Source organism: Pseudonaja textilis, chromosome 5 (genome assembly GCF_049901715.1).
Source record: "Pseudonaja textilis isolate UNSWEBS1 chromosome 5, rPseTex1.2, whole genome shotgun sequence".
NCBI classification, from domain to species: Eukaryota; Metazoa; Chordata; class Lepidosauria; order Squamata; family Elapidae; genus Pseudonaja; species Pseudonaja textilis.
Genome location: NC_141994.1, coordinates 52,557,063 through 52,629,151, shown reverse-complemented (window position 1 = coordinate 52,629,151; position 72,089 = coordinate 52,557,063). Strand labels below are relative to the sequence as shown.

At 37.0% G+C, this 72,089-nt stretch overlaps 3 protein-coding genes across 8 annotated transcripts; 2 read left to right on the top strand and 1 right to left on the bottom strand.

Moving 5' to 3' along the window:
- The first annotated feature begins 12,168 nt into the window (after window positions 1-12,168).
- On the top strand, window positions 12,169-24,872 carry TMEM263 (transmembrane protein 263). 4 transcript variants are annotated; one of them, XM_026695311.2, is made up of 4 exons: window positions 12,169-12,266; window positions 14,515-14,551; window positions 19,464-19,533; window positions 22,064-24,872. In XM_026695311.2, exons 3-4 carry the CDS (start codon window positions 19,470-19,472, stop codon window positions 22,348-22,350), a joined length of 351 nt encoding a protein of 116 aa, XP_026551096.1. In that variant the 5' UTR covers window positions 12,169-12,266; window positions 14,515-14,551; window positions 19,464-19,469; the 3' UTR covers window positions 22,351-24,872. The 4 variants fall into 4 exon arrangements, with proteins under 4 accessions (XP_026551096.1, XP_087791000.1, XP_087791001.1 ...); XM_087934874.1 differs by having other exon boundaries at window positions 12,169-12,751; XM_087934875.1 differs by lacking the exon at window positions 12,169-12,266 and adding an exon at window positions 13,123-13,246.
- MTERF2 (mitochondrial transcription termination factor 2) lies at window positions 24,443-30,294 on the bottom strand. 3 transcript variants are annotated; one of them, XM_087934873.1, is made up of 3 exons: window positions 29,831-29,938; window positions 26,589-27,829; window positions 24,443-25,661 (listed from the first exon to the last, which is right to left on the bottom strand). In XM_087934873.1, exon 2 carries the CDS (start codon window positions 27,792-27,794, stop codon window positions 26,613-26,615), a length of 1,182 nt encoding a protein of 393 aa, XP_087790999.1. In that variant the 5' UTR covers window positions 27,795-27,829; window positions 29,831-29,938; the 3' UTR covers window positions 24,443-25,661; window positions 26,589-26,612. The 3 variants fall into 3 exon arrangements, with proteins under 3 accessions (XP_087790999.1, XP_087790998.1, XP_026551085.1); XM_087934872.1 differs by lacking the exons at window positions 24,443-25,661; window positions 29,831-29,938 and adding an exon at window positions 30,272-30,294 and having other exon boundaries at window positions 25,759-27,829; XM_026695300.2 differs by lacking the exon at window positions 24,443-25,661 and having other exon boundaries at window positions 25,759-27,829.
- A 7,030-nt stretch (window positions 30,295-37,324) lies between these two features.
- CRY1 (cryptochrome circadian regulator 1) lies at window positions 37,325-62,216 on the top strand. The gene is made up of 13 exons (XM_026695288.2): window positions 37,325-37,963; window positions 51,924-52,032; window positions 52,910-53,052; window positions 54,539-54,723; window positions 55,733-55,821; window positions 57,265-57,405; window positions 57,493-57,804; window positions 58,654-58,805; window positions 58,913-59,115; window positions 59,643-59,756; window positions 60,728-60,823; window positions 61,673-61,747; window positions 61,839-62,216. Exons 1-13 carry the CDS (start codon window positions 37,806-37,808, stop codon window positions 61,940-61,942), a joined length of 1,881 nt encoding a protein of 626 aa, XP_026551073.1. The 5' UTR covers window positions 37,325-37,805; the 3' UTR covers window positions 61,943-62,216.
- The last annotated feature ends 9,873 nt before the right edge of the window (window positions 62,217-72,089 follow it).

Below are 72,089 nucleotides of genomic sequence, written 5' to 3'. Positions count from 1 at the left end.
TAATTGGAATGCGTGGTATAATTGGTTATATCAGAGATAAACCGTTCAATGAATAATGGGTAATTTAAGCATAAATAGTGATAAGATGTGTATATTTAAAGTAAGGTAGGAGAATTGGATCTTGCAGACTGTCAAAAAGGATATCTGTCTGGTTTTAACGTATTTTCTTTTTTCTTCCGTCTCTTTGTTTTTTTTCTTTCTTTTATACTTCTTTTTCTCCTTTTTCGGTCGCAAGACCGAGCGTTGTTGTTGTTTTTTTTCCTCTCTCTTTCCCTTCTTTCTTTCTTCTTTTTCTCTCTCTGTTGCATATGTAATGTTGTTATGTTATTTTTTAATTGTAAACTCAATAAAATTTATATATAAAAAAAAACAGATAAAGAATACAAAAAAGATATAAAGAAGCACCTTCAGATGTTCTTTATAGCAATTATAAATGCATTTATATTTTATCTGTCCTCTATAGTCATTGCATAGCTCTCTTCATTTCATTATTTACCTTTTCCAACCCCATAAACACAACTTCACAATTTCTAAAATACAACAAGCTGCTTTAAGCAGTAAACTGAGTGTATCTAAAAACAGTACAGTACATAAAAAATAACTTAATTAAATACAATGCTGCCGATTATGAGGGAAGAGTAAGATTTTCCCCCCTCATCCTTCCTTTGATTATTAAAAATGTGGGGGCAACAACAGATAAAAATGGAAAGCTTAAATTGAAATTGTTAACCACTTTGGGAGTGCTTATTACCAGTCTGATTTCTCTATCTAAAAAAAGTGTTGCAAAGATAAATAATGATGATTAAGTTCACTAAAGCTGCCATCCTATAATTTCTGCAGGTCTGCCAGTTCTACCATGTTTTTGGAACTCTCTTTTCAACTGTAGAAGAGAGAGAGGGGGGGAGGGAGAGAGAGAGAGAGAGAGAGAGAGAGAGATTCATAGACAGGAAAATAAGAAATCTTCATAAGGCTATAGGAAGTTCTACAATTCTTGGCTCTCTGGATAGAGAAATTCCAATGTTAGGACACAAAGAGAAGGTCTTCCATAAATCCTCCCTAGATGTGGCAGAAGAGGCTTCCAACTTGCAATCCTTTTATGAATCTTATGGGGCTGGTGCACAGCAGCAAAACCACCAGTGCCCTTCCTCCCAACTGAATCTTTAAGAGGCCCAACCCTGCGGGAGACGAGGAGTCATTTAATGGGCTCAGAAGGAAGTCATCAATGGGCTTAGTCGCAATAGAAAGCAGCCCTGTCAAGACAGATGACAAAAGAAGAAGGAAGAACCGCAAAATAATAACAACATTTCAAAGGAAGTTGAATGGCATTTTGTGTGCCAATACATCTGGAAGGATAGGTTGAGCCAACTATATCCAAGCAGAAGTAGATCAGATATCAATGCCTTGCTGTTATTTATGCTTTTGCCTTCTTTGCGAAATCGCCTTGAGTTTCATTTTGTTGAAATCCACGGGCTGCTTTTTTAGAAGCTCCTCAAGCTGACACCCCCCCCCCTTTTCATTTCGAAAGGTCAGGCTAAGTGTTGGCAGTTGTATAGGAGCTGTCCCCTGTATAGAAAGTCTTAACTAGCCAGGCAGAGACTTAACCCTGCTGCTGAAAAACTAACACTGTCACTAGGATATGATGAAACCATGGTGAAGAACTAGGAACAGCCCAACCACGGCAGAGTGAGCAATTGGAATCTGCCCAGTGCATGTTTGTTTGCCCAATTCAAAATGTGGAAAACGATTGTTGAGATGATGTAGACAAATTGACTCAAATTAGTTTAGGATGGGCTGAGCAGAGTTTAAACATGTTGAGTCCAGGCACATAGCAACAGTCCATGGCAGTTTTGGAAAGGAATATATATAGGAATACCTAATTTAATGGGGGGTTGGAGCAAGGGCGAATGGGGAAGGAACGAAATCATTGGAAATCCAATGGCTATCCTTATTTTTATTTATTTATAATGGGAGCTAAGCCTGAGTTTTAAAACATCGTCTCTATTAGAATAGTCTAATCCAGCAGTAAATTAATTTATAGGCATTCTTGTGTGCACTAACAGTTTTACAAGCCTTTCATCTTTGAAGCATTATTTAATGGCAAAAACAAATCCCCCAAGAACTGATATGCTATGCTCCTATGGGGGAAAAAAAGTTTAAAAGGATTTTGAGACTCTTTTTTCACATTTTTTTCAGTCAGTTGTCCTAAATCCTGCAGCACAATAAGTTAGTGCCCTACGCAAACAGCAAGCCACCAAGAGTGAGGTTCTGACTGAATGTACAGTAATCTAATTAGACCAGGCCTTCAATTCACAGCTCGCCTCTTTCTTGTAAGGATTTTGCTTAAAAAACTTTTAAGAGATGAATGGAAGTAAAGAAAAGAATTCTGGGAGGGGGAAAGTATCTCTGTGAATGGGTACTATCCAATATATATGAGTTGAGACTAATCTCATTCTATTGTTTTTACAAGTAATTATTGTTGAACTACTCTAATGTATCAGAATCCATATTATCCTTTCATTCCAGTTAGAAAACACCACATTTTAGTTAATAGAATCCTATACTTTCCAGGAAATTGATTAACATTAATTCACAACCAATAAAAAGTAAGCAAACTACCAAATCAGTGGGTTTTGCATGGGCCTTTGGAGTTTAAAATATTTTAAACAAGCAAATTAATAATAAAGCTGAAATGACTGTACTGTTCCACCATATTTATGACAAATCTGTCATAAATATCCTTCCCCCACAAGCAATAAAATAATGTATAATTTAAATGCTTAGAAAATTTATAAGCATCCCTGTGCCCGACCAAATCTTCCCTTTTCAGAATAACATTCTGGGATTCAGAAGAATGCTCCCATTGGGTAAGGATTCCTACTGCAGCCCATCTTGCTTGCTTTTTCGTCCATCCATTCGTCCATCCATCCATCCATCCAACCATCCAACCAATATCCTGCCTTTATTTTAATATATATATATTTCCTGAACCTCTTGAATTATTTTCTCTTTTCAAGATTTTCATCCATGAAATCCTTTCTACCTTCCTCCTAAATTTATTGAAAGTTGGATCTATTTATTTGTATATATGTGTATTCCATCATTTATTTATATTCAGATCTGAACTATGTATTTCTATTGAGTGTCAAGTCCTTTACTTTGGATATGTATTTAGACTTCTATTGAAGAACATTCAAAGAACTACTATATCAAATAAGACGACTGATCTATCAAATTTATATTATTATTTTTCCGTCTGGGTGGCTCCCAGTTCTAGTACTTGAAATCCATAACTCCACATGCCTACAATTTTCTGCAAGTGAAATAACTACAGCTCTTTCCATGCAAAATCAACATTAGTGTAATAGGGTAAATTATTACTATTATTATTTAAATTTATTGGGTGCACAATTCCAGTGAATAACATCTTTTACTCACACATACATTATATGTACACACATTATTTGTACACAGTGTGATGATCATAAAATAATTGCAATCCTGTTGAAAAACTTCAGGAAATTTTTGCTTATTCAAACTGTGAACACTATGGAACTTAGCTCTGTCTAAAAAGTAATATTAACACAGGGTATTACAAAAAATAGAATTATGCACAAAGACACACTTATGCAAGTATGATTATCTTTTCTTTCTTTTAGTTCTTGTGAGCTGGATTTCTTTCTACCTATTTTGCAAAGATGATATCGTAATATCTTATTTTTTCCATATTACATTGCCAAGCTTTCTTGTTTCCTCCTAGTCTCATTTCACTGTTTATATTATAAATATTATGCAGCAGTTTGATTTCGTTTTTTATGTTAATAAAAGAGAAAAGTTACTCTAACTTTGATCCACCCCCATGCTGTGAAGGTTTTTGGGAGGGTCAGATCTTCAAGGGTTACAAAGCTGAGCCATATTTTGAATGTGCTTTTACTGCCATCTAGCCGCAATACACTGTTTTTGTTTTCTCTGGCTTTAAACATGTTCATGACAGAGTTATGGTAATTAAAATAAGGAAAAACAGAAGAGAATAATAAAACAACATGGAACATTACAGAAAGAGCAGCAAAGGCAAATTCCTGAAGCAGAGTACCCCTGTATGATAATAATTATTAATGAAGCTACTAATAGGACTACTATTGTTTTGTAAAAACAGAGAAGTGCAGTTGCACTAAATGCCTCTTATTATATCAGGTTACAAGTAGTCTTCAACTTATGACTGGCCATCTAGCAGTTCCCCAAAAATGGAATTTTGACCTGTTTTATTAATTCCAGTATACAAATCTCCAGTGATCACATGACCACATTTTGGGCACTCAGCGCTGGTCTGCAATTACAACCCTTTGCAACGTCCCATGGTGACAGGATCACGACTTTTTCTAGTTTCTGGAAAAACCATCCCATGGTGAACAATGGGTTCACTTAATGATCATGACATTCACTTAACAATTATGGCATTTGATTAATTACTTCTACAAAAATGATCATAAAATCATTGATGTGGAGAGACTCTCTCTAAAACTGTCATGACTTACAACAATAACTGCAGACTCAGCCATGGTCATAAGTTAAGGACTACCTATCCCAACGGTGCTTCTTCAGAGGCAACTGGACCTTCTTGTTTTTTCTTTTGAAAATGTTTTACTTCTCATCCAAGAAGCTTCGTCAGCTCTGACAGGATGGTGGGGAATGGAAGGATTTATACAGTATTTATAGTCTGTAGAGAATCTCTACAGACTTTAAGGAAAACCTGTATTTGTCTTTCTGATCCAGGATTGTCTATCTTGTCTTATATTAACTATGTCCGGTGTTCAGGGTCAGATCAAGGCATAGCAACAATGGGCACTGTCCCCCTCAAAGTGAAATTCTTTCAATACTTGAGATAGAACTATCTCTTAAGTAAGTAAGTAAGTAAGTAAGTAAGGGAGGGAGGGAGGGAGGAAACATAACATGTGCAAGTTAAGACTTTGGGACATTTAGAGCAGAATAGATCTACAGATCTTATTGATAATTCATAAGTTATATAAAATGGCTTTAAAGTAGAAATGTAATTGGGAGGATCTTTCAGATGTTTCAGAGAGTGAAGCAAGAATGTATTTTAGCCTCATTGGTTTTTAATAAATTCTCTGATTAAAATTCTTCTGAGTCAATATCCAAATCAACTAGATAACTTCAAACCTTATAGTACTTTATGCAGATGATCCATCCCTGCTCTCCTTCTCTTCTGTAGAAATTATTCTAAGAATTCTGACATCCTACTGTGAGCGATTAGTTATTTAATATAATAAATCTAAACTGTGAACCACCAATGGAGTAGATGATTGACTCTCACATACTGGAACAAGGAAAATATTTTAAATTTGGGCATAGTCTTTCAGGATCCTAGAAAAATGATTCATTAGTTGTAACCAAATTTTACCAATATTAAAGAACAAATTGCATTCCAGTAGCAGTTAAATTGTTTATGGCTAAATCATTTGCTCTTCTATTGAACAACTTCGCCCATTTATAAGCATAAAGTTATATGAAATCATTCAGTCAAGTTTCTCTAGAGCTCTGGTTCTCCAAACTCTCTCCCTAATTAGCCTTGAAGGTAATGTCCCAACCAATAAGGCCAAAACTTGAATCAAGAGCTTAACTTCATGGCTCAGAATCATGTTTGATCCTACAGGGTAGTTTCCTCTGTTGTTGATGGACAGCTATCAATCTTGTTGGCATCAAATTAATATGGATGAATTATATAATCTTAGCCTCTCTCCTGATTATATAAGCCAATCAATCTTTATGAAAGCTAAATCAATGACAAAGTAAGGAATTGGATATCGATCATCAGAATGATCTCATAAGTCTCCCTTGTATTTCAGAACTTGTGCAGAGTTAATTGCATTCTTTGGTTCTAGATGTCAACTCTGAAACTGACTTGACCAAAGCCATTTTGACAGCTTCAGTGTTGACACACTGGAGCTGAGCGATAGGGAGAAGGAATTTGAGATAGTCGGGATTCTATAGCCAAAACCAAATACTTTCTCTTGGGAACCAAGGACATTCTCAAACCTGGTCGGAGGAAGGTGGAGTGATGTCACCCAGCAACCAAATCACACCGTGATTGGACCACGGGACTGATTGTTTTGAAAAAGTGACCAACTTTTACTTTTAATTAGGTGAAAACTGCGGGATTCTTCAGAGTTGGTTTTCACCAGATCTGTGCCAATATGATATATCCAATAAAGCTATTCTTTGAGGAATCTACCTGCCTTGGAGTTTTGCTTTTTATGGGCCTTTTACTTGGAACCCTGACACTAGACTTTGGGCCGGAAGAACCAAAGCACATTTCTATCTATTTTTCCAAGGCATGAGCTGAAACCAGAGATCCCTGGCAGAAGGGCCACAAACTCCATGCCTTATTTAGGGTGCACCAGAAGATTCAGCCCAGTTCATGATAGCCTCTTTTACTAAGAAACTCTTAGAAAAAGAGATCTCCTGGTGGGGTTTAAAATTAACTTCCTATTTGTTCAATCATTGTCATTTCATAAATCACTGTCTGCTGCAAAACATTAGAAGCTTCTTGGATAAGCAGTGAACCATTTCAAAGCAAAAAAAAGAAAAGAAGCCCAGTTGCCATGCCTCAACTTCCAAACAACTCTACTTGGATGACTGAGAATTTTCATCGACTTATGAATTAATGTACACATCAACTCATAATGTAGTCACTGTGCTTAGGATGGCAACTTACGCTAGGATTCCTTGATATAAAGCTGTATGTATACTTGCTTATTGGCCTCATAAAAGAGTAAAATATTGTTTCCCCAACAAGTCCACTGAAGATATTACAGATAACAGATAATCAGAGTTGGAAGGGACCTTGTAGGTCATCTAGTCCAACCCCCCCATCCAAGCGGGAGACCCTACACCATTTCTGACAGATGGCAATCCAATCTCTTCTTGAAAGTCTCAAGTGATAGCACTCCCACAACTTCTGAGGGCAAGGTATTCCATTGGTTGATTGTTCTCACTGTCAGAAGTTTCTCCTTATTTCCAGGTTAAATCTCTCCTTGTTCAGTTTCCATCCATTATTCCTTGTCTGGCCTACAGGCGCTTTAGAAAATAGCTTGACCCCTTCCTCTCTGTTGCAGCCCCTCAAATATTGGAAGACTGCTATCATGTCTCCCCTCTCTTTACTAGACTAGCCAAACCCAGTTCCTGTAATCATTCTTCATATGTTTTAGTCTCCAGTCCCCTAATCATCCTGGTTGCTCTTCTCTGTACTTTTTCTAGAGTCTCAACATCTTTTTTGTAAAGTGGTGAACAGAACTAGGTGTGGTCTTACTAAGGCTTTATAGAGTGGTATTAGTACTTCATTTGATCTTGATTGTATCCCTCTGTTAATGCCACTTAGGATTGCATTAGCTTTTTTGGCTGCTGCTGTACACTGCTGGCTCATATTTAGGTGGTTGTCCACTAAGACTCCAAGATACATCTCACAGTTACTGCTATTGAGCCTGGTTTAACCCAGTCTATATGTGAACTTTTGGTTTTTCTTGTCTATGTGTAGGACTTTACTTTTCTCTACATTGAATTTCATTTTGTTAGATACGACCCAGTGTTCTAGTCTGTCAAGATCCATCTGGATCTTGAGCCTATCTTCTTGAATCAAATCTTCTATTACTGTTCATTCTGCAGACTGTATACGGTATGGCATATCACAACAATGATGTTCCGTAGGATATTATATTTGTTATATTTATTTATTATAGTTGATTTATCTGTGAATTAATGGAAGCCTTTTGATGTAATCCTGAACAAAGCTCAATACGTTTAGGTTCCAAAAACTGCAGCAAAACAAAAAGAGTCTATAATTAGGAAAAAAGACAGCTTTGGTTAGCTAATTTTTCAATCTCTTTAATCTTCTCTTCATTTATTTTAATCAATTCCTGTATCTGGCCTATCTTTTCATCCAAATTCTTAACTTAACTTCACTTCTCATTTCTCCTAACTCATTTTTAAATTCTTCTTTCATAGTTTCTCTTTCTGCTTTACTTTCCGTATGATTTTTAGACATTGACTCCTGCATTGCCAACATTGTACTTTGAACAGTTAATAATGTAGTTTGAACCAATTGCGTATTGGTTTGGGTCATGGATTTTTCTGGCGCCAACATTCCTTCAGTCGTTTTTTGGGTCAGTGTTACTGTGGGGGTAGATGGTGTTACTGTTGATGCCATTTTTCTTCATTTTTGTAATAGCGGTAATTGTACTAATCATATCTTTGATAATTCTTCATTGCTCCTTCAGTATCCTAAATAAATTTTCCCAGATTATATTGCCAACTACCATCAACCTTATCCGTATTTTACAATTTAATTTTCTCAGTTATCTAATATTTTATTTTAGACTACTGTTTGTCTGCTTAATCTAATTTCCTAATACCATTAGATTTAGGGAATTATCATCAATTAATAATTATGTATTCAAACTTCCAAACCCACCTATTACTCTAGATATTCCCTTCACCTTGTATTCATACAATACCTAGTCTTAATATGTTCAACAACTCATCAGTTCTTAAATCGTCCAAGAGATAAAGGAAAAAAGAGAAAAAAGAAAGGAAAAAAACACTTAGCTGTACTTAGCAATAATATAACCCCAGTCACTTCCTTAATTAATTACTGTATTTCAACTAACATTACCCTAGATATATAATAAAAGTTCAAAATTCAAATTAATACTTTTTATTTTCCAGTAATTTCATTCTTAATTCAATGTTATTGTCTATAAACATTTATGTTTTATGGTTTCGTAGCTTTTAATGTTGTAAGCTTCCCAGAGATGTCTCAAGGCAAGATGGGCAGCATATAATAAAATAAAATGTAAAATAAAAAATATAATATAATAAAAATAAATTAATAAATGGAAACTAATTGTGTTCAATTATATTAATTTACTTATAATTAATAATATTTCCCCAGTATTTACTAATTTAGCTTCTTTTCATATTGAAAACTGTAATTTGGCAGTGTGTTTTGAAAAATCACCATGGCTTTTGGAGGAGGAAATATGACTCTCCTGTCACAGGTTCTAAAACCTGCATTACATAGAAATTGGCTAAATGGATTGAGTCATTTTTTTCCCCTGGGACAAAAAAAGGGCACAGTACAGATAGTCCACCACTTACAACCATTTGAATTGAACTGAATTGAATTCTTGTCATTGTACGTATATACACAGTATACATACAACAAAATTCAAACACCCAGACACCAGATCCAACACGCACACACACACGACAATCCCCAAACACCGCCCACCTGCCAAAATTCCCCGCCCCTAAAAACACAAATTTAATGACCAAAGTTACAATAGCTCTGAAAAAAGTGACTTATGATCAGTTGTCACATTTATGACAATTGCAGTTTCCCCACCATCATCTGATCAAATTTTGAGTGGCTTGGCAACCGGCATATATTTACAATGGTTGCACTATCCCAAGGTCCTGAAATTGTCACCTGCAACCTTCCTAGGGAGTTCTGACAAGCAAAGTCAATAGGGGAAGCCAGATCTACTTTATGACTGCATAATTCACTTAATAACTCTAGGGAATAACCATGTAAAATGGGACATGATTCACTTAACAACTGTCTTGTTTAGCAACAGAAATATTAGGTTCAATTGTGATTGTAGGTTGAGAATTACCTGTAAACACTATTGACTTGATGGAATTTAGTATTAAGCATTTAGTATATGTTTGGATTAGTGGAAAAGGAACCAGGTAGGAAACCAGGAGAGTGTGAGTTCTAGTTGGCTTAGTGACTTTGGGCCAGTTAGTCCAACCCACCTCACAGGACTGTTGTGTGGGGAAAATAAATTAAAATAAATTCAGTACAGGCAGTCCTCGACTTGACTGTAACTGGGTCCAGAATTAGTCATAAGTCATATCTGTCAAACAGAACACCTTATGGTATGTCCGATTTAACAATATTTTTTTGTGGCAGTTGTTAAGCAAATGCCATGGCTGTAGCAAACTTATTTTAACTAATGGGTGTTTTTTGCTGGGAACCAGAAAACACCAGTCACTTGATCATGGTCACATGATTGTGGGACACTGCAAATGGTTGTAAGTATGGATTGGTTGCCAAGTGTTCAAAATGTGATCACCTGACTGGGGAGGGAGCTGTCAGAACTTCAAACCCAGGTTGTAAGTAGTTCTGAGGAGGTCCATTGTAACTTTGAATGGTCACTAAATGAGTTGACATCAATTAAGGATTACCTGTATTCAAATCCTCACTAAAAAGTCTAATATGTCTGAGAAAATTGTTCATATATTCCTGCAACTAAAGAAAAAGTTATTCTGTCTGAAATTCTCAAGGGGACGCCTTTCAGAATTGACTGGGTCAATGTCAGTTGACTTCTAATCAGTGTCAGTGTTGTAAGTGTTCTAGAGAAAATAACATGCAGTAATATGTACATGGGATCTTTTCCAGCTTTGATTGAGCAAGCCAAAACAACCCTATTGTAAACATATAGAGAAGTAGCAGTTGTACTGAGGAAGACAATACAGCTCTCTTGTTTGAAAATAATCATCCTGTATATCAGGAAGATCAATTTTCCCTTTGTGTGTAAAATAACTAAATCTCGAAGCCACGATGATGCCTGATTTCCAGCAATCCTGTGGAGAGACTGCTTCTTTGATCATTCCAATTTGATTTCCAACCCAGGCATGGGAGAAACATTGTGTTAGTATGCCTCATAGAGGCATACTGGAAGCTAATCCAACTGACCTCCTGGGTTATTTTTATCTCCCTTTTTGGACTATTTTTATATTCTCCAGGACCACCAGATAATTATCAGAAAGCAGCCTGACTTCTGTCTGGGAAAAGGAACAACTGTTATCAGAATTTAGCTACAAAGATAAATGCAACTTTTAAACCATAGCAATCTTTGTTTTCAGGCTACATAGAAGCCTGAAGAGTCAAACTGCTTTAAAGTATAGGTGAGAACTGTGGAGTGTATACAAAGGTATATGCCCTTGTTACTGTTTTCCCATTATTTTCAGACCACACGGCCCTAGTAAAAATCAGAATGTCACAACCAGTCATTGTTAAACCTGCTCTCAGATAAGACATGAATTCTGCTGAGTACAAAGTGATGCCACAATTTCCAGTCCATGACTGGTTGTCAATCCTATTTATATCTATGCTGTATGTTTTTTTTTTTCAAATGGTTACAATAAACAGTTGTCCCATGCATTGGAAAGGCTCTCAGGATAGTAATACAAGGAAGACATTGCCTACTTTTGGAAGAGGAAGGAAAACACAACAAAAGGGCGGAAAGGATGGGGAGAGTAAAGGAAAACCAATTGGTCAGAAAATTGCTGGTAATCTGGGAGAGCATTTCTGCTGAAATTCTCAATTCTTACTGGTCAGAAAGACAGATGGACATCCCATCCCATAAATTCTACAAACACTAGTTGAAGATATTGGATGTATTTGGTTTAGTTACACATGAAGAATCTTATCTAAAATTATCCAGTATTTGTTCCTAGTTTCTAGGGTCTTTAAGTAACTGTTGCAAAGCAGCACCCATCTCCATGACCTATCCTTATTTCCAAGCGCTGGCTACATCCTATATGCCTGTCAACAGCTCCTTGACACCCGAGCATAGTGGTCTAACATCGCCCTTTCCTTCCTTCAGGTCTCTCCCTTGGGTTTTACCGGCAAGTCTTTAGCAACTTCAGGCAAAACTGGATCACAATTCATAGCGGACACAGTTGCAGTTTTGAACTTCTGCCTGACACGCAACGGTCAGGAGCCTACTTGAGAGAAGGGGTAACAATTTGGAACGAGCTCAGGTCGTTGTTCAACACCCTGGCCATAATTTCCAACTACGGCAAGGCGCTCAAGGTAAAACAAGAAGCCAGAGGGAAGAGGAATTTTATTGATCGCTGCTGTCATCTTCGTTCCTCCCGTTGGCTCCTTAGCATCGCTCTCGGAAGAGGAGGAGGAGGGGGAGAAGGTGGAAGGGGAAAAGAGGCAGCCCAAGTTCCGAGACGGCCCGGTCGGGCTCAAGCGCCTGCGCGCCCCTCTCCAGAGCCGAGCTGGGGGGCGCCGGGGGCCGGCCTGGGGCGGGTTCTGCGGGCGGGGACGGGCGAGGTGCGTAGGGCGCCACGTCGGCAAGCGCTGAAGAGGCAGCCGCCAAGGGGTCGGAGTCGGGTTTGAGTTTGCCTGCTCGAATCATCCGCCGGGCTGAAGCGAACGGCACAGCCATCCCAGCGAGGTGAGTTTGGAAGGGGGCCTCCTCGTCTCCAGCCTCCTCTGCGCTTTGCGCAGAAAATGCGGGGTGGAGTTGCCCGGGGCATCTTCTCCACCCTTTTCCTTCCGGGGTGGAAGAAGAAGAATGGGGTTGGGGGGTTGGGGGGGGGCTGTCGCCTGCCCCCTCCGCGGCTCGCCGAGGCCGGGGTCTCTCGCCTGCTGGGGCCGCGAAGGTGGGAACGGGGCGCAGGTAAAGAGCCGCTTTGGGCACAAGGGAGCCGAAACGCTGTCCGTGCAAAAAATTGGCTCGAGTGGAAGGAAGGTGCTTCCCGCTAGGTGCCATCCCGTAGCAAGGGGGGAACGTGAGAAGCATAGCGAGGACAAGGCGGCCGACCTTGGAGTTGTAGGGAAAAGGAAAGCCTCAAAAAGGGACTTGTGGTTCTTCCCTAATCTGGACCTGAGCAGCCTTGCGCTTGGGACCGCGCGGCAGAAGCTTTCATGGCGTTGTCGGTAGGTCTGAACTGTTTTAAACGTCCACCAGCCTTCCCTGCAGAGGCAGCTTCGGCAGCCTTGGCTGCTGCTTTGATTGGAAGGCGGGGAGAGAGAGAACGGGGGCGAGGCGGAAAAATAATGCCGCGTCTCTAGCGGTTTTCTCCCCGGGAAGAGAGCAAGGCACACTCAGCCCTGCTAAGTGCGGGTGCAAAGGGAGGTAAAAATAGATTACGCAGGAGAAAAGGGAGAAGTGTGGCCAATGTGTTCTGGCAGCGGATATTTAGATTTTTTTTGGGTTCAACGTGGAAGAGCCCGTGAGGAGGTGGGAAAAAGAAGCCAGGCTGCACGTCAACAGCAGTATGGCTCCGGGCCCTGCGCCTGCCCCCTCTGCCACGTCACTGCTGCGTGCCATCCATCAGCCCTTTGTGTTTGCTGGGCCCCCATTTGGAGCCCTTTGCAATGGGGAGGCTGTTTACGCTTCTGTTCCTGAGTGTGTTTTCAGGCTTGGTCCCGGTGGGGAAGATTATTATTATTATTCTCGGTGGAAAACAGGGTTGGGTATCACGCATGTCCGCACATTGTCAAATAGCTCATTGGAGGCTCTGAAAATTAATATTGCGCCTTCATTAGATAGTTTACTATATGCGTGTAAATATATTTCTGCTTTTATAGCGCCGGAATTGTAAGTTTATTTATTATGCAAGTCAACTTTGCTTCGATAGTGTGTGGTTTCAAAACTCTTCCAGGAAAATAAAATGCCTCATTAAAATGGATGTCTGACAAAAAAGATTGGGAATTTTCTTCCCTAAAAGTATTCCGGGGTCCCACGTTGACGGGCAACACCCACCCTGTATCATAATGTTAAATTAGCAGCATAAAAAGATGCAATAATTAAAATAAGGAATTCTCCAACCTCTTTGGAAACATCATTCCCTTGTGGGAATGATGAGGAATTTTAAAATGGTTCTTTGAATTAAATTTGGCAAATTTCTAGCTAGAAACAAAATGGCTTTCATTTTAATATTTTAATAATTGGCTTTTCTGATTTTACTCATAAATTGTTGTGATAAAATAGTGAAGTGAAGAAGTATGGGACTTCTTGGTATTGAAAAGTTTCATTGAACTTAAAACTGCTTTTCCAATCAAAGGGTCTTCATTGTATAACGCAGCTTTCTCTAACTTATGCCTAAAATGTCTTGGACTACAATTTCAGGAATTGCCAGCCAACAATCGCTGGTGATTATAAAGGTTGTAATTCAGAATCTCTGTCTAGCACCAAATTGGAAAGTACAATGATAGCAGTAATGCTTTAATTGTCCCCAAATATCAGTTGCTTTGACTACATAGCATAACTCTTTATATATAACTCTTTTCTAGGTGCAAGAAATGAAATGACTATTCATTTAAAGCAATTAAAGATCATTATCTAGGTTTTTTTTTTGCTTAAAATATCATATTTTCATTAATCCAGAGTCTTGATTCTTAAGATAGTTCAATGGTGAGGGGCCCTTGGTGTTCTCTGAGCTTGCTTTTTAACAAGCTCATAGAGCAAGAAGGACCCCACATTTCAACAGAGCTACAAATATTCTCCTGTATCAGTGGTTCATCAAAATGGTTCAATGATTGCTGCAAATATTTTTCTGGAAGATATGCTCACCTTTCACATAATTTGAGTTGCATATATTAGTGTGTGCTATATTTGGATGTATTGTACAGTAACATTGTGATAAATCTTTTTATTAAAAAGTTTTAAATATATAATTCTCTTTGATTTTATATAGAAAATTACATTGGGACATTTGAATACAGTAACATTTGGTAAGTATGGATACTAATAAAGTGCGTTTATTATTTGTGTCTATTGAGAAAGCCTAAATGTTACTGTTGGAGGACAGGGCAGGAAAAAAATGTTTTCAGAAATATCTTGGGGAGAATAACAGCTTCCTCTCTACCTCATCCAGTTTAAGAATCAAACTACTATGAGCATTCAAATGTATGTTACATTCATACTGGATATTTTAAGGACAGGTAGTCCTTGACTTACAACAGTGACCGTTCAAAGTTACAAAGGCACTGAAAAAATGACTTACGACTATTTTTTACATTTATGACCGTTGCAGCATTCCCATAGTCATGTAGAAAGTCTGTTTAATTATAATTAACATTCTTCAACTATGACTCACATTTATGACAGATTTAGTGTCCCAGGGTCATGTGATCCCCTTTTGGAATCTTCTGACAAGCAAAGTCAGTGAAGAAACTGGATTCCCTTAAAAACCATGTTACTAATTTAACAACTGCAGTGATTCACTTAACAAATGTGGCAAGAAAAGTCATAAGATGGGGCAAAATTAGTTTAACAAATTTCTCGCTTAGCAACCTAAATTTTGGGTTTAATTGTGGTTGTAAGCTGAGGACTACCTGTATTTTAGTTGGCATAGTTAAGAGTAATCTGTATAGAGGAGATCCGTATTTCAATTGTGGAGTCAGATTATTTGAAACTTTTTTTGCTGCAAAAAAGAATATTCAAAGAATACAATGAAAAGCAGTTAAAAGATACAATGCAAATACTGTCTTTCCCCCAAAATAAGACCCTGTCTTATTTTTTGCCACCAAAAAAAGGCACCAGGTCTTATTTTTGGGGAATGCCATTCACTGACTAACCTCACTTGCGTGCGTTGCCCCAACCTCCTTTTTGCTGTCAGAGGCCTTCAGCAACTTCTTCTGTGGCTGGCAAGACTTTCCTGAAGGCCTCTGCAGCTGATAACAGAGCTCCAGATCGATCCAGAACTTTGTTATCAGCTATAGAGGCCTTCAGGAAAGCCTTGCCAGCCTTGCTGGATACAGAAGAGATGGGCCAGCAAGGCAGGTATCAGGGTGTGCGAGGCCTGCTTACAACTGTCCAAAGGTAACCCCCCTCCCAATGCTCACCCTAGCTTAATTTTTACCCATGCACTCTGGAGTGGGTGGGATCTTAATTAGGGCTTATTTGGGGGAGGAGGGCTTATATTGGATGCGTAAAAATCAAGCTAGGACTTACTTTTAGGGTAAGTTGTATTTTCCAGGAAACTATTTACAAAAAAAACCAAGATAAAACTTGAATCAAATATTTTATTGTTGCATAGTGTAATACTCATCCTACCTACGAATATGAAGAATTGTTTTGCAAAAATTTGGATAGGAAACATCTCCTAGAAATAAGAAATGAAACAAAATCATATTTGGGGGTTTTATATGTTATATTAATTTATTAGCTATCTAAGTCCCAAGGACTTGAGCAATCTGAAGAGTTCTTATTGTTGTTTCTTATTTATGCTACAAGATTTTTGTGTTATTTCTTATGGATGAGGGAAGGAATTGAGGCAAATGTGAGTTCATAGTTGAAGAATGTTAATTATAATTAAACAGACTTTCTACAGATAAGTGAAATCTTTACAGGATATAAAGATGATTGTTATGTTTGTTAAAATGATCAATGAAAATAAAGGATCATCTCTGCATGATTGAAAGATGGCAGACTTTCCTGACATAGTCATAAATTCATTTGTTACATACTAGGACATATAAATGGATTGCACATAACTTTCTATGTGTTATGTAGTCATTATAGTATGTAAAAACAATGAGAAGGAGAGAAAGGCACATATTTAATTGTCAAGTTCAATATTCTCCCCTGTAGCTACTAGAGCTCAGTCATGCTTTGGATTTGATTTGGGGGAAGATTTTAGGCCTTATGAGAGCTTGAACACAGCCCTGGTCTATGACTCATTAAAGCAACTGCGCTTTTTTCCAGAATCATACATCCTAGAAAAAGACAAGGCCACTTTAATGAGTCACAAATGTTGTATATGTTTCAAAACACCTTTTTCAAATCATTTTGAAGTCCTATTTTCTAATTTACCCTTCCCAGTTAGACATTCTACAGCTGAGTTTGGATTGCAGGCTGCATAGCAATAATGGGTATACATTAAAAGTGTTGCAGAGCTGCCTGTTTTTATAGTTATATCAAAATGTCCCAGAGGGGAAGAAGCCTGTTCATTAAAGCATGTAGGCTAAAAATAGTAACTGAACAATTGTGTCGCTAAAGGAACGCATTACCAGATATCACATTGTCTAAGCTGTAGTTGTTGAATTGGTTCAGCAGTTTTTCTAGAAGGTATATCTTGTTAGATATATTTTTTTTGTTGACTTAGGTTAATCTTTCAGGAGTGGTTGGGTAATTTAAAAGTACTTTACTGTGGTAATGTTATTTAATTAAAAGAAAACAAGAGGGAACTTGTCATTCTGAAAATATATAACAAGATATTATACAGGTGTATAAGTCACATGAAATATAATTTTGATTTATGTTGTATAAATCTGTAGAAATTATTTTGAAAATATTCTAATGACACTTGGCTACTTATTAGATTTTAGAGTTCAATATTTAATTGACTTCGTTTCAAAAAACCAAAAGCGACTTAAAAACACTCTGTTGTTCTGTTCTTGCGACCTTTTTACAGAAGGAAGAAATGTATATAAGTCCGTAAAAGACTTTCATAGTCATAATTTAATTCTTTAGAGAGTATGTTAAAAGAAAAACCCATGTTGAGACAGCAATGGGAAGCACATAAAACAATTCACCTGTTATAGCATCAGATAAATCATGTGACCTTTTAAAATAGTTCAAAAAGCAATTTGATTCTCATTTAAGGACAGTGGAAACTATTGTTATGTCTTGTTAACCTGTAGATAAGTATACAGTTATTCATATTGAATTATATTTTCCATGTTGAGAGTTATGTTAATATGATGTCACTTGGCGAAATTCCATATGATCTTGATAATCCTGAATAAGGTTCATGAAAGATTACTCCAGGGTAGTATTTCTCCCCTCAGCCTTATTGAATTGCCTCTGTAATCAGATGTTACTTAACAGTATAGCTTGTGCAATGCTTTCATGTGGCAATCTGATTTGTATAAGGAAAAGCCATTTCAGATTGCTGACATCTAACTTGAATGAAATAGAAATGAAATTTCCTAAGTTGAATCATTGAGTCATCTTTAGATGCAAATCCTTTGTTATTTTAAAATATTATATGGTTATTATAATAACTTTAATGATACATTATTCACTGAATGTATTTTTACCTTGATGCTGAACTTATGCTGCTTTTAAATTTTACACAAATATGTCAAAAGTCCTAATTCCAGTTCCAACATTACTTCAGTATTCTTAATGTAATGTGTCATGTGCACATTACAATTTATCGTAGTGATAGATTAATACTTGACATAACCGCAGTCTTAACTTTTCCATATTCTACTCACTTGATATTCAAGATAATATAGACTCAACTATTCTCTAATTATTAAAATAACACAATGTTTTAAAAATGAGGCTTAGCCTATCTATTTTTCTTGTTTAAAAGAAGAAATCCATTCTAAATTTATTATAAATTTGTTAAATTTTTATATAAGGGTTTACTGTAAAAGAATTTAATCTAAGCAGCTATATTTATGGCTTGATTTATAGGTTTTTGCTATTACAGCACAGTCAAACATACAGAATTATTATTTCCTTAGCTCTAGTAAGCAGGCTTTAAGAAATTCTTCAATTGACAACCTGTTTGAAATCCTGACTCTGAATTAGATAAAAAAAAAAAATTCTTTTCCACATTAAAGCTTATATCCTAGGACCTGAAGGAAACATTGGACATGGCATATTACTATATAGCATGAGTAGTATAGCCATGGTGAATCTTTTGGGCTTGGTGTTCCAAAAATTCATAAAATGCATAACATGGCTCTGCTGGCATATCATATATAGACATACTAAACAAAAGAGAAACGATTCTCTCTCTTTTTCTTCATTGGTCACCTTGCGCCATTCCCCAGGAACTGCCATGTGCTGCTAACCTTCAGGCAGTGTCCTCTTTCTGCTAACAGGCCCCTGCATCCTGCCCAAGGCTTCTACCCAAGGTCTTCATTTTTGAAGTGGCTTCGGCTTCAGAGAATGCTGTTCTGCAGCCTCTGTGAACTGTGCAAAAGCAGACCCTTTTCTTACAGAATTTTTGGACACTCCAGAGGCCGCTCAAGAGCATACCCCATTGTTATCTAGTCTTAGAAAATCACATAATAGCAAGATGTGCTTTTGAGAACAATTGTTGGATGTTGGTAAATGTAGGTTTTTAAACACTTGGTGTGTCACCCAAAACACTGTGGCATGTCAGCTATGGGGTGTCATACGTTCACCATCAATGCTCTAGAACAGGGGTGTGAAACTCACATCGTCGCAGCAGCATCACGTGACGTATCAGGACTTCCCCCCTTCTCTAAACCAGGTGTGGGCGTGGCCAGCGTGTGACACATCCGGCCCACAGGCTGGGAGTTTGACAGCCCTACTCTAGAATATTAGTTCTTAATACCCATAACATATGTGATAGTGGAAAATATATGTAGCTCGGGTATAGGATGAGTATGGAAGTTCGTTCTCCAAGCTTGTGGGTTGGTTTCCAAACATATCTTTACTAGATGTTACCTACCCTGGTAACGAAACATACAGAAACCAACCCACAAGCTCAGACAATAAACCTCCACCCTCACCCATAAAGTATTGTATTGGTGATTGGACTGCTATGAAAAACATGTCCCATCGTATGCTTTCATTGACTTGCTAGTGAGTAAGTTTTCAAAAGAACATTAAAAAGAGCTGGACTAACCCAGAAACTATACATTTCCTTATTTTTAGGCAATAATGAACCAGACAGAGAAGGATGAGCAAGATGTGCCTCCATATCTTAACAGTGAGCCCCCAGAAGGTATATTTTATAATAACAATGCTGTTTGCTCAAAGATGTTGCAGTAAATTGTTATTTTCAAATTGTTGTTCTATTCTCTATAAGCAGATTTTAATTTCATGATCAAAGCTGACTTTGTAAATTACAAACAAAATGGCTTTTTTCTTTTACTTTTAAAGATGTGTTTGCTGTGTTTTGCTTGCTGAAGGATAATTTGGTCAGCCAATAGCTACTGTATTTTTCGCACTATAAGACACACTTAGTGGGTGGAAGTGGGTGGAAATGTCTGTGCGTCTTATAGAGCAAATGTTGCCGAAGCCTCGCCTACCCACCGGCTCCCACCCATCAGCCTCTTCCTCCAAACAGCAAACAGCCTGGTCAGCTTCAGCACAGTCTGATTTAGCATGAGCAGCTGATTGGCGGTTTCTGTGCGTCCTGTTTTCGGCCTCTGCACATCCCGTTTTTGGCCTGTTCCAGGTGGCAGTGGCAGCAGCAATCCCCGCCGCCTGCAATGGGCTGAAAATAGGACACACGGAGGCCCAAAATGGAGCATGATATGCAGCGGCAGCGATGGGTGACTGCGATCCCTGCAGCCTGGAAAAGCTGGTTGGCGGTATTCCAGGAGGCTGATCCAACCGCCAATCAGCTGCTCGTGCTAAATCAGGCTGTGCTGAAGTTGACCAGGCTGTTTGCTACAAGGAGGCAAATTGCTGGAAGGCAGAGCCAGATTTTTTCCCCCTTATTTTCCTCCCCAAAAGCTAGGTGCATCTTATAGTCTGGAGCGTCTTATAGTGCAAAAAATATGGTACATCATGACAGCACACTAAAATTACTAGTCCGCTTTTCTCGTGATTAAATATCCAAACTAATAATAGTTAAAATAACCCAAGGTTATGCAGAATCTGTTATATTATGTTGCTCTCCTAATATATTGTCTTTTTAAAATAGCTTATGACATGTGATATTGCTGCTGAAAGGGAGCATTACTTTGAAAACCTATGCAGCTTGGTTTCGAACCAAATGACTTGTTAATTTATAATTGCAAGTAGATGATTTACTTGCACAAATGAAACCTGTCCTATTCAGACTTCCAAGGCAGTCTTGCTTTTTTCAGACTCTGTTGTCATTGACTTTCCGTTCACATGGAATCTAATAGTATACCTGCTTTCCACTCTCAGAGAATGGTTTTGTTATTAAGAGAGGTTAACACATAAAGTGGACATGATTCTCAAAATATGTTTTCTTTCTTTCATTTTGGATACATAGACTGTATGTCTGTGTATGTGTGTGTTGTGTATATGTATACGCACACATACACATACATATATGCATGTTTCTAGCTATGCTGATTATGGTGGACAATGTAGTTTAACAATATCTTCACTTTTTTTAAAGGATTTTTCAGTGGAAAGTATTCAGTGGATGTGATTATTGTGAAAAAGCTATCTCTTGTTTGTTTAAATTGCATGATAATATATTTCATAAAGGTTCAGGAATTCCGATTTCTGAGTTAGATTTACCTCTAACTTTTGAAATAAGTTGAACTATAAGTTCAATTATGAAACAGGAGTGATAAACAAAGTGGGTTTTTTCTGCTATCTTGGAAAGGTGCTTGGTTCTACTAGTGCTAGAAAGCATAATATTGTGACTTTTTTAACCCAGTAAGATGTAGTAAAAGTTTATAATGCTGAGTTCATCTTCTAGGAATAAATTTTAATGTTATGTCAGGTATCTAAATGGTCCCTGAGTGGAATTAACAAATTATAATGTAATTTCCTGATGTATGAATATATTCATTGTGCCTTATTTATATTTTAGATTTATATTTTGCCATTTTATTGATCAACATACCATAATTAAAATAATCCATAGTTTAACATATTTCAACTCAGCAAATGGTAACCAGTTCCTGTATTGGTACCTCTAGAGAGCCCTGATTCTGCTCCAAAAACTATTTTCTATCCTGTAATTAGTACACAAAAATGCTGAATCCCTTAATTCAGGGGTGTCAAACACAAGGCCTGTAGGCCAGATGTGGCCTATGATGTGGTCAGACCTGGCACGCAGGGCCGTCCTTGAAAATGTAAGGGGCTGGCCCACGTGGGTTTGGCCCAGTCTGCAGAGGAAATATCGGGCCAGCATGACTTCGGCCTGGTCTACCCAGTGCGAAGAGGAAACATGCCAACAGTTTGGGGAGTGGCGTCATGCTGGTCACGCTCACTCAGTTGGCCACACCCATCCAGTCAGCCATGCCTGCTTGGCCCCCCGAGGTCAACTACAGCCCTGATGCGGCCCTCCATGAAATTGAGTTTGATACCCCTGCCTTAATTAATAATGATAAATAAAGAACCAAAACTCACTCAGAACTTTCTTTTGCATTATTAGAAAATATTGATGAGAGTCTTTGCTATTCACCCCCACCCTGCAAAATGCTCTTCTGCTGGTGATATGTCATAAGAAGGAGTTGTTGTAGAGCAAAATTTCACTGGGACTTTCATTTCCACCACATTTAAACTAATTCTGAATAACTGACACTGTTTCTCTTCTTTAGATTCAGTAAAAGATCATCCGCAACAACAGCCTGGCATGCTTACCCGGGTGACTGGCGGCCTTTTCAGCATAACCAAGGGAGCTGTCGGTGCCACAATTGGTGGTGTAGCATGGATAGGAGGAAAAAGCTTTGAAGTGACCAAAACAGCAGTAACAGCTGTGCCTTCCATGGGAGTAGGATTAGTTAAAGGAAGTGTTTCAGTTGTGACAGGAAGTGTTACAGCTGTAGGATCTGCTATCTCAAGCAAAGTGCCTTTATCTGGGAAGAAAAAGGATAAATCTGATTAAAGAAATTCAGTTTTGTTGAGGACCGTATGTGGCTATGGGACCTACACGATTTGGACTACTGTAAGGTCACCATTCTGGAGGAATATCTAAAGAACTGAAAGAATTACTTTCTCCTGCAAGGGACATTAACAGCCTGGTATCACAGAAACTTTAGATTTCTTCAGGAACTTGTCTGGTGAAATATTACACTTGATTTTTTTTAAAAAGGAATCAAGTACATGGATCTGAAGGAATGGCTCACGATTGAACATTAATTCACTTTTTGAAATCTTGAATTAAAAATGTGAAAATAGAAGTGGAGGGAATGACTTGGTAAAAAGTTAAGCACTTCACAGTTCTGATGAAAATAGCTTCCTTTAAAATAATTTCAGCATTAAAAGTGCTTAAATATTAGCCTGATTACGCCCTTAATTGGTTGCCTCTGCCATACAGATATATTGATGTTCTAGCTTCAAACCTATGGTGTCTATATTTTTTGGAAAACAGTCCTTGAACTCCTTAGAGTCCTTGCGTATCCTTGCTTTTTCAAACTATTTTTATAAACACTAAATTCTTTAGAAGTCAACTGTCACAAGGATGTGTTTGTGTGCGCACACGCATGCATGTGTGTATAAAACATTGAGTCAAATCATTCATGCCTTATGGTGAAAAACAATCTATTTTTTACTTAGAGAATCTTTTAAAGTTTTTGTAATGTCTGTCATTTCAAAGCAGTCTGTAGAAGGAATTTTACAATTTTTTTATCTGTTGATACTGACAAAGAAAGACTGCTAAATCTCAGGTGTAGCGTACGGATGTTCGCACCTGCAAATTGAAAAGCCCTTTATGTTGTTAGGTTACTTTAACTGAAAATTAATTCCAAGTTTACATTAAGACAACATTGAGTAACTTTCAGCTGTAAAATAAAAACACTTCTGTGGTTTCTAGCCTCAAGGTACAAATGTGTACAATCTTATTTCCTGAGTACATAATGCAAACACAGTAACTACTGTTGCTGCGCATAATCTGTTTACCCGAGTATCATCCATTATTGCTAGAGATTTTGTAGAGGTTGATGAATTGTGCTTGATATTTTCAATGATAATTAACATAAAATACTTTCTACAAATAATACCTCAGCAGGTAGGTTTGCTGAATGGCACCCATGACCAATATGATAGAAACAAGTGATTTGCAGAGAAATGTATTTCATGCATACCTTTTCAAAGTTTTCTGAGCAAGACATAGGTATGTCCAGGGCAGTGGTGGGATTCAATTTTTTTACTACCGGTTCTGTGGGCATGGCTTGGTGGGCGTGGCAGAGGAAGGATGTTGTAAAATCTCCAGTCAGAGGTGGGATTGCCAGTTCTCTGAACTACTCAAAATTTCCGCTACCGGTTCTCCAGAACTGGTCATAACCTGCTGAATACCTCTGGTCCAGGGGTGGGCTTCAAAAATTTTACCAAAGGGTTCTCTGCCTGGTTGCTGGGTGGGCATGGCCTACTCAGCCTCCTGCACCACAGTGTGTATGTGCGGGGGGTGTTTTTGCTCTCCCTGAGCTCCAGAGGCTTTCATTGAGCCTCTGCCCATTTCTGGCCTTCCCAAACTTCCAGGAGGTCCGTTTTTCGCCCTCCCCAAGCTTCCGCGTGCATCCTGCATACAAAACAGGCTGCGTGGGGGCTCCTGGGAGGAGAGGGGAGGAGTGGGTGGGGCCAGCCAGTAGTGGGATTTGGGGGTTCTCCAAACTGCATAGAATCTTAGCTAGGGGCTCTCCCAAATCCCTACAAACCCCCAGCAGTCCATTCCTGGGTATGTCTTCCTGTCTGTCTTGTTCCTAATCCATTAAATCAGGATAGGTACTGGTAGTCCTTTGTGCTCAGTGGGCTATATTGTAGATTTAGTGGATTTATATCTTTAATTTGAAGCTCTTTAGCATGTTGAATTTGTAGCATTTTGGTAGTCCTTAAAAAAGACTGAAGTTCACATGACTATTCTGTATGCAATGTTTCTTAAAATATGTGTTAAAAACACACAAACCTGGTTGGAATAGTTGTGATTATAAACACAAGATTAAAACAGATGGTGTCTTGTAAAAGTAATGACCAAAAGCTCCCTTGTCTAAAATTACATATTCATAAATTAATCTGGTATAATTTATTGAACTGTTACATCACTAGTTGAAAAGAATTATTAAAAATGTGCTGTTGGTATCTGACCTGAATTTGCTAGCTTGATGACAGCAAGCAACTTCATATGCTCACCAGAACATAAAGAATATTTGTATGGCCCAAAGGCATCATTAAAGCTTTAACTAATAAGAAACTTCATTACACAACAGGTTTTATCAATGATACTATATAAATTAGGAGTTTGTATATAGTATTTAATTAGGTGACTGGATTAACAATGTGCCTAGATTGGAGAGTTTATCAGACAATCTTCATATTGGATACTGTGTCTAGCATTTAGATACTTTGTCATTTTACTACTCAACCAATTCCCTAATAAATGTGTATCTTAAAACATATATAAAAAGAATAAAATGTGTATGCGTTATTTTTAGAAATATGTACTAAAGGTTCCAGTGTTCCAAACACAGAATGGTTTGCATATGGAATTTATATTTATAGAAGGATTAGCCACAAGCATAAAAATTACAAACATATTGATGTACTTTTAAGAACTGACATTTGGTATTTCTGTGACGTTGATATTTAATGGTAAATGAGATCTTAAGGTAAGTGTGTCTGGGTTCATATGCTAAGCAATAGAGAGATCTAGTATCAGTAAGCTAGCAATGCCAATATGCCCCAGCAGGCATTTCTCTTAGCATCTATCAGATTCCTTATCCCTCCTGTTCATTTCAAACGTATTTGGAAAACTATTTTTCATTGAAGCAAATCTCATTGTGCTTTCTAATAAAGGGGTGCCTTGTAACATTCCCATGCCAACTACTTTGTGAGATGCTTTCCAGATACACCCACTGATCCTATAAAGTGTCTTTTTACTGATGAACAGAGCAACATAATGAAATATCACCCCCTTTTTTTGTATTGATTCTTGATCTCATATCCTTCAGCAATAAGCTGAAGAAATTATTTGGGGACAATTGAGAAGAATCTATGAAAAAAAGAATACTAAAATCCAGGGCCTCACACCATTTCTATACATGGGTTTCTTTTTAAATTTTCATGCAGTTCTAAATATTAAAAGTTATCATACTTGATATTTAGGAAGAAAATAGTATAGTTAAATAGACCGTATGTGCTACATGCAAATTCAAAGCCAGGCTTCTTGTGAGATGTGTCATTCTGTTCCTTGTGTCTTCAGTCCTAAAATCATTGAATGCATATGTACCAGGTTAATTATTCCAAACAATTTAAAGTGCCGCAGAGTATATTGGTAAAATAAATCATGCATATATTCAAGATCAGTAAAAGAAAAAGTTTATGTGGTTACTTAGACTTGACACTGACTTGACGGTATAATAGTCAAGAAGATATTTCTAATTAGCAAGGATTACATATCATTCAATTATGCATAATCTAACCGACTAATTTATTAAATAAACTGAATATATTGAATATATTCCCAATATGTGTAAATTTTATTTTAAATATTGCATAAAGCAAGGATATTATTATAATTTAAACCAATGCTAGGTGCATCTTGTCTATCACGGCAGAAGTTTAAAAGTTCATTCCCTTTCCTAAATAATGTATATATTCTGTTGACAATCCCATAATACTCTTATACAAATTATATAATTTACAAAAACACCTCTATATGATTTTAAAAAGCCTACATTTACACAAGATATGCAGAAAATAGAAAAATATTTATTTTATGAAAGATGCAAATAAAGGTATTTCATGCATCATGAAACTATAGAATCCTATCTCACATGGCTTACATTTGTTTTGAAGAGAAATCGAATCCATGGAATATAAGACTTTGTAGTTTCTAGGCATAATTGCTATGTATTACTTCTATATCAGAAAAATGCCTTTTAATATTAGTTCCTAGATAACATGAGCAGCAGATGCTATTGGACTGGTGTCTAGCTTGTAGGTTTCACATACAAATATGCTTGGCTACTATAGGAAAAACATATTGGATCAGACAGCCTTTCTGTTTGATCCAATGAATTCCATGACAACTGCATATTTAGAAACACTGATTCAGAAAAAAAAAATTCAATTTCTAAGTCGCATTTACATCCAATTTATTTGAATTGTGAAAGACAAACCGGTCCTTACTTTTTATTTAGCAGGTTCTGGAAACTAATCTTCAATATTCAAAGGAGCCACTGGATTATATATAGGTCTCTCACTTTTTGCTTGTATCTTTCCATATGTAGTTTCAAAATCTTTTTTTGTTCCAATGAGATATTTTAAAGTTCCATTCTTCAGACTGTATCCTAGGGCATTTAATTTTTTAATTCGATACTGAATTATCTCTGTTGATAATTCTAAAACAGCAGGAGACTCTTTAATTTGTTCTATAGAAATTCCCTCCTTCAAGAATTCATCTAGTCTTTTCTTCAGAACTGAAGCTGAATAATAGAGAAGGGCAGGACACTGTAATATTAGCTCTTTTAATTCTTGATCACTGCAATTGAAGATGGTCTTTGAAAACAAGAGGCTACTCTGCATATTGCTAGGATTAAGTTGAAAAATAAATCCTTTGAGCTTGGACAACAGGCATAAAACTTCGGAATCAGTGAACTGATTGTTCTGAAGAAACTCCAAGTTTTCTTGGACAGTAGTAGAAGTATTTAATAAAATAAATGGATTTTGACTCAATAATTTCAGTAGCCAGTTTTTCAAATTTTCCTGTGAACCACCTAATCTTAAATAGTTTTTTTGCAGAATTTCTATCACATGCTTATTCTTTTCAACAGGGTTGTAAAAAATATTTGATGCACTTGTTAAAAACCGGCGGATGATAGCAGTCTTCAGCCCCAGTGCTTTGAAGAATCTAATGTTGGCCTTCTGATTTTCATAATGTTCAACATTAAAAAAAGCATCTGGAAATCGTTTTATTAACTCCACTAACTGCTTTTCATTTTGACAGACAGATAACCACAGATCTCTTTGACAAGTGATATTGGTAGGACTACAAAGAATGGCTTCCGGATAGCATTCAAACATATGTGCTAATGAAGGTCCATCAACTCCAATTGTTTGCAAAATATCAGCTATTTCTTTGATATACGACACCTCTTTTGACAGAACCCATGGCTTTAGCCTACGGATTTTCTTTATATCCACTGATAATTTGGACAGATTTTCTACAGTGAATTTATTCTCCTCTCCTAAAGAAGTATCCATGGCATATTTCAAATGCTGTAAAAGGTGTCCATTCTTTCTTTGATACCAGAAGACTGATGGAGCTGCCAATATTAGGCAGGGCTGAGATTTCGTCAAAAAATGCATATAGAAATTTGGGACAATATAAGCCATTTTATTCTATGGTCAAGCATCACATCAGGAAAGGCCTGTAAGAACCAAAGCACAAGATATTAACGCTATATCAAATTCAAACTTGGGGGGGAAGCAAGAAAAACAATTCTCAATAATCTTAATAATCCCAGATACATGACTAGAGTATACAACTATTCTTTTTTCTCAATTGATTTTTATTGAAGCAAAAATAGTAATATAATGAGGTAGCAGGCAGGACTTAACTGGAAGACTGTGTATTATTAAAATCTCATCATGACCTTTAATTGGGCAGAAGGATGTATCAGAGAGCAACCATTTTTGAACCAAGGCACCTCAAATTGGGCTAACTTACAGAATCTGTTTAAAATTCAGGACCAATGATTCATGAGGGAATAAAAATGGTAAATTACGGCTGCTTCATTGTTACTGACTGCCGCTGCACTACTATTACTATGGTTACATGATCTTCGTTTTGAACATTCCATGAATTTCCCAGCCAATCTGGCAATTCCTCACTCTGTCCTCCCCTAGCAGCAGCCACATAATTGCTGGCTGGGGAGATTTCCAATCTTCCCTATCAAATCCTCACAAGGAAACTCAATGAGGAAGCTGACAGGAAGTCAGAAGTCACTTCTGCCACGACTGCTTTTTTGCCCATCCTTGGTCATTCTGTTTCTCTGCTTAAGGAAGTATCTCTAAAATGATGGTCCAGTGGGGCATGGGTTATCTAGTGTCATCTAAATCCTTTCTCTTCAAATAAAGTGATTGTAACAGTTGATTGATGAATTCTTCCCTCATTGCCTCTTAAAATATTTTTGCCTATTTAATAAAAATCCTGAACTCCCCATTCCAATTCATATTAAATTATGTAAAAACTCTCTTTGGATTGCAATGATATGCAGATGGTAACTAAATGTTAAGTAGCAGCAAAGGTCAAAGGAGACATATTTCTTTTGTTGTAATGTAGGTAGCAACAGATTTAAACAAAATAACACCCCTGTACTCTTATTTCCTGCCTTATTTTCTCTTTGATCACACAACTCTTCTGGCTCCTGCATGCCAGGTAAACAGAGAAAAGAATATGAAAACAAATAGACGAGTGGAAGCAACCATTACCATAGGAATAATGGAAAATATCTTTTCTGATTGTATGTCTAGCAAGTTTCTTTTCTTTCTTTCTTTGCCAATATTTTAAAGGCATTTTCAGACTTTTCAAACCTTTGTTTGACATAGTGGCATTATGCAATCTTTAAGTGGGAAGACTTACATTTTTAAAAAGTAAAACTTTCCTCGAATCAGACTCATTTACTGATGTCTATGTGGGCAGGCTAATATGAATTTCTTAATACTGTAATAGTAACAGATTTTTTTTAAAAAAAGAATCTACATTTCTGGAGGTTCCTGGGAGTTTTCTGTTCAGATACCAACTAATGAAACCACCCATTCCACTGTGTCATTGACAGCATTTAATAGCAATCCCTAACAAGATACCGCAACAGGTTGAGATTTCCTCCTTCCCATTTTTATTAATTTAAAGCATTTCAACTTTGCCCATCAAAACGTTGATTTCAGTTTAAAACGGCAATCGCAGTTAATAAACAAATGACAACGATTACATGTGCATCGCACCCCTGAGCATGTCTAACTCAATCCTGCGTTAATTCAACCTGGCTAGCGAAATCACACAGCCAGGGGTCTCAAAATGGGGGCTGAAGGGAGTCAGGATTGTTTGTGGTTGCAATGCGCCAAAAGTCCCGGCAGGAGCTCGATGACACTGTAACTTTGCGAACAAAACGAAGCATCTCGACACCGGTACCGAGTCTTGCCTTCCTTTCGAGGCGAGCATACACACACGTTCCGGACAAACGAAATCCACGCAATAAGAGCGCATCTACCCCTGATGAAAATGCAAAAGGATCGCCTCCTGCTGCCTAGGAGCAGCCGGCCCAGGCAAACTAGCACGCCTTGTCCCCCTTGCTCATTTGACCCAGCACCGCCGTTCTCCCCTGGACACCCCGAGGTTCCTTAGCCAAGAAACCACCGTGACGCCTTACCCCGGGTGGCAGCTGCAGAAAATAGGCTGCTGGCGTCACAGGCCACGTTCCTGAGCTATACCAATGCTCGAGATAGGGGAGTTACGATGGTGGAACAAACCATTTCCGATTCGGCTTTGTTTAAGTGCTTTTAAATCGTATATTCTACAAAATCTATTCAGACGATTTTTAAAAACTTTTAAAACGATTTATTCTAATACTAGTTTTGGTATAAAAAAAGTAGGGACAGAAATGAATAGATGTATTGAAATCTCCCCGCTTCTACAGCAGAGCCGCAGACCAAATAAGATTTTTTTTAAAAAAGTTCTTATTCTGTGTTATATGAATGTGTTTTATCTCCATCCAGCTCTCCTTCTTCCTCCGCGTCCTTCTCCTCCCAGGAAGGAAGGAATCAGGACTTTCTCATTAGCAAAGTTCCTTGCTCCCAATACAAGCTTTTACCTCATTCTGTATTGTTGTTGAAGCGGAACTGGCCAAGCGTGGTGTCACTCCCACAAAGGCTTGTTTATACTTTACAAAAATGATCTCAACAAGCCTTAGGATGTTTGTAAAGCAGCTGGATTGTATTGTGGGTTACTTTGTTTATGCTGAAGAATAACTTCACAGACGTACATTCGGATTGCAACATAAATTTTACTAATAATTTAATCAGATGCATTTCCTGTTGTTAGTTACTGTTTACATTGCAATATCTATCTACACAGTAATGTATGGAATATCTTAGGAGCAAACCTTTGCTACCGAAATGTATAAAATTAGAAAAATAATATAGAAAAGGAATATGAGGTTATTAAAAGTTGTTTTGCTTTGGGTTTGTTTGTTTGTTTGTTTTTGTTTTGGTGAGGAAGCCATTTGAAATCAAGGTTGGCTTTCCCTACATGCCAGGATTTCACAATGATGATCAGTTCTAATTAGAATTTCCATACAGGAATTTATTCTGTGCTGGTTTATTTGACATAGTTTGGACACTTTGGAAAATTTCATAAGCCAATGCTGCAATTTATTATAATTTAGAAATGCAGATTTTAATGTTTTGGTCATAACAAGACAGAAGAATAGAGTGGGATTCATTAAGGCAAGATCCATAATAATCCTGTTCCACCTCAGTAGCTCTTCAACTTTACAGTTTCATTTACTCATTTATTTTCATCTAGTGTATTTGCACATGTGCATTTTAATTTCAAATAAATTTACTATAGGAGAATACAGATGTTTTTTATACATGGCTGGAAGTTTTACTCAACTCCATAGCTTTCCAAATGTGCTAAACTTTATTTGAATCTTTGGGGAACTATGGCCTGAAAGTAGAACATAGCATTGTCTGGCAAGGGAAATGACAAACTTTTATATCATAATGATCCAATGGAACCACCAATGCTCCATTGCAAACACATCAAAGAATGCCCAATTTTGGCCCTGACACCAATGGAACACCACTGGCGGGCTAGGTGGATCAAAAGAACTTTCAGTGATCATACAGGTATTTCTCCATGAACTATACTATACATGATTAGGACTTCAATATGCCAATGGTAGAAGGTTTCCACAATATCATCCATCTCATGGCAATCAACAGCTGGTCTGTAGATTGCAACTTAAAACTGACAGTTGCTTCAGTTGGCTTATTTAATAGATATTGTAAAAACATTAATTGGAGCCTTATTTTTAATTTGCGTTAAAACAAAATGAAAGTTTCCTTCCTGAATCCATCAAACATACAGCTTTGTATATAACTTCCCAATTTAAAAGTTAGTAATATACTTTTAAGCCAATGTAATAGTCACAATACTAGATGTAGAGATTCCAATTATCATAAAACTTAATTGTATAGGAGATGCAAAGAAGTATTGGACTATTGAGAAACTTAAAAAGAAACACACGTATAAAGGTGTAAAGCACATAATTAAAAAACCCACGGAATAGCACCACCTTGCACTAACGTCATAACACAACCGTAAGATAAGAAAATTATAGGTTTTATTATGCCTTCAACTTTAACATAATTTCATGTTTAGATATTTCTCCCTTCCTTCATGTTCTTTAAATAATGTTAGCTGTTTGGTATCATTGTACTTAGTCAGTTCTTGATTTCTGTCATTGGCCAGTAGATGTAAAATTCAATTAACAAGTGATAGCATCCTTGCTATTTGTTACTTGCACAGCCAAATATTGAGATCTCTTATTCCTAGAACTTGATTGGAAATCCATGACTAGAAAGAAGCTTCGGAATTATTCTTATTAATATTCTATGTATCCCATGTAAAATTGGAAATTAGTACTATATCTTGACCAGAGTCATCTAAGCAGGCCACCAAAGAACATGATGAACACCATCAAAGCTGACACCAGCCAGAACATCGAAAAATCAAAAGAAACAGCGCAAGATTGGAAGATGTGGAGAGACTTGGCCCATAGAATTACCACGACTTAATGGATAACATCATCGTACGAATCCATGGAGAGCTGTTCTTCATAAAAGAAGTCTGTGACACCTGAATGATCTTCACCACTGTCATAAAATCAATATATTTAGTCATTAAATCATCTGTTACAAAGGTGATATTAAATGTAAATACATGCTAAAATGACGTGTAGAAATATTTCTTTTCCCAAGCATGACACAGAATTTTTTTAAAGAAACCATTGCAATGGTCAGGGATTACTGGGTGTAGGCTTATTTTCCTGGAAAATAAATGAAGGTAGACTGGCCTTGCCTAATCTAATGATGTTTGCCACATCAAGTACTTCCTGTTATTGTCTACCTTTACTTAAGAGCAGGATCAAGGCCATCATTTATTCCATCCAGCAAAGATATAGCTTAATGATTTTAAATTTAGTGAGAATATGTAACTCTTTCTAACTCTATGGTTTTGTTCTTCTTATGGGTTGTATGGAATCAGTCTTGCAAATAAAAGAAGATATGTATGCAACTAATTTTGTTCAATTATAATTATTTTTGTTGCAAATATTTATTTTAAACCAACCTGGAAGGGTTTTTTTTCAGAATGATTAAGTTGTTTAAAATACATAAATAAAATGGAATGTAGTTGCTACAAGCATTCTACAGTACAGGTAGCTTTCGACTTACGAACACAATTGAGCCCCAAATTTCTGTTGTTAAACAAGACATTTGTTAAGTGAGTTTTGCCTCACTTTATGACCTTTCTTGCCACAGTTGTTAAATGAATCATTGTAGTTGATAAGTGAATCTAGCTACCCCATTGACTTTGCTTGTCAGGTCACAAGGTGGATACATGACCCTGAGGCACTGCAATGGTCATAAATACGAATCAGTTGCCAAGGATCTGAATTTTGATCACATGATCATGGGGATGCTGCAAAGGTCAAAATGCTGGAAAATGGTCATAAGTCACTTTTTTCAGTGCCACTGTAATTTTGAATGGTCACTAAACAAACTGTAAGTTGTAGACTACCTGCATTTGCAATCGTGTGCGTTAGACTATACATAATTGTATGATTAAATTGATACATATTTACAAATGAAAAATATCCCTGAAAAATACCTTTTTACTATCTATAATTTGTGTAGTTTATGTAAAATATTTGTACCAGGTTTGTGGAAAGCAGTACCGAAAATATGAAAACATTCTCTCATAGAGACTTTGTGGTTATATAGCAATGCTACTCATGTGATAAGGAGCAAAAATGGGGAAATTTACCAGAAAGGTCTACCAGTGTCTGCTAACATAACTCCATACAAGTAAGAATCTCAGCAGGCAGATAATTACTAAGTGTGCTGCAGTGGTTTGGAATACATCTACTTCGTCAGTGAATGAAATGCTCTTCTTCTCATCTTTGTCTCTCACTTTTTGTTTGTTTAGGAAGAATCTGGCTTTCTAAGCCTGAAGCTTAGAAGCTTTATCATAAAAATACAGATCAAATAATCCTTGGAATGGTACATTCAGTAGCCTATTAGTATACATACTACTAAGCACCATTTTTGTTAAATGTAAGTGTAACATGTGTTTTCAATGTAGTCACCCAGGTGGTTCTTTATGGGCAAGGCAGTTCCTGGACCAAAGGGTCAAATACTTGTGAAGCATAGACTTTGAAGGTTTCATCATCATAAAAGAGAGAAAAAGAGCATATTTTTAAAGAGAATGTAAATTATGACACGAAGACCCAACAAAAAGAATATTAGGTTGCATGCCACAGTGTTACTATATTATAATATGCTTGGTGTAGTAGTTAAGGTGCTGACATAGAATCCAGGAGACTGAATTCTAGTCCCTCCTCAGGCTGGCTGGATGATTTTGGGCCAGTGGCATGCACTCAGCTCAACTCAACTCACAAGGTCGCTGTTGTGGGGAAAAGAGTATTATGAGGGTCCACTGCCTTGAATTACTGGTATTTATAAAGTATTAAAGGTGGGATAAAAGTAAATGATAACTTTTGCAGATACAATATTAGGACTATTTTATATTTATTCTGATATTTTTCCTTTTTCCATAAGGTTATCATGAGCTAAGATAAGATCACAAAAGAAGAATACAGTTAAGGTTGTGGCTGATGAACAAAATATTTGGTTATTGTTTGTTTAAATAAACAAAGAATTTAAAAATAGAAGGCTATGCATCAACTGTGAGAAAGATGAAGGAACTCTACTCAGCTAAGCATTCTGACTAACAGAGGGTTGAGAGACATTCCCCTCTCTCCTCACCTATCATCATTGCTGTAGATTCTTCAAGTTTGAGATGGCAACCTCTATGGAAAAAGCAGAGTAGAGCAAGAGCCAACACTGCCCTGAAGAGATGTTGTCCACTTTGCTGAGCAGTTTAGATTGAGCAAAATAATAAATAAAGGGCTTGAAACTTAGATTGGTTCTTAGCAAAAAAGTATCAACTTTTTATTCTTATGTAATAGGAGAATGGTGATAGGAAAAAGAGACATATTTACTTATGGCAGAATGGTGATGGGAGAAGGAAGCATAGGTTTCAAATTTCAAACTTCAGGTTTTATCTATCTATCTTGAATAGTAACCATTTGCAGTTCCTGATGTTCTTTGCACTAGAAGGCCTTTATACTACCTGAAATAAAAGCTATCTGATTAAAAATTATATTCCTGAATCCCTGCCAGCTAGCCTTCTAGTTTGAGTCTGGGGGAAGCCCGATGCTTTCCTGTTCCCTTTTCCTTATGAGGAGAAAATGTTCAATGTAAACAAAGCAAAACATCAGCTGGAAGGAAAGCCCTCATGCTTTTTCCAATTCCAGATGTTGGGTGGCTCATAATTATTACTGGTTTACCTGCCATTCACCTTATGTAACAGAAGGAAAGTACTTGAAGCCATTCTCTGGTTGTCTATGTCCTCACACACGGAAAATTGAGTGAGAGTGGAAAGAGAGACAGCAATATACTCTGGAATCATTTGCCCTTCAGATTGGATATGGGTCGCATGCAATCTATTGGATAAATCCAGTTAGCAATATATGCCGCAACCTTAAAAATGCTGCCATATCTATATAAAAATGGGATGCATAAACAATATTTATCACAGCTGAACCAAATACTCTATTCTTAAGCGGCTTCAGAAAAAAGAAACATGAATGCAGAGAAGAAACAATGTTAATCTGTTGTAGGAGTATCCAGGGTACATAACTTAATTTTAATAATCTATACATTTTTAACTGAAAAACAGAAGCATTTCTGTGCAATGTTCAATAATTAAAATGTATCATTCCAACCCGATAAGTGTGCATTATAGAAAATCACATAACTATCTTTATTTTGTATTTAAATTTTTAAATATAATTTCTGTGCACAGGATAATATTATAAACTGAAAATTATACAGTATAAAGCCAAATCTATTGATAAATTCAACCTTGTGCAGAAAAAAAAAATGCTCAGACATTAATCTGAGATGATAGTCAAGGAATGATATATGCAGTATCTATCTGAAATCTACTATTCTAAGACTTGTTCAGTTTTTTAAATCTTATTTAAAGTATCTTCCTTAATAGCTTCCTAGTACTATTATCTGTTTTCCTCCAAACATCAAAAACATTATGCAATTGAAACATTCAAAAGGAAAATTAACACGGGAGTTATTTATTGTCCATTTTAAATGGCATCACTGAGGTTAATTCTAAAACGTCCTTCTTGATTTTATTCTAACAGTAAAGAATCCGCTGTTCATTCGCTATTCTTATCAATAAATTCAGAGCTCAATCATACAAATGTTAAGGTGGTTTCATTTTATTCTTCCCTTTTTCTTAGTCTAAATATAGTTAAATTAATCTCTACCATTAGGGAGCATGAGGCAACTGCCATAGGCAGTTGATGTTGTAGTTCACAGTACCTCCTTCCTAGTCATTTCCCCTGAACTTCTTACGTATTCTGTTGACTGGAAAACAAAGTTGATTAGGCTACATTACCTGTCTTACATCCTTTAAACTAGGGGTGGATTATGGGCTGCATCTGACTTAAAATAATATCCTATATGGTTCAAAAATCTTTTCCACACAGAATGGGGAAATGCTTGTGTTTTTTAACTCCCTAGGGTTACTACAAATTCAGATCTAACATTGGTATCTTCATTATTTAGATTGAGATTATGGATTTGTGCACAATGTTAGGCAATAGTATGGTATTTGTTAGCTTCTCCATAAGAATCAAGTCCATTGTTATACGGTATTAAATCACGTTTCATAGTTATGAGACATTTCTTGTATTGTCCCTATGTATGTTCACGTACAAACCCCTCCGTGTCCAATGGAATTTCCAAGTCTGATACTTTAAAATGTAACAGACGCACTCTTGTTATTGCATTATTTGTTTTTAATCGGTGAATATCGTCTTTAAGGTCTCATGTGCCAACTGCGGGGCAGTTAACGTGATAGTCTGCAAACACACACACACAGAGTATCATTTGCAATGGGCCATTTCATAACGTTATTATGTAATGATCAACTATAGCCAGGAAGATGCACGTTAACGCGCTCGCAACCTTGCAGGTGGGCACACGCAGAGTCCAGGCATCCCAATCCAGAAAGAAGCGCGGGAAAGTGGGGGGAAAAGAAAGGGGACGTTTTGGGAAGCGCCAAGGAGATACACTGGTTCCCGGTGCGTACTATACACGGATCTTCGCCGGATTCGTCTGAGTGCCCTAAAACCAACGCGTTTCATAGAAGCCTCCACGCTTCACCCCATGTTTTGTTTTGTTTTGTTTGCTCTGGGGACAGAGGGGTGGGTCAAAAGAGCCACTCAGCCCCCACCCCCCAATTCTTTGTCCTCGCTTTTTTTTGGCGAGCACTCCCTTTGCCTCCTTCGTCCCACCCTCGCTCCCGCCTCTTTCTTTCGGGGGGCGTCTTGCATAACGCCGTGGCGACGTCGGAACCCGGCGGGGCCCACCGCCTCTCGCCCACCAGACAAAACACATTTGAGAAACGTGAGGCGGCGGCGATCACGTGGAGCCGTCGGCCAATGAGGGGAAGAGGGTGGGGCTCGGTTTCGCGTCATTCAGCAGAGCTGCATAGAGTCACAGGGCGAGCGGCGAGGAGAGGAGGTAGGGCGTTCGGCTGGTGCGGCGAGGCAAGACTGCGCTTTGGCGAGGGAAAAAGCGAGGCGGAAGAAGAAGCCCGGCGACCGAGCCGCTCCCTCTCTCTTTGCCGGCGCGTTTACGGAACGCTGTGGGGCTCCTTCCCCTGCTGTGAGTGGGCGTGCGAGGCTGAGGAAAAAGGGGGTGATGCGTTTCCAGCTGGCGGCCATCTCCACCAAAGCCGCTGCTTCCACCGCCGCAGCCGCTGCCTCCACCGGGGCTTAAGAGAGACGCGCTCGAGCGGAATCTTCCGCCCTCGCCTTCTTAAGTAGCGGGATCTATCCCGACATGAGCCGCGAAGCCAACTTCGCTCGTTCCTGAACAGCCGGCGACGCTCTTCCACCTGACCAGCAGACCCCACCGCTTGCCACACCGCCCACCAACCCACCCCCCGGCGAATCCGCCCGGCTGTCGGAAATGGGGGTGAACTCGGTGCACTGGTTCCGCAAGGGGCTTCGACTCCACGACAACCCAGCGCTGAGGGAAGTCATCGAGGGGGCCGATACGGTGCGCTGCGTCTACATCCTGGACCCTTGGTTCGCGGGATCCTCCAACGTGGGAATCAACCGGTGGAGGTGAGTGGGCATGAGGCGGAGGTGGCGGCGGCTCCTTGGATGGAGCTGATCGCTTCTCAAACCCCCCAAAATTGGGAGTCGATGCGCATGCGCACTGGCGCCTGATTATACAACCCCGGGTTTCCTTAGGCATCATTTCTGACGTCTCAACGTTCGAGAGGGAAGGGAAAGTGGGGGGGAGTGTTGACACTCCCGCCTGTTTTTGGTGAAATGGGCTCGATAAGTGGCGCTTATTTTCTTCTGAATTCAGCCCTCGTTTCTTAAAGCAGGCCTAAAAGGTTACATAAACTGCAAAAGGGTGCGCTGCCTTTTTTCTTCCGGCATGGGGGAAAAGGCTTGGAAGGTTAATACCAAATCATGGCATTAGGTAGGTTGGGTTGGAGATGTTTTGCCTGAATCAAATGGCTCTCTTCTTTCTAGCAGATCCAAAATGGATGTTTATAATCACGTTTCTTGAGACAGTAGAGCAGGGTAACCTCTGCCAAGGCTCATGAGATGAAAATTGTATAAGAGATTATTTTTGTGTGTGTGTGTCTTGATTTTCACATTATTTTCCTTGCACTGTACAAGTCACTCCGTTTTGTTGCTTGGTTGTATATATTGGTCACACTGCTATCCCTACTTTTGCTTCCAGTGTCCTGTAATTTTCCTAATTGGATCTTTTCCAGTCTCTTCCCAATGCTGTCAGTAAAGAATGACATTTGCAATCCCTCCTGTTGCTATGCACACACTTGCATTTCAATTGGATGTTTCATAACCAGTATTGAGTTTGTAGAATTTGTGAAAGAACTGCCCAAAATTCTCGAGTTAGAGTAGAACATTGGGGGTACCTGTTTGAATATAGTGCTTAACAGGAACTGTATTGAATAGAAATATAAGCTTTTTGTGAGCTGCATCAAAATTAGATCAAGTGAAAGCTTCAGAAGCGCATTCCTTATCACCACAGTTCATGCCTTTCAACATCATTTGTTAGTTGGAAAAGATGTTGCTAAACTCCTTATTTTTAGCTATTTGGTTCTGTTTCTTACTTTTTAAAAAGCTGTAAAATTAGAAATATATGATGTGTTGTGGATTTAATTTAGCATGGTGAGTGTAAACTTTACTCCCTTAGGGAATATGAAAAGCAGATATTCCACCATAGCAAAAGTGTAGAATGCGGCTATTGTTGAGCGGTAGAGCATCTACTTTGCATGTAGAAGTTTAATCCTTGCCAGTCTAAGGAAAGTGTTATTTTAGTAAGCCATTCTCAGTCAGCAATAGACAATTTTGCCAAACAAGGCAAGACATCTTTTGAGGTGTAACTGATGTGGGTATAATTGGTACAGTTTCAGTAGAATATTTTAACATTCTAAAGCAAGGATCAAGGCATAAAATCATTTTCAAATATTTAAGGGCTCAGTGTTTTTAGGATACCATATTTTTTAAAGTCTGAAAACAATTTTCTGTTTATCTTTGTTTTGACCTAACAGGGTTATAGGACTGTTTTATAATGGCAACAGCAGTAGTAGCCAGTAGGCAAGAAAAATGAAAAACAAGGCTATTCTCAGCAGCTGATTCATTGTTGATTTAGCCTTATATGCAGATAGTGTTCCTGATGTATAAGATAAAATAAGCTGTGGATGATATTGCCTGGGTTTGTTGGACCTCTCATTGGGGAGATCAAGAGAAAGAGATTGAACATGTATCAATGTTGCTTTCGTAGGTCATTCAATAGTCATTCACAGGTTAGCAAGATTTGTATCTTACTTTTCCCTCTGCACACTCCCATAGGCTGTTAAAAGTATGCTAGAGAAAGAAGTAGAGGAAATGCTTAGAATGTATACAAAAATTCTGGGCATGATGAAGTGAGGTTTAATGGAAATATTAGTTTGTGAAGTAGTAAGATGTGTGCAAAATTCATATTAAACTTATGAATGAGTTTCATTACAACTGACCTACTGACATGCTGTGCATAATTGTTAGCCTGCTGTGACATATAGCAATCATTGACCTCTTTTCTCTTCATTATTTTCCTGTAGCATAGTCAGTGGTATTTATATTGTGAAAACTTAATACAGTATTCAGAAGTTTTACTATGTAACTCATTTTTTTCTGAATGCGGCCTATTTCTTTATTAAAAAATTAAGAAAAATAAATTTGCAACAAGTTTCCTTCTTGAAATCTATGTTCTGTTAAAGTTTCTGTGACTCTTGTGTAAAATATCTTTGATTTATTAAATATTGTATAAACCATTGTTCTATTTTGGTGTAAAAATAAAGAGTTCCTTGGGTACAATAAAATATCCATTAAGTATTTTAAGTATTAAAGCAGAAGTCATCAGTCCCATATATTTCAGAATTTGAAGAAATGGTTGCCATGTGGGTCTGGCTAGTCACAAAAACAAGCAAGTTGCCCATGAAATTAAGTACAAAGTAGAAATTTGTTATAAGTAAAACTACAATAGTTATTTTCTGCAACCAAAATAGTAATTTTTCAAAAGTAAGACTAATTATATTTTAGGAGTTTGTGTCCCATTTTAAAATGGTGAGAAGAATTATTGTTTTTAAGTGATCTTGGGATAGATGTGTGAGGCTCTGAAACTGCAAGTTGAATGATTCACCCTGAGAATATAAGTGGGAAATTGTTATCAGTTTTCACAATAATGATAGAATCCTCCAGGGACATAAAATTGCATTCAACACTGTGGGTGGGTTTTGACCTCAGTTTTCCTAGAAGTGATAAATACATTTTTATCTGATTTTAATCTCCATATGTGAAATTGTGCTCTTTTTTCCTAAGGTTTATTGCATATTCATATACATCTGGTGTACAATTAGGAAAAGCCTCACTACTAACAATTAATTGAGGATTATTCCTGTGAAATGTTAAATGTCTAATAAAAAAGCTTTTTCGTCAATACTCAATGGCTTTAGAAGGGTAAAATGAAATCAAGGTGAGGAACTCTTATGGAGAAATACACTCATGGATATCTTATTTATACTTGATTTCAAGGGAACCCAACTCTAAAAGAACTTGGGTAACTTACTGTTTTAATAAGTTTTAATAATGTAAACGAAGACAAACTCATACAAAAAAAAAATAAGATCACAATGAGCTCTAAAACTAATGCCAAGGACAGCAAGGAGCTAGATCTTCATAAATTTAGGGAACAGTTTTTCCTAGTGTGTCATGTTATTGGCATGGAACAAATCAATATTTGAATGTGTTGAGGGTTAGAAGAAGTTAATTGATAGAAATAGTAATGCATCCTGCTTAGGCACAAAAAAAATCAAGAAGATATTCAGGTGCACACTTCTTCTGGCTCTTAATTTGGTTGCATATATCTGTGTCCTAAAGCAGGGTCCCCAAACCCCAGCTGCGGCCCACTACTGGCCTCTGCTTTTTGGAACCAGGCCACAGAAGTGATGGGCAAGCACATGCCATCTCCTGTCCCCCGCCAGTCCGCAAAGCCAAAAAGTTTGGGGAACTCTGTCCCAAAGTATGTCATCAATTATATATCTCTTGTCATATAGCAATTGTCTGTGCATAGTAAGTACATATAAGTGACCTTTTGTTCTGGAAAGCTACGCTAAAAGAAAACCAGTGAAGGTACTTTCTTTCACATAGATTCCAGATATATAGACCTCAAGTTCCAAAATTCCACAGCCAGCATAGCCGTTGATTAGAATTTTGAGTTGAAGTCTACATAACTGGAAGTTGCCAAGGTTGAGAAACAATGTATTAGACAAAAATAAGGAGCTCAAAATTTCTTACATGACTCAGATTTTCAATTTAAAAGCAATTTTATACTGTATTAAGCTGATTAGCAAACAAGTTACTACTACTGAAATAAAAAATATTTATAGTATGCACCCATATCTACTATATTATTATCATGGTAAAAATACCAAAATAAATCGAAGGCAAAAAATAAAACTAAAGGAAGGAAAATATAAAGAAAAAATTAACTAGCAGCATTCATTATAGTTGACGTAACTTAGTGATAACCACCCTTGGTACATTGTCCATATAGCAAATCTTTTGAAGATTTTTAACAGTTGAAGTCTTTCTTTGACATTGTTATATTAATAGGTTTATAAAGTAGTTTTGATAAAATAATAAAATGTTTTCTTACTTAAGGTAAGAAAATAGTTTCTGTAAGATAAAACTGTACAATTGAAGAGAGGTCTCACGTAGCATTGTTTTATGTAGTTAATCTGAATGTTTAAGATGAGCAGAAATTGTATAACAAGTGACATGAATCATGTATGCAACATAAACTCTGAGAACTAAGACTATAAAGTAGTGAATAAAAACCTACATTACAGAAAATTAACATCTTATCATAATCTATTAAAATAATGTACATTTCAGCACTGTGATTCAGAAATAAAAGCTATATTCCTTGCAACTAACAAATCGATATACTCATTATATTCAGTAAGAGATTAGATAATCTAGTTCAGCAATCTCCAAATTAGTATCCATCTGCTTTATTGGACTTTGATTTTATAATTTCCCAACCAGCAGTGAAATATGGCAAATTTGGTGATGGAAGCCCAATCTATTTGGAGGGGGAATCAAGATGGCAAAGGCTGACATAATTTATCCATGTCATTGTTGCCTTTGCATTAAATAAGTAGGATGAAAAAGGAGTGTAAAGTATTTCATATACTTCTGGTCAGCTTTCCAAGAAAGTGCATTAGGGTATTCGTTTTCACAATGTCAAAAATGAAAATTTTACCTTGAGGAGCATGAACAGGAAGGAGCTTATGGACAGTCGCTTCCTGATGGACTTTGTCACTAAAAGTTGTTTTTGAAGGCAGAAGATATAACATTCAGGAAGGGTTGAGAAAGTCATCTGCCATTAGCCTCTTTTTCTCTCAGTTCTCTACTTTCTAAAGTCGGGATACAAATGCATACATCTTAATGTTAATGAAAACCTATATGTAGAATGGTTTGCTTAATTGTTGCTGGTTCTGTTACTAAATTAAATGTTTCCCTCAATATAGGTCTCTGTTAAATTAGAAAAACTATGCCGCAAATAAAGTTATTGGTGAAATATTATTGGTACATTCTGGGAATTTTTTGTTTATATTCTTTTAATTAAAACTTTATTTAATTTTTTTTTAAATATCCTATATTTAGCAATGAGGAATTTTATTTTGCCTGGCACAGCTTGCAAAATAAATTACACTGCTCACAAATGTTTATAATAATTAAAAAGTGCTTTCTGTGGAGGAGTTGAATTTACTAGGTATAAAGTATTTTGACAAAGAAAAAAGGTAATATTGCTTTGATTGTACTGCTGACTTAAAACATTATGCAGGTGAAACATGGCCTTTTAAGAGCAGGATTAGAAGCATACAAGTCTGGGTAGAATAGGATTTTAATTTAGGTTAAAATTAAACTTGTATTCAATTATTTGAAAGTCAGTTATATATATGGTATATATTTTACTTGACCATATTTTCATAATCAAAAGTTATGTTACAACTTAGTTGATTTTAAGAATCAGACTTTAATCATTCATAACCAGCCTTAAGAATTTTGCTTTGAGACAAAACTTTCTACATTCTGTATTTTCATCTAGTAAAAAAAAAGATTTTTGTTTTATTGCATCTTGACTTATTGCAGTAAGTGTAAGTCTGTAACATTTAATCCATTGATATCCCTTTTGTGATCTTTGAAACTCCTTGTTGTTTAGCCACAAAAGAAGTAAAAATAGCTGCATTTGTCATTGATAATCGTGGTGAAAATTTAGCCGTTCCCATTTTTGCTCTGAAAAGAGCCAGATTTTTCTTTCCACAATGTATTTTAGTGGGGTGATTATGTGTATTTCTGATGGTTTGTACTAGCACATGGTAAATCTTGTGGGCCCCAAATATTATCCCAGCCTCCTGTGTTAGGTTGACAGAACAGAATTGTGTTAGAGAAGAGTTATTTAGGGATCAATGACCTTTTCTAGATTTGAGAAGGTTTTGTTTTTCAAGGGATGCCTGGGTGGATGTTACGATATTAACCAGGTTTAGCCACCATCATCAGTATGTATCTTCATAGATGTCATCTGTCTTCTATATTTGTTGGTAGATATTAGAACTACGTTGATTTTGATTACATGTTGGTGAGAATGGAGGAACAATGAATGGAAAAGCTTCATAATACATTTTTATGAGTACAATAATTCATTTTACCTGTATTTTTTGCCATTTAAATTGGTTAAGCTTTAAAGATGCAGTTGTATGAAATAGTGTAGACTAGTAAGTTTTTATTTCCTTTCTAACAAATGTCTGATTTTTTTTGTAGAAGTGCAGCTTGATCTGTTCAAAACATTGTGGTGATGAACTTGAAATTCAAGTTATGAAACTGTTGTAGCATGATCTCTAAAGTAGGTCATTGTGACGGGAGTAGTCCGAACAGCCTTGCTGGTTGCTAGAGCAACGGCCTATTTAAAAAAACTTTCCTGTTGATTCATATTGAAGTAAGCCCTGATAAATCATGTAACAAAACTGAATAAGAGAGACACACCAAAGGTAATACTAGCAAAGATTTATGAAACTGGCTGTCTTTAGAATGTTTAAGGTACTTGGAAAACTGAAATTATATATCTTTTTCTTATTACGGTAGATTTTATTTTTTTTCGTGGACCAGTAAAAAGCATACATGAACAAAAATTATCAGTATAACATAAGTACTTGTTTTTGATAAGTTACTGTTCCTAGCTTTGACCATAATTAATATATTCCTTCCTTTATATAATACAACAATCCTCGACTTGCAACAGTTCATTTACTAACCATTTAGAGATACTACAGCACCGAAAGAAATGACTTATGGCTGTTTTTCACAGTTTTACAACCTTTCCAGCATTCCCATGATCATGTGATCAAAATTCAAATGCTTTGCACTTGATTTATACTTATGACCATTATTGTGTCCTGCGGCTATGTGATCACGTTTTGCGACTCTGACAAGCAAATTCAGTGGGAAATGATCCTCTAGAACTGGTTCTGCTTCCCATAGGATCCATTTTTGATCTTGATTTTAAGTTAACAATCATAGTTGCTTGTTTTCTGTTTGTAATTTAAAAATACTTTTTTATAAAGAAACAATGCTCATTCCTATGTAACAAATGAAGGGCTAATTTTAAAAACAATACAGGTCAATATCTAAAATTAAGGTTTCTCTATGGTTTTCTCAGAGCCAGCACAATATATCCCAAAAGCTTAGGTTTTTATTAGAATGCAAGTGCTTTCTAATATGGATTCTGTATCTGAAAGACCAGGTTAGGGATACATCATCCTGAGTATGTTACAAAAGTCAGTTTTGAATAATTAAAGAAAATACTTTGAAATGGCAGAAAAAATCTCAGAAGTGTGATTCATTTGTTGTGTTTGAATCACCATATATATATATATATATGAAAATGTTATCAAACCTGTATAACTATAATGTTTGAACTATGTCCCTTGATAGTTAATAATGGAAAAGTTTTGCAAGTCTTCATAGAGATTCTGGTTACTTTTCTTCAAATGGTTTACCGTAGGACCAGTTTTCTTACACTTGGTTTAAAACAGGGGTTGCCAACCTTTTGGACCTCCGGGACCACCAAACTCATAATTTTAAATCCCAGGGACCACTAATATGAATTTCGACTGACAGTGGCTTGCTGACGTTGGAGGGAGAGAGAGACAGAGAGATATCTGATCTAACTTCTCTCTCTCTCTCTCTCTCTGCCATGCCTCTGATGGAGATTGACTCTCTGTCATATACACACACATACAAACACACAGAGGCAGGGGTGGGATTCAGATTTCTTAACAACCAGTTCTTGGGTATGGCCTAATTTGTGGGTGTGGCTTGGTGGTCATGTGACTGGCTGGGCATGGCTTGTATGTAAATATTATAAATAGTTATCTAAATATTGATTTTTTTTTTTATTAAAGAAAGAGCAACTTTTACCCAAAATCAGGCAAAGCAGGCAAGCAGATTGAGGCTCACAGAATCACAGATTCATCAGAAATCTATCTTTCTGCCATTGGCTACCTGAGTCTGTCACATAAAATTTGCTTGCAAGCAAACTCATAAAATTTGCTAGGAAGTAAACTCACAAAATTAACTCGCCACATACCATGTATGTAAATATTGAATTTTTTATTAAAAAAGAACAACTTTTACCCAAAATCAGGCAAAGGCAGGCAGATTGAGTTGCTCACTGAATCATAGATTCACTTAGAGATCTGTGTTTCTGCCATCGGCTGAGTCTGCACTGAATAATATAACCTTGAGTCCTAAGGGAGGTTCAGCTCTTCTTAAAAGCAGAGCCAAAGATCTAAAGATTAGCTAGAAACCAAGAAATCCAACGATTTCCTGCTTTCCAGCTAATCTAAATCTCCCAGCACAGCAGAACAGCTGATGGCGGGGGAGGAAAAATAGCAACTTAGCAGGCAAGTTTGCCGGGTAAGGAGTGAGTGGGCGGGGAGGGTTCCCGCGGGCCATGTAGGTGGGGAAGACTTGTGTTCCTGTGCAGCCTGGATTAATTGCTTTGGGGGGTGCTCTGGGGGCTGACATTTCTCTGCGGACCACCAAAATTTTCTCACAGACCACCAGTTGGCGACCACTGGTTTAAAGCATTGGCTCATGGTGTTGGGCCAGAACTACTGCTACAATAGTTGTAAAGGTAGTCTAGAATATTTTCTTCATAGCTGTCACTTCTCTTTCAAAAATTTTCAGTGCTGAGATTTGTGGAATGGAGGAAAATAATTGTTTTAGACACTTTAAGAAACTTTAAGTGAAAATTTTTTAATACAGTCATTAAAGTATAATCTGCAAAGCTATCAAAGTTAATCAATGGCTATCTGTAGTTTTGAAAAATAAAAAGCCTACGAGGTTTTTCAATAGTCTAAAAATGTTTTTGGAGATAAACAAGATAATACTTGGTTCATATATTTCTGTACTTAAATAGTATTGCATTCTATTGAATTGTGATAATCATTCAATATTTTTTATGTTTGTGAAACAACAGATTTAAAGTACAGCTAAAATTCCAATCATATATACTTTATTCAGCTACAAGATGTTCTTGGCTCTTCAGATATTCCAGTCTTTACAAAGATTGTAAATAGGGAAATTGCTTTTCCCTATTTTGGCCATCATTATATTTTCAAATGAACAATCTATTAATATTTTGAAATAATAAAGATAAATTTAATATTTGGGAAATTAAACTTTTTATAGTGCTTAAAATAATTATGTCAAGAGGAAAGTGAGTTGTTAGAGCAGAAACTTATATTCAAATACATAGTTTCTTTTATTTTGATTAATATCTTATTAGCATCCTTCAATTTTTTCCAGATCTGTTGTGCTGTTAAGATAAATTTTGTGTCCAGGTTATGTTGGACACATAGTAATTTTCTGGAAAAAATTTTATTATCCTCTGAACTTTTGAATTACACCTTAATTCAGGCAGAGGGATAATTAGGGTCAGTTATATATTTCATTATATAGAGCTGTTTGATTCCTGTCATCATAGTGAAGGTATTGCCACACAGATTCTATTTTTTAGAATAATTTTATTAAAGTTTACAAATACAAAGATAAAAAAACTAATACATATGAAAGAAAATATAAAAAGTAAAGGGAAAAGTAAAATTAATAGGAAAAAAAGAAAAAAAAAGAAAAGGTGAGTTGATAATCCTCAACTTACAACTATTCATTTAGTGAGCATCTGAAATTATTGAAAAAAGTGACATGGCCATTTTTCAGAGTTACGGCCTTCGCAGCACCCCCATGATCACGTGATGAAAATTCAGACACTGGCAACTGGTTCATATTTATGACACTTCCAGTGTCCCAAGATCATTTTGATCACCTTTTGAAACCTGACAAGCAAAGCCAATTGGAAAGCCAGATTCACTTAACTGTGTTACTGACTTAACTGCAGTGATTCACTTAACTGTGGTAAGAAAGGTAATAAAACGAGGCAAAACTCACTTAACTGTCTTGCTTAGCAACAGAAATTTGGGGCTCAATTGTAAGGTAGTAAGTTGAGGACATGTACATAGAAAATGTTATACACAATGTCAGTTGATACCTTCTCTACTACTTCAATTAAAAAAACCTCATGTCTCAATAATCATCTCATGATCTCACAATAATCTTCTCATTTATCAATAATCAAATTGCAAAAAGACATACTTTAGTTCTAATTAGCAAAGTAAGAGTTCCTAAAAATATTAACATTAACATATTTAAAACTTAATGAAAAACTTCCAATTTTATAATCCAAAATTATCACTCAGTCTAAAAAAGGCAAAAAAAAATTCTCTACTTAGAACAGATCTTTAAAGGCTCCTCATTCAGTTTTAGTAAAAAGAAAAGCCTATTAACAGCTACTAGAAACTACAGAAAACCTTTTTAGTTTTTAAAAGCTTGATCTTTAATCCCATCATCATCAAGTAATGTCCCACATGTTGGTTTCTTATTTTATTTCCTTCTTTCAGAAACAGCTTGAGTAGTATAATTTTGTCTCTTCTCAGAGTTTCCTTGATTTCATGCATTCCTTTTGTAAATCCAAGATAATGCTTTCCATGGCACTCTTCTGATTTATTATTCTGATTTGTATGTCCTCTTTCATTATTAAGACTTCAACTGATTTCATTTATAAATTCATCATTTTTGGCATCCATTACCATAGTTTAAAATCCATTTTCAGAACAGCAGCATCTTTTTCCATTTCACTTTTGTAATCCAGAATTTTTTAAAACTCCAAGTTTACTTTCAAATCAGTTTTAGTCTCTGTTTTATGCAACAAAATCTGTTGTTCCTCTGCATCCTTTGCCATAGTATCTGTCTTGTAAGTAGCTTCCTGTATTTAACTTCTGAGTATATTGTTCCCAAATAGCCTTAATATCTTCTATAGTCAAATAGTGTTGTTTTTTTTCAACTTTAAGAATAATCTTTTGTTCTCTCCTTTAATTTCTTTCTTATCTGTTCATTTTCCAATCAACAGCACTTTTTTGGGGGGGGGGGGGGGGGAAGAACGGATATCTTAATAATTAATTTTAAAGACCTCATATATTGTTTTATAAACCTCAAAGGTAATATACACTGCTCAAACAAATAAAGGGAACACAAAAATAAGACATCCTAGATCAGAATGAATGAAATACTCTTGTTAAATACTTTGTTCATTACATAGTTGGATGTGCTGACAACAAAATCACATAAAAATTATCAATGGAAATCAAATTTAGCAACCCATGGAGGTCTGGATTTAGAGTTACACTCAAAATTAAAGTGGAAAAAAACACTACAGGCCGATCCAAGTTTGATGTAATGTCCTTAAAACAAGTAAAAATGAGGCTCAGTAGTGTGTGTGGCCTCCACATGCCTGTATGACCTCCCTACAATTCCTGGGCATGTTCCTGATGAGGTGGCGGATGGTCTCCTGAAGGATCTCCTCACACACCTGGACTAAAGCATCCCCCAACTCCTGGACAGTCTGTGGTGCAACGTGGCATTGGTGGATGGAGTGAGATATGATGTCCCAGATGTGCTCAGTTGGATTCAGGTCTGGGGAGCGGATGGGTCAGTCCATAGCATCAATGCCTTCATCTTGCAGGATCTGCTGACACACTCCAGCCACATGAGGTCTAGCATTGTCTTGCATTAGGAGGAACCCAGGGCCAACCGCACCAGCATATGGTCTCACAAGGGCTCTGAGGATCTCATCTCGGTACCTAATGGCAGTCAGGCTACCTCTGGTGAGCACATGGAGGGCTGTGTGGCCCCCTAAAGAAATGCCACCCCACACCATTACTGACCCACTGCCAAAACGGTCATTCTGGAGGATGTTGCAGGCAGCAGAATGTTCTCCATGGCGTCTCCAGACCCTGTCATGTCTGTCACATGTACTCAGTGTGAACCTGCTTTCATCTGTGAAGAGCACAGGGCGCCAGTGGCAAATTTGCCAATTTTGGTGTTCTCTGACAAATGCCAAACGTCCTGCACGGTGTTGGGCTGTAAGCACAACCCCCACCGATGGACGTCGGGCCCTCATACCACCCTCATGGAGTCTGTTTCTGACCATTTGAGCAGCCACATGCACATTTGTGACTCACTGGAGGTCATTTTGCAGGGCTCTGGCAGTGCTCCTCGTGTCCCTCCTTGCACAAAGGCGGAGGTAGCGGTCCTGATGCTGGGTTGTTGCCCTCCTACGGCCTCCTCCACGTCTCCTGATGTACTGGCCTGTCTCCTGGTAGCGCCTCCATGCTCTGGACACTATGCTGACAGACACAGCAAACTTTCTTGCCACAGCTCGCATTGATGTGCCATCCTGGATGAGCTGCACTACCTGAGCCACTTGTGTGGGTTGTAGACTCCGTCTCATGCTACCACTAGAGTGACAGCACTGCCAGCATTCAAAAGTGACCAAACCATCAGCCAGAAAGCTTAGGAACTGAGAAGTGGTCTGTAGTCACCACCTGCAGAACCACTCCTTTATTGGGGATGTCTTGCTAACTACGCTTTCCACCTGTTGTCTATTCCATTTGCACAACAGCATGTGAAATTGATTATCAATCAGTGTTGCTACCTAAGTGGACAGTTTGATTTCACAGAAGTGTGATTGACTTGGAGTTACATTGTGTTGTTTAAGTGTTCCCTTTATTTTTTTGAGCAGTGTGTTTTCAGGCCCATCTAGCCCTTTAATTTTCCAGGATCCACATTCTGATCCACCCTGTTTTCCAAAAAGTAAAGCTTTTCTTTTTAATCCTTACATTAACTTTGGAGCTATTTAGGCTAATGACAACTGCAGAATTTACCAAATGTATGGCTATCAATTCCTATTATACTGTAGATAATCAGCTTCTTGGGTTTGTTTGGCAGTACTTTCCATAGGCATACTTCCATTCCTATCTTAAATCCATTGCAGTTCATGGATGTCCAACAATCAGAATATATTCTCAGTCTCAAGTCTTCAGCAATGGCAGTGGCAGCCTTTGTTCATTTTCAAATGCCAACTGCAATATTGGTTCATGAGAAATTAAGGTGGTATTCTTGGTGCTGGACAAAGTTGTCTTCCAGCTACTTAGTCTGGGAGATAAATCAACAGAACTTTTTGCTATCACACAACCCACTTAGAGGTTGACCATGGATACTTCCACAATCAGATTAGAATTCCTTGCAGGGATTTCAGATTTCTACAGCTCTAGTAAACAACCTGTTACTGAAGTGGGGAAGGTGTGGTGGTTCAAGAAGATCAGCAGCACAGGCCACAAGGCATATTTAACATTTTAAGAGACTGCTATTGTCTTTTTCTTTCAGAATTTTTTTACATAATAGCCAGTGTTTGCTATGTGTAATCCTTTAGAACCAGTATTTTTGTACAATAGCAGTTTCCTAGGCAGACGCTTTAAAATAGTAGAACTACTATGAGTGCAACTGAAGAGTGTTTGAAAAACAAGAGTTGAATCATTGCAAACAGCAACATACTATGAATAGGGAGCGCATTGTTTTAGGGATGGGATGAAGAGAGATAGAAGAGAAACAAAAGATTCTTTCTTTGCATAGATGAGAGCCTAATTAACAGATACATGGTATAGTATCAGTATACAGTAAGAAATTTCCAATTAACATTTTTATTTTTTAGAGGATAACAGAATTGTAAGAGTTTCTATAGTGTGTTTTAATGTACATTGACCTGAAATACTTGGAATACTGTATATCATTATCAAAGTTTGCACACTCTTTCAGCTGTAGTCCTCCATTTGTATAATAGCAGCATTACGACATCATCTTATTACAGTGTCTTTAAGGATTTCTTTAAGGATATATTATTGAAGCTACATACACACACTCTACACCACTGTAATCTGTAGAACCAAGATAATTTATTATGATTGGTTATAACTCTTTTTGCACAAATCTTGTGTTTGAAGCTACTTTAAAAAAACATAATTCCGTCATGTCATCCTTACAGATTTCTCCTTCAGTGTCTTGAGGACTTGGATGCCAACTTACGAAAGCTAAACTCTCGGTTATTTGTGATTAGAGGACAACCTGCAGACGTATTTCCTAGGCTTTTCAAGGTAAATTTGGATTATTTGAAGATGATTTGAAGCAAGTACAAAAGTATTTCAACTTACTTGAATACTATGATTATACATAAAAGTAATATTTATTGGGCATACTTAATGGACATAATTTGGCTAAAATTTGCACCACAACATTGGGAATTAAAAATAAAAACCTAGTCAGATTGCTTACTTTTAAATTTTTTATCTGTTTATATTATAATGCGGTTAGATATATTAGATATAAATATTTACCATCTGTAAATTGCACTAATGTGACCTTCTATAAAGATGAAGCAAACATCTAAACTTACAGTACCTTGTTGCAATAATGTGTATTCATGAAGCTTTCTGTTCTATTTCATTTTTTCACCTTGTTATCTCTTGGTAAAATCTATTCAAATTAAGACAAAAATAGCCTACTGTAGGAGTACACCTGTAAAAGAGGGAAGGAAAGACTTAATTGCATATAATCCAGTTTTATGAATATAGACATTTTAAGAGGGGAATAATAAAAATATAGTTTGGAATCTCAGAGATCTTATATTGATACTGAATTATAAATGGTAAAGTCTGCTCAGTGCTAAGAAAGTGGGGCTAAACCTCTCTAAGGATTTATAAATCACTGTATAGTTTAATGTAATATTCATTTTATGGGACCAGTTTTGTTATATTTGAAAAATGAGAACTAAGGTCTTTGTTCCAGCTTGCTTAAAACCCTTTGTAGCAAAATTCTTGGCTTGTACACTGAGAATATTTTTTCTGTATTTGCTGTTGAATACAGCCATTTGTTTTTATGCATCCAGGATATATTAGCATTTATTATTCCTTCTTATTCCTTGACTTGGGACAATTGCAGTTTTTAAAATCACGTTATTACTTGAAATTATAGGAATGGAATATTTCAAAACTTTCTTTTGAATATGACTCTGAACCATTTGGAAAGGAGAGAGATGCAGCAATTAAAAAATTGGCCACTGAAGCAGGATTGGAAGTCATTGTACGGATATCGCATACCTTATATGACCTAGACAAGTAAGTTACCAATTTCTTAAGTGTAAAAGGGAAAAATAATATTTTCTCATTGATGCTGCGATTGTACGATAGGAAAAATCCCTATGGAAGAGCTGTCTTTAATTGCTTCTTGGCTTATCAGGGAAGGAGGCAAGCCTGAAGCCATAGGGAAGCTGTTTCAGAGAACTGGCACTATAACAGGAAAGCAACACTTCCTGGTAACAGCCAACCAAATTCGGGTATCAGCAGGAGCTTCTTTCAGTGCAGTCTTGCTGTTCAGGACAATTTTGACTGGATAATGTAACCCTGGATATATCTAGATGCCGAGCCATGAGGGACTTCATAAGTCAGAACCAGTACTTTAAAGGTAATAGTTGTCAAGAATAACTGGATTCAAAGAGGGTCTCCAGAAAAGGTTGCATATAGCTTCTTTCGAGGCCGTTGGAAAAAAAACCCTCAAGAGAAATTTTGACAAGCTTTCAGATCCAGTCAGTCATTCTCCCCCCACCCTCTTCACGTCTAAAAAAGTGATGGCGATCATACTAGCACCCTATATTTCCTTGGAATTCACAGGCTTGACAAAAACCCTAGATAATACAGTCAGATGCTCCTGTTGTCAATTGAACTCTGTTAATGAAGAGTCAAAACTGAGAGAGTTGACTGTCAGTAAAATCCTACATAAATTGATCACAACAGCTAAAGGGAGGACCTTGTCACTTCCTGAAAGGCAGTTTGCCACCCTAAACAGGAACATATGGAGATTATCTCATCCTCATCTAGATCAATTTTCAACTGCTCTGAAAGGAATGTGAAGTTAAAAGCATCTGTGCCAGACCCAAGATTTATGAAGGCCATGAATTCATGGATTCTTGTGTTCCCCAGGATATAAATATCCATCCACTCCCTCAAACCAAAAGGTGTCAGGTTTACCATATCAGTCCTGAAATCACTTCCAAGAGCCCAAAAAAGGGATTCTAGATTCTAGAAAGGGACCTTTATTTGGGAGAGGGGGACTCAAAAATATGGAATAGAAATAGACAGGATCTCTTCATTTTGTGATGCCATGAGAAGGACATGAGCTACATGTAATTCACAGGGCATGGATTCACCACAATATTCACCACAATACTTATGCACAAAGAATATAGAAAATTATGCTCAACTGCTTTTTTAGTATTTGAATGCTGGTCAGATACTTTCTTTCTTCTAGTAATTTCTTTGTAACCAATTGTTAAGTAACCCTTCCAGTGATCTGTTCATTCATTTACAGAGTAATCAAATTGTTATTGACCATTTTATTAATTATTTGTATTAAAATGATTGGATTTGCTGTATTAGTTCTACCCCTTAGTTTTTTCTATATTTCTAATGAGAAATTACTAATTATTCATTATATGAAGTAAATGTCATAACGTAATATAGGTAAGAAATGTACTATAAAGTTGCACAATAAACATACATACTGTTTCTAAAAGTATAAACCAGCATTGAATTCTTTGTTATGTAGAATTATAGAATTAAATGGAGGCCAGCCACCTCTTACTTATAAGAGATTCCAAACTCTAATAAGTAGAATGGAACCATTGGAGATGCCTGTAGAAACTATCACTGAAGAAGTCATGTCAAAATGTACCACCCCAGTTTCTGATGATCATGATGAAAAATATGGAGTTCCATCACTTGAAGAACTAGGTAATCCAAGATATATCATCCCCATTGCTTGAGCATTATTTTTAAAAAACGTATCTTCTAATATGTGGTTATAAGTAGGAGACTCTGCTTAGTTTGCATATAGAAGATAGTAAGGTCTAATAGCAGGATCTGAATGATAATAACAGTACTTCTCAATTTATGACCACAATTGAGTCCCACATTTCTGTTGCTTAGCAAGACAGTTCTTAAGTGAGTTTTGTCCCATTTTATGACCTTTCTTGCCACAGTTGGGTGAATCACTGCGGTTGTTAAGTTAGTAACACAGTTAAGTGAATTTGGCTTACTAATTGACTTTGCTTGTCAGAAAGTTGCAAGAGGTGATCACATTACCCTGGAACATTGCAACCATCATGAATACGTGCCAGTTGGCAAGTTTATTGATCTCGTCACCACAGGGATGCTAAAACAGTCATAAGTTTGAAAAATGGTCATAAGTCACTTGACAGTACCATTGTAATTTTGAATGGTCACTAAATGAATGGTTGTAAGTTGAGGATTACCTGATCTTGTCATTTAAAATGTTGCTTAAGACTCTATAAGAAACTGATACTGCCTATTAATGCATGCTTCTGCACAGACATTATTCTAGAATATATATGTAACATAATTCAGTAGAGTTTCCAAATAACCGTGTAGTTTATTGAAAATAGCTCCTGTATCGTGAGGAAAAAAAGAATAAGTTCCTGGTTGTTAAATTTTGAAGACTTGCTCCTAGATTGGGTGTCGATAACTTACCAAGGGTTTATAGTAGTTGAGAGAGAGATTTCAGAATATTTGTCACTGCACTGAGGAGCAATAAATTATTTGAATAATAATTCAGTATTCAATAATTATTTATTCAAAGTAATCTTAACTTGCAAATTTAGCATTGGGACAGTTCAATATGTGTAATAATTGTTTAATGTACTAAAGTTTTATAACTTATTCAGTTTGTAGCTTGACTAATAATATTTGACTAATATATTTTATTTTGGTTTCTGTACTATAGGTTTTGATACAGATGGATTGCCTTCCGCCGTTTGGCCAGGAGGAGAAACAGAAGCACTCACGAGACTGGAAAGACATTTGGAAAGAAAGGTATGTTGTTCACCTTCGTTGTTTGCCAAGTGTAAGTGTAATCCTTGACTGATGAGCACAGTTAAGACCGGAATATCAGTCATAAGTTGTTCTGGTTGTTAAGTGAGATGCTCACATGACCACTTTGCTCAACAATTACAATCCTGGCATTCATAGTTGCAGTCATTAAATGGAGCACAGGGGTTCCTCAGGTGGTGGAGGGTGTGAGCTGTGTGTGTGTCCTGCAATACAATTCAAAGTCACAGCTACCTCAGCCCAGCCTTGCAGTGGGGCACTCATCAGCAGAACTGCCAGGCCTAGGTCTCAAGTAGAGCTGCCAGCTGGCTGCCACTGCTCCAGGCCTTGACTTTAGCCCTAGCACCACCCCAACAATAGAAGTGGCTCCAAGGCGGCTTCAGGAAAGAAGACCTGGCGTGACCAAGAGCTGCATTACATAATCTGTGTGGGCCTCTCAACATCAGGAAAAAAAACTGCCTGGAGGCAAGTGACATGACAGATTCTTGGGAATGCTGGGCAACGGGAGCAAGTGTGCTGTTTCCTAAGGCATGCACATCTTAGAAATCAGTGTGAGGCAGCATTTCTGAGTGGTAGTAATGGTGATGGCTGCTGGCTAAGATTCCTAAAAGCTTCAGGCTCAGGCCAGCACTGCTGTGCAGGATGGCCCAGATGCTGAGGGTTGTAGGCAGGTAGAGGTTATAAGAGCAGGCACACTGCCAATTGCCTACATTTATGACCAGGGGCGTACTTCAGGGTTTACAACTCTGGGTACAGGTCATAACTCCCTTTGTTCAGTGCCAAAATTTTAGTCATTGAACAAACGATCATTAAGCAAGAAATAAATGTAGTTGATTACTCTATTGGGGCATGAAAAAAATTGAGCCAGAATGCTAATAAAGCAAACTAGAGTGCTATCTTCTGTGTGCTTGTTGTCAAGTATTGAATGCTATAATTTTTATTGAGAAATAATTTTGCATGCTTTAATATTTGATTAGCTATAATTTTACGTATCAACTATACAATTAACGTTTTTATGCTGTATAGATCCTTGCAATCCCACTTATCCATCCTTTGTATCCCTTGGGCTTTTAAATCAACATAGAGTATCAAACAGAAAATTTGGGATATAGACCCCCTGGGACACAAGCTATACTTCACACCATTTATAGAATGAGCATCACTATAAAAAATTTATTTCAGTAAAGTAGTTTTCTAGGCTTGTATTCAAATACTGGAGAAGTGAAGTGCTGCAATATAAATTTACTAAACATCTTCAATACATGATAAATAGTACGATGTGTAAAATAATATGCATAAGTAATTCTGAGATTTTGAGAAACTGATCATAGCCATTGCAAGCTTGGTTTTTAAAATGCTTTTAAGAAACATGTCTCAACAAATAATAAATATCAATACCCCCCTCTCCCGCCCCCTTTTCTTTTTAAGGCTTGGGTTGCAAACTTTGAACGACCTCGAATGAATGCGAATTCCCTTCTTGCAAGTCCAACAGGACTTAGTCCTTATCTACGTTTTGGCTGTTTATCTTGCCGTCTATTTTACTTCAAATTAACAGATTTGTACAAAAAGGTATGAATTGACCACCTGGATTTATCTGTGTGTATTTAAGACATGTATTTAAAAAGTGAGTTTTTAATCATATGTTATGATTTCCAGGTGAAGAAGAACAGCTCTCCTCCTCTTTCCCTGTATGGACAATTGTTGTGGCGTGAATTCTTCTACACAGCAGCAACTAATAATCCACGATTTGATAAAATGGAAGGCAATCCCATATGTGTGCAGATTCCTTGGGACAAAAATCCGGAGGCTTTGGCCAAATGGGCAGAGGGTCAGACAGGATTCCCTTGGATTGATGCTATTATGACCCAGCTGCGTCAGGAAGGCTGGATTCATCATCTTGCCAGACATGCTGTGGCATGCTTCTTAACTCGAGGTGATCTGTGGATTAGCTGGGAGGAAGGAATGAAGGTAGAATTTTCTTCTCATTAACAAATTTTGGTATTGTCCTTAAGATTTTGATATTTCAGTTTGTTTCTAAATAACGTTAAGAAAAGTTGTACTGCATAGCCAGTTTGCGGTTGATTCTTCTGCAGGGTGTATGAAAATCTTTTTATTATTAAAGTCTTGACATATTTGCTTCTTTAATAAAAAAAAAAGTTACCACCCTTTACCTGCAATTTTGAAGCCACATTGAACACTCTTGGCCGGAGTCGTAAGAAAATATAGTTTTAGAGTTTACTGCAAGTGTAGTTAATGCAGAACCAATAGGATTAAATGCACATAACTTCTGTCAGGAGCAGTAAATGTTATATAATATAAAGTAGTTTAGCTCAGTAGCAACACCTAGTGGTGAGTCAACACTTATGCATTATAATGTGCATTGAAAATATTTCCTTGTTTTCTCTAATCTGTCCCACACTCACTCTTCTTTAACACATTAAACATGTATGATAAGTGTTCGATAGAATACAAACACGGCGATCTCTGGGATTAGATTGTCCTGTAATACTGTGACTAATTGCTTATGCTACTAGTTTTAAATATTCTGTTTCCAGCAATGTATTTGCATTATCTGTTTTTATAAATATGTAAGCTACTGTACCTTGAGCCTTTTCTGCGGATAAATGAGTTGTCTGCTGACTTTGCACATTTCAAAAGTTTACTGTATAGAGTATGTATTTCTCCTCAACATTCTCCTTATGTGCTTAGACATGGGCATTTTAAAAGCCAGCATGCCGACAAATTGTTACTTGAAACAAGGTGGGGAGTGTAATTATAGGGTTACATTAATTCTTTGGTTTGGGGTTTTTTTTGTAGGTATTTGAAGAATTGCTTCTTGATGCAGACTGGAGTGTGAATGCAGGCAGTTGGATGTGGCTCTCTTGTAGTTCATTTTTCCAGCAATTTTTCCACTGTTACTGTCCTGTGGGTTTTGGCAGGAGAACTGATCCTAACGGGGACTATATCAGGTAAAGAACCATTATTAGTTTAAAATGAAACATTATACTGAATTATTATGATGAACCATAAAAATGATAGAAAATTTCTTTTCTTTCCTTTTCTTTTTTTAATTAAGACGGTATCTACCTATACTCAGAGGTTTTCCTGCAAAGTATATATATGATCCTTGGAATGCCCCTGAGGGAGTGCAGAAAGCTGCAAAATGTATAATAGGAATAAATTACCCCAAGCCAATGGTAAATCATGCTGAGGCGAGTCGATTGAATATTGAAAGGATGAAACAAATCTACCAACAATTATCCCGATACAGAGGATTGGGTATGATGGAAAGCTTTGATTTTACTTTTCTTTCATGATTTTTGGCCTGAAAGTCATACTTAATTGCTGAAATCCTGGTTCAATATTTATAATTGGCTGACTGAAGAATGAAAAATTATTTCTTTTGCACTTTTCTCTAATTTCACCTTTTTAAAAGTTGCAGCTTTTAACATTAATTAACGGCTATTATATTAATATTAATATCACATAGACTCTGGTTCTTTCAGGGTCAGAACATTGCAAAAAAGAAAAAAAACATTGGCCTTTTGTTTTAGAAATACAATTAACTATTATTTAAGGTGAATTTTCTATATTTTCATATTAAGGATCAGTTTATTACTAACATTTTAATTACTATTTGTGGGATTGTTGTCTTCATCTTCCTGAGTAACAGTTCCAGCATTATTGATATTTAATTTAAAATATAGTCTGTATTTGCATGGGATTGATTCTTTAAAAATAATGCTCTAATTCTTATTGAGAAAATCAACTCCGTGTTTGAGGCCACTGCATTTTATTTTGATTAGGCCTCCTTGCTTCAGTGCCTTCTAATGGAAATGGAAACGGAAATGGAAACGGAAACGGTGGCCTAATGAGATATTCTTCAAGTGAAAATCTCCCTGGTTGTATTGGTACAAGTGGTAAGTTACTCCCATGGTTAGAAAAACTAAGAAGCATAAATAAAAATCTATTTGATTGACTACCAACATTATAATAATAAGCCAAAGTCGAGTGATGGTTTATAAAGTAGAAGACAAACCAGAGCCTCCTTAAAAGGTCCTAGGAATGGCTTCTCTTGAAATGAGGAATTTATCATTGCATGAACTCGCCTAATGGTCATCATCTTGGAGGCTTTCACTAGCCATGAGGGACAAGGGTCTAATTGTTGCATTGACAGTGCATGTTTTCTGATGCTGTGTCCTAATAATGCTGCCTCTTCTGTCCTGAGCACATTGTTCCATTAGTCCTAGTGTTTATCTGGATGTTAATGAACAAACTTAGGTTCTTGCCCTGAAGTTCTTCCTTGACATCAAACATTTCCTCCTGGTACAATTCCTTTCTAATGGTACATAATCATGAGAACTATCCTTATATCATGTGATGAAATTCTGGAGTTCTTAGGGATTTTTTTTGCAACAAGTTCCATTCTGCTCTTAGGCTGAACTTGCTGAGATGGGCTGGGCAGGTTGGCAGTTGTTTGAAATCTTCACTTGTAGATAATATTCTGGACAGTGGATTGATGTCCAAATGATTGGTAATCTTTTTAAATCCCTTCCCAGACTCATAGGCATCTTAAATCATCTTTATGCAGGCCTCGGAGCTCTTTCAATCCAGGCATAGTGATGCCACCAGCCAACTAAATATGTGATAACACAGGTACCTCCCAGATCCTCTCTAACAATATGGTAAACATTTGCATCTGATCTGGTACACCTGTTTTTAATTATAGGTATCAAGTATAGTGATAAACATTGGGGCGTACTTACTTTTTCCACATGTGAAATTTTCATTTAGATTTATTTACATATACAATATAAGTTGTGCATGATGTTAAATATATCCTTTTGTGTAATTCTAAATCCCGAAAACAATATATTTTGCTTTCTTTCAGGTACTCAAATGGGAACCAGTGAAGGACATACAGGGAATGTTCAATCATGCACCCTTGGAGAGACTCATAAAGGAACAAGTGGAATTCACCAGCAAGGTGGGATAACTCAAAACTGAATTCACTGTTCCTTCACCCTTAAATAATAAAGTGCGATACTCAAATCCCCTTGTCAAATCAAGATATATGGATTTCAGCGGTGTAGTTTATGCATAGGCATGCTTAAGGATAGTGAGTAAAAATAGGAATTACTAAAGCAATTAATATACCTAAAACAGTAAAGTCCAGCTGATCTCCAAAGAAGTGAGGTAGGCTTGGCAACAACTCTTTACTATGAAGACCTCTAAATGGACCCCAAATGAAGGAGTTGTGTTAGAACTGGTTAAGCAGTTTAATTAATTAATTGCTCTTCATTATTTTATGGTAGCCAAGAGTAATGTTTACTAGGTAACTGAATCATTCAAAGAGATACTTGCTTTAAGTAATGCTTAGTACACTGTGATTTTTATATCTATGATTTACTTATTTTCTGTAGAGGATATGTTATAAATCAAATAAAAACTAAGCTTAAGAATACAAAGTGGGAGCCTTTGCTTTCTAACAATATTAAATAAAGATACAGAATGGGACATTATTAAGCAAGGAAACAAAAATAAGAAATTATAGTGAATATCTTATAGGTCCTCTCCCAGATAATTTTTGCTTTATTTTGTACTTACGATTAGGGATAAGGTTAGATTTCATATTCAGACATAATTTGAGGGTGGTATTTGTTTGTGACAGAAAATATGACTTCTAATAAATTCAGTACAATATTTCAAACTCTCTGACAGAAAAATTAGTAATACTTAAATATTATTTATTAATACTTATTAAAACTATAAGAGAAAAGTTTAATGTTGATTTCTAAATACTTTTGTTCAGAAATTAAAACACTTTTTTTAATAGGTTACCCTCAAGGGAACAGTGGAATTTTACATTATGTTCATGGGGACAGTAAAAAAACACACTTAGTGCAACAAGGTATGATTTTTGCACAATTTATGATTTGAGTTGAGTGAAAGTCAAAGATGACATTAAAGTACATGTTTGTCTTCAATTGTCTTCAATCTAGGAAGAACATCACTTAGTGTTGGAGTGTGTTCTGGGAAGCGGCCAAATCCAGAAGAAGGAATTCAAAGTATTGGTCCAAAAGTCCAGAGACAGAGCAGTAATTAATGGGATAAAACTGAGTTGTGAAGAAAATGATTGATAAACTACATTCTAATCTCACAAAGAGGAAACTAAGCGTGCCTGCTGCATTTTTTGGGAGCATAACTTTCTTGGAAGAAGTGGACCAAACACCATTGCATCTAAAATCCTATTTGGCAGTGGCCAAGAACTCCCTGTCATTAATTTCATACTTCGAGCAGTCATAATCTTATCTCGAGTGTGGCTTGTACTGTCATTTAACTACATCCAGTTTCTATTTTTCCATTAAATTGTGAATTAATGTGGTTTTGTTTCTTTGAATTTGCTGGGAGAGAAAAATATTTACTTGAAACCCACTAGTCATTTGCGTATCATCTTGGGTAATGGGCAGTATTTATTTTTTCTTGAAATTATTTGTTAATTTTTATGCATCCCAATTTATTTTTATAGTGGGAAGTTTTAAAAAAATTATTTCATCTGTTGTCATTTTCTATAGATGACACTTTTCCCTAAGCTTTTATAGCCTGAGCAGTTTAATATTTTTCCATTTTATATTCATGTTTTTTTCCTTTTTCTTAAGATAGACTATGTAGATGCATTCAGGGTAATGTATACGTAGCACATGGATTTATCTATGTCACTTGGAATATTTTTCTCTTAGGACTTTTAAATTCTTAAATTGCTTCTTATATGCATGAGCAGCAGACTTACCAATTGGTTAATAATAATTAGCCATGCATATTTCCAAACATATTTTGCTCAGAAAAAACTTAGTCTACCCTTTACTTCTTGAAGCCTGGGAGGGCATGTGATTCCTAAAGCATTTTGAACTAAAGCATCTTAGAAAAGATGAAGAGCTTCATCTTTCTCTTTTGAATAAATGTCAAGAAAAAATGAAATATTTTATTGTTGAGTTTTTTTACCACCTGGCACACAATGATGGAGTTATCTATTATCTAGGTCCTCGGCATGGTGCAGGTGCAAGTTATACCTTGATGCCCACTAAGCATACTACCTAATTTTTTAAAAACAAAATTAAGGGTGGCGGGGGTGGTGGCGGCGGAAGAGAAGCTAGCATGTTGCAGAACATCACCTTCAAGCATAATTTCTGTCTGTGCTTGATATACAAAGGCATTCTTCACCAATAAAACAATAGATTGCTACACTGCATTGCTTTTGTTACTTCTTGATATATGGATATTTTCTGATTATCTTACCTATAATTGTAACTAATTGGTCAGAATGCCTGTGAATGAGGCATTCCCTCTACTCTACAAGTGTCACTGCCTTTGCAGTAAAAGGCTGGACTAAGAAGAGAGGACCTGAAAATAGATTCTGTCAATTCTGGACCTTTCCTCCATCCCTTGCTGACCCATTTCCAGCTGCACCTGTACCATCAGCTGCAGACTGCATGCTACAGTTCTTGGAAGCCTGCCTCCCTACCCTTGTTCCAATTCTGCAATCACCCCATACAGCAATTCCCCTATAGCTTCCACCTTCCCCTGGGGAACTGCCGCTGAGTCTCCTGCCTCGCTCAGATATAGAGAGCGCTGTCGCTTGCTGTCCTGCTTCCTCCTCCCCAGGTGGACCTGCTTGGGCCTGGCAAGCAAATGAGGTTCCACCATCCTGCCGACCTCACTGCACACTCCCAGGGCTATACCCTTGCCTCGTGTCTGGGTCTTGGCCACCAAGAAGGAGATGGCAAAGGTCAGCTCTGAGCGGGGGTGGGGGACGGGATAGGAGGGATATGTGATAGAATGCAGGGTACCCAAAAAGAGCATAGATGGGAGGGAGAGAGGTGGGTGGGTGGGACAGTTAAAGTGCCCTTGCAGTTGAGTGCAAGTGACTTGGGGAGGGGGACACTGCAAAAGCCATACTTTCAGGTACAGGTCTTACCTCTGTTCAGTGCTGTCATAACTTGGAACGGTCACTGAATGAATTGTAAATTGAGCATTACCTGTGATGTACCATGAACCAAATATAAGTGATTTAATATATCATCAGATTTCACTGATGATTGCTTCTACAAATTCAGGTTCTTTCTCATTTACTCCCCCATTATCCAGTCAAAAGCACCCACTTGTCCATTGCTTTTTGGGTTTTTTTTATTACTGTAGATGTGCTTAATCTTTGGTTTCTGTATTTGAAATACAGTATTTGCATTTTTAAACCAAAAAGGTTGATCTTTTGGTTAATGCAAACATATAGATCTTAAAAGTTTAGTTATGGAAAATATTTTGATTCAGCATTGCATGAAGCCAGTAAATTTTAAGCTGAAAGTTCAAATAGTATAGTTATAAGAATTCCTTTTTTTAAAACAGTTTTTTCCTATTTATAACTGATAAGTTTATCCCCAATTTTTTCCTGTGCTCAGCTTTCATAAGCAAATATTCAGCTGCAATTTTATTCACATTTACATATATGTAAATGCAGTTAAACTCATTGTGGGTTTATATATAGATGTACATAGAACCATGATATTTTTTAACTCCTTTTCATTCTTGTCTTTGTTTCTATTTAACATTCTGTTGACATGTTAACTGCTTACTGAAATCCCTGTATCTATTTTCTATGCCTGTTTTCTCCTTTTTGTCTTCCACTTCCCCCTTGCTCCTAGCCATCTTTGGATCTCTCATTGTTAAAGACAGTATGTTTTAGAGTCTTGTAGCACCTTACAAGCCACTTTTACCATCTGCCAGTCAGGTATTCCAAAGAGAGTTTCTATTTTTAGTTAAAAGTATATAAGTACATTTTGCTAACTACTAGATAACTTTCAGATTCAAAAGCATAACAACTAGTTCAGTACTAATTAGCAAAATATATTAAAAGGTTTCTTAAATTATTTTCTAATTGATTGATTGATCTTTGTCTTACAACATTACTAAAAGGGAAGGATCCACACTAAGTTTCAGTTTTTGTGAGAGTGCTTGTATTAAAATATGCATTTTCATACATTTATTTTCACACAATTTGAATGGTTCTAAACTAGTATGAATTTTTGGATTATAAGGTTTCTAACTGACATTTCTATGGTTTTTAAAATTTTAAATGATGTTCACCAAGGGAAAAAAAATAGACGTTTGTAAATAAAACAGTTGATAATTAGTTTAGTTGCAGTGTAAATACAAGCATCCATGATTAGTGATACTCATCTATTTTTGATATTTCATGTATGGCTTTCATAGATTCCATGGCTGGACAGAAAATAGAAAATGTTTGAACTACAATGTTGATCCTCTACATTTTTTTAAAACTTGGAACAGAATTTTTGACTACTTCATGCTCCAGGCTCTCACTTTTCAAATGTCTTATTTCCCAGTGTATAAAATATACTAAAGATTTTACTTTTTGAAAACTATCTGTATATAAAACCCTTTATGCTGATATTTTTGTTAAAGTACAAAATTGTCATGAAATGTATTCCATTGTGTTTCCCACTGCCTTTGTGAAATCAATGGGGATGCTCTGATTAATAAAAATGCGTATATATACAGATTATTTCACCTATACCCTAATTTTGGAAAGTAGATTCGTTGTCTGAATCAATTGTTTTTATAAAATGAGCCCTTGTATAATGGATTTCTTTACAGCTTTTGTTATTTAAAAGAAGCTGAACTCTTTTAAGCAGTGCTTATAATTTGAATTTTTTCCATCATGGAAAATTCAGAACGACAGAGCACAACACTCAGGACAAAAACCTATGGTTTTTTGCAACAATGGCAATAATAGGGTGTCTGCTTTACAAGAAAGTCAGATGCTGAATAATGGGAAGGCAAAGATTTGTATAGAAGTTGAAGGCTGTGAGGCAAAAAATCCTATGGATCTGATTTGTTGGCCAGTTTGGGGAAGGTCCTTGTCTTTGTACCTTCCTCTTGTGCCATATCTGTCACTGGATATTGGCAATCACGTTGGCGATCCTATTTTTATCAAAAGCTGCATGAAAAAGTGCTGTTGAGTTTTGTCCAAACCAGTCCCTTAGATTCTGAAGCCATGATGTTCTTCTGCCTGGACCTCATTTGCCTTCAATCTTTCCTTGGAGGATTAAGTGAAGTATGCTGTGTTTTTCTGGGTGTCACATCACATGTCCAAAATATTTTAACTTTCTTTGTACCTGGGTTATTTCTATTGTTAGGTAGAGTAGCTCTGTTACAAATAGCAGCAGAGCTGGAGTAGTTGATCTCCTGTTGAGGTACAATGTTGAGATAATCAGGCTGGTGGATTCTCATCTTGTTACTCTGCCACTTACTAGAGCTGCCCTCGGGCTGTACTGTGAGCTAGTGAGGAAGTTTCTGTGGTTTAGATGGGATTGCAAGGAGTTGATATGACTAGGTAAAGAGGAGCTGAGTTTCATCTCATCATATCCAAAAGACAGAGAGGAAAAAGGATGTCACCCCCATTTTGTTAAATTTATCTTCTCTACTAGATTCTTGGAATAGCATGCATTCATATGAAACATTTGCAGCAGAATCTTTCTGGTTTAACAACTTACAACACTTTTATTTTCTTGTGTGAATAACTTTCTTATACAATGATATAAATAAAATCTGCTTCTATTAGATTATTTGGTTAGGTAGGTTGAATGCCTGGATCCATACTGTTCTCTGAAATAAAGCCTCACACCATGTTGGTGAAATTTTCTACATTTCTTTTAGATCCCTGTTTTCTATCTTCATTTTTATTCTATCATAAGAGACCCCTAACAATGCCAAAAATTATCTTAATCAAAAAAAGATATACTATGGTGTTATACATCACAATTGCAACACAATACTATAATACTTATTTCCACAGGAATGATTGAAATGGACAGTGTCCTATAGCAGTCATGTGAAATATATAATTACTAAGTACATGCATGCTTAATATAAGAGTTGACAGATTCTCTTTGAATTGCGAGGGGAAAAATCAGAATTTGAATTTATTGAGGATTATGGGTATATCAACCTAGGACAGTTTTATACTATGTAATAGAGGAGCCTATATATCTGTGCTTAAATAGCTAATCTATGAAATTAAAAAGCTGCAATGGGGTGGGATGGATAAGATAATACTGCTACCAGGAAATTATGTGGCAAGTAGTTTTGGGAGATGGATAGACAGCTTTACGGAAAGGTGGTATTTCACCATGTCATGTGTGAAAGTCTGCAGCTACAGTTGTAGTAACAGCTACAAAGCTTGCTACAAGGCAACCTGTTAAGATTAGGGGCTGAAAGGGAAGCACCAGAACTGAATTAGATTGCAGTTTTGTTTGTATTTTCCAACACACACACACAAAACTGGTTGCACAAAAATAGCTTACATGAAAGCATTCTTTAGATTAATTGCTGTCCCTGTAAATCTACAGAATGGAGGGATAAAAACTGATCCACATACTACATAAACAATTAAAAATTAACTGTTTTGAACTTTAAATATCTTTTTGAAGATGACAGAGTTTTTGGGAGTGCAAAACCTCTGAGCATTTGTAAATGTTTTTAAGTGTAAAGTGTTTTGCACTCTGAACAGAGCCATTTCAAAGTGTGCTCAGAATGCTCAAAACCACCCATTTACTGCAGATGTGTCATTTTGGAAAGGACATGGAGTATTTCAACCAAAGCGCTTCAACTTCTTACTCCAAGTATTATAGAAGAAGAAAGCTGCTGACAACTGTTTGACCTGTAGGTGATGCTCTTTTTCCTACCACTTTTCTTAAAAATAGCCTAAATATTTGAAAATAATGTACATGAAGAAAACGTTGATTTAGGTCAGTGGTAGTCAACCTGGTCCCTACTGCCCACTAGTGGGCGTTCCAGCTTTCATGGTGGGTGGTAGGGGTTTTGTCCCCTACTTTATAAATCACCATTACTGTGGAACCAGTGGGAGGTTAGAAAATTTTACTACTAACAGAGATACAAAAGTGGGCAGTAGGTATAAAAAGGTTGACTACCCTTGATTTAGGTATTAATCAGAAGTGGTATTCAGCAGGTTCTGACCCGTTCCGGAGAACCGGCAGTGAAAATTTTGGGTAGTTGGGAGAACTGGCAAATACCCCCTCTGACTGGAGATTTTACAGTATCCTTCCCCTGCCACGCCCACCAAGCCATGCCCACAGAATCGGTAGTAAAAAAAAATGAATCCCACCACTGGTATTAATATATTATTTTGCAATTCTGCATTCTTCTCATAGAAGAATTAAAATTTTACAGTTATGACATAACTGTTAGCAACCAGTTATTTTTTGTGTGACAGTAAACGATCATATGACTTTACCTGCTTATATCTCAAAGTTATTCTTCCATCATTGCAATTTGGATTATGCTGAATTATTTGGATTTAGGGATAGTGAGCAATCATATATAAAAGGAGTACCAAAATGCTTTTCTGATCCTAAAAATGAATTTAGCAACTGCACACAAATGTTACCTGCCATTAGTGTAAATTCATAATTAAATTTTTGGAAAGTCAGTGCTGCTCTTCTTTATTAGGATTATACAAGCATTTGGAAGAGGTGTTTGACAGTATAATGAGCCTGTCTTTAAAGCATTATAGCAGTTGAATTGCCTTTGAAGTAGCATACAAGCTTTCCAGAGAATGAGGCTGCTTTAAAACTTTAAAACAGGTGTTGCACTCTGTTTATCTAGGACACTACAGATAGCAGTATATATAAATTCAATATATAGTTCAAAATTTGTATAAATAATACATTTTATAGTACTTTTAACATGCTTTGTAGTCTTGTTGGCATCCTGCAAAAACTTACTAAGTTTAGTTCCCACTCTACACATGGCAAAGAGGCTAGATACTTCGGTCACTGCAAGAGAATGAACTCATGTTTAATAATCAGATTTGTTTTAATTGGGAATTAAAGTACTAGGTCATTACTTTAAACTGGAATACTTCTAAAACTGAAGCGTAGTACAGGTCTCTGTTGTATGATAGTGTTTCAACTTGTATAGTGCAATATAGAAATTAATGTATGCTAATTTCCAGTTACCATAGTACTTAAAGAGGCTTGGACACCAGCCTAGTGCAAAGGATATTGGACCATTTAATTTGGTTCAGGCTGAAAATAAACATACTCACATTTGTGCTTCTTGAATGGATAAAAGGCAAACAATTTCTGATTATCCACTTTTCTGAATGTTGAGCTACTGTATTCAGTTTAGGAAATGTAGGTAAATTATAGACAGAATATCTGTATAAGCAAAAAACAAATTTTCATATTTTATTTAAGTTGACTGAAAGCAATGTGGAACACACTTGTGATTGAACACTAGAAACTAGTGTAGAATAGAAATGATCTAATAAAAACATTAGTGAAGGACCTCTTTCTCTAAGCACTTCGCTAAGCACTTGTGCATCTGTTGTTTTCTCTGTAATTATGCTTCTCTTTTTAAATTCAGGTTGAGTATGCTATATCCCTAGTCTTATATCTGAGCTTTTATTAGAGGGCAAATGACCATTTAACATGGGTTGATGTCAGTTGCAGAAGTCAATTTATGCAGATTTAGTAAGAAAATCAAGACAAGACTGAAGTCCAAAGCATTGCTTATTTGTAAGGTAAGTTTTGTGAAACATTTTATTTCCTTATATAAATTTATCTGCTGTAATAATAGCATGACTAAAAATCAGAATTGCAACATTTTTTAAGCAGGTCATCTTATAATATCTAAATGGTGCAAAAATGGTAATCTGTCATCCCTATGAGTTGGATTGGGCCAGGAACCTAACCCTCCAGGAAGACTAGCATTTTATTTTATTGAGAGGCTCTAATAGCAGAATCTTGAAAATTTATTCCCCTCAGGCAGGTAGGAGTCATCCTAGTTTCTCTCTTCCAGGCATTTAGGGAATACTTTCCCCCTTCTGGTTCACATAACCAATTATGAATATTTGCTTCAGGGCCATATCCCTGGCACAGACAGACAGACCATCTTCTTAGAGAGTAGTTTTGTGTTGTTCGTTTTATTGAATGTGCTTTGTGGGTCAGCGACCGTAATAAAGTTCCTATTTGTGTCTCTCTACACCAGTGGTCGCCAACCAGTGGGCCGCAAGAAAATTTTGGTGGGCCACAGAGAAATGTCACCCCAGAGCCCCCCCAAAGCAATTAATCCAGGCTGCTCAGAAAAACAAGACTGTGCCACCCACATGGCCTGCGGGAACCCTCCCTGCCCACTCACTCCTTACCCGGCAAACTTGCCTGCTAAATTGTTATTTTTCTTTCTTTCTGACCATCCGGTGTTCTGCTGTGCCGGGAGATTTAGATTAGCTAGAAAACAGGAAATGGTTGCATTTCTTGCTTTCTAGTTAGTCTTTAGATCTTCGGCTCTGCTTTTAAGCACAGCCGAACCTTCCTTAGGACTGAAGTTTCTATTATTCAGTGCAGACTCACAGCAAGCAAACTTTATGTGACAGACTGAGCTAGCCGATGGCAGATAGCTAGATCTCTGAATGAATCTGTGATTCTGTGAGCAACTCAACCTGCCTGCCTGCTTTGCCTGCTTTTGAGTAAAAGTTGCTCTTTTTATATAAAAAAAATTCAATATTTATATAAATATTTATAATATTTACATGCAAGCCATGCCCAGCCAGTCACATGACCACCAAGCCACACCCACAAATTAGTCCATGCCCACAGAGCTGGTTAGTGGTCCCTGGGATTTAAAATTATGAGTTTGGTGGTCCCCGAGGTCTAAAAGGTTGGCGACCCCTGCTCTACAGAATGCTAAAGTAGGTAAATTTGTGAAGTAGAGTAACCCTTTCTTAGAGTGGTATGGTGGCCTAGTTGTGGAGCTCTCACCTCACAATCAGGAGCCTGTGAAGTCGATCCCAGGTAGAGGCAGATATGTCTCTCTCTGGGCAAACTGAGAATATATCTGCTGAGTAAAACTCCATATTGGTGACAGGAAGGGCACCCGGCCAGTAAACACTCAGCTCCATTCAGTTGCCCAGACTCTACCCCAAGGGATTATGGGGTCATTTAAAGAAGACAATTAGTCTTTCTTCCCTTCCTTCCCTCCCTCCCAGAGAATCAGACTGGCATTCCCAATTCAATTATTGGATGTTCATGAACAAAAGAGGCCCGAGTGGCAGTTGGGTACAGTGGTTTAAAGCAGGGGTCTCCAACCTTGGCCACTTTAAGACTTGTGGACTTCAACTCCCAGAATTCCTCTGGGAATTCTGGGAATTGAAGTCCAGAAATTTTAAGGTGGCTAAGGTTGGAGATCCCTGGTTTAAAGCACTGGGCTAGAATGTGACAGACAGAACTCTAGTCCTGTTTTGGATACAAACCCTAAGTAACTTTGAGCAGTCATGCTCAACTCTAGAAAGAAGGCAATTATAAATCACTTGGGAAAAAATACTTAGAATGTCAAGTCTGCTAGATTTATCTATCTTTTTGCAGAGATTTCTTAGCAGACCAGCCTTTTCCTCGTAGATCATGCTTGGGGGCAGAAGCTAGCCAACTTTGATTTCAAACTGCTAAGCAAGTCTGGATTTAGTTAGTACTGGGATAGGAAATCCCAGAGCTGTATGCTGGACTGGAAAGTGGGGGCATCCTGGCAGAAGATAATGGGAAGCCTGTTCTGTATTGTTGCAGAACTGTCCCATGAAACCAACAGATGTCAAGTTTTAAACAATGGATATTTTGTTTTAACCTTCCGTTATATTGAAGGGTTCTCTAAGTTGCTGTAGCTTTTCACCTGCTTCTCAGGATATAATGTAATTCTTTTGCAAAGAAAAAAAAAACGAGACTACTTCTTGAAGGTATCAAAGCCATAGGCAAGTTAAGATTTCAGAGCAGACCTGGAATCAGAGTTTAGCTATCTCATAAAAATGTAGTAGTGTAATAGTTTAATGTTCGGTCTTTATGTAAAGCTTATCATAAAAATACTATTAATAATAAGTGACTTCATGCCATGGACACTGAATCCTTGAAAAATCAATTCCCTTAAGCATGTGAATGTGTCTTGTGTGTGAGAAAGGAAAAAAAGAATAAATGTTTCACAGCAAGCTTGGCCAGAGATTCAGTAGCCTTTCAAAAATTAGAACTAATTTGGCCCTTGAATGGCATTGTTCCAATTCCTCAGCTAGAAGATCGTCCTTTATAAATTAGACTGCTGTTGTAATGGGTGAGGCTCATTGTAGCATCTCCTGGACACTTGGGCACACCATCTATTCTACATGCAGCAGGTGGTTC

What these genes read in the sequence shown, in the direction of transcription:
- CRY1 (XM_026695288.2), top strand. Translation starts at nt 37,806, where the DNA reads ATGGGGGTGAACTCGGTGCACTGGTTCCGCAAGGGGCTTCGACTCCAC. An exon ending in ACCTTATATGACCTAGACAA is followed by an intron (nt 53,053 to 54,538) that starts GTAAGTTACCAA and finishes TTTGTTATGTAG; the next exon opens with AATTATAGAATTAAATGGAG. An exon ending in ATCCCGATACAGAGGATTGG is followed by an intron (nt 59,116 to 59,642) that starts GTATGATGGAAA and finishes TATTTTGATTAG; the next exon opens with GCCTCCTTGCTTCAGTGCCT.
- TMEM263 (XM_026695311.2), top strand. Translation starts at nt 19,470, where the DNA reads ATGAACCAGACAGAGAAGGATGAGCAAGATGTGCCTCCATATCTTAAC. An exon ending in TAACAGTGAGCCCCCAGAAG is followed by an intron (nt 19,534 to 22,063) that starts GTATATTTTATA and finishes TCTCTTCTTTAG; the next exon opens with ATTCAGTAAAAGATCATCCG.
- MTERF2 (XM_087934872.1), bottom strand. Translation starts at nt 27,794, where the DNA reads ATGGCTTATATTGTCCCAAATTTCTATATGCATTTTTTGACGAAATCT.